This window comes from Thalia democratica, chromosome 7 (genome assembly GCF_965202585.1).
Source record: "Thalia democratica chromosome 7, ktThaDemo2.hap1.1, whole genome shotgun sequence".
In the NCBI taxonomy this organism is placed as follows: domain Eukaryota; kingdom Metazoa; phylum Chordata; class Thaliacea; order Salpida; family Salpidae; genus Thalia; species Thalia democratica.
The window spans coordinates 17,075,019-17,147,107 of record NC_139171.1 but is presented as its reverse complement, the minus strand read 5'-3'; positions in this window follow the sequence as shown (position 1 = coordinate 17,147,107).

Sequence of the window (72,089 nt, the reverse complement as noted above, 5' to 3'; positions counted from 1 at the left end):
ATAAAAACTCCACTTTCTTAATAGTTTTATTAAGGTAATTATAAATATAATGTTAGCACTACTCTGTACCTGAAGGTTGTTTAATATACTTTAAATAACTTCTATCCAAATTACAGGTGTCTGTTTAATAAAAATTTTGAGAAAGGCTTTGTATTTATTTTTTTACAACACTTATTTATAAAATTATCACTTAAGTATTTAGTTAATACTTAAAAATAAAGTTGTATCTGTTAAATGATACTTCAAAGATTTAACATAAAAATGATTAAGAATGAAACTGTTTTAGTGGTAAATAACCCAAACAAAACTACAATAAAAACTACTAAATGTTCGTGAATGTTTTTTATTACAACAAAATATTTGTTTAGTTATTGTTATTCAAAATACAAGTAAACTAACTGTGTCAAAACTAACAAATATTTAGATTAGGTTTATATATTTTAAAGACAAGAATTAAAAAGTAAAACCTTTTTTAATGTAGTAAAAAAGATAGACAAAACTGTTGTATTATTAATTCAAAAACATTGTGTTTAAAAAAGTAGGGTTTTATATATGGTGTATAAAATTATGTTTAACAGTTTTATTACCTGACCTTTATGATAAACAAAACTATAAAACTTTGGATTCAAAAAAAGATATCTACTTAAACTAATTCATCCTCTTAATCACTATATTTGAATATCTCTGTTCTGAATTACAAAAAAATAAATCTTATGAAAGCCATAAAGATCTTTTAACAATTTGGCTTTTTAAAACTAAAAAACGGACGTATCAAATTAAACCAGGGATTCGTCAAGGCTTTCTCAAAAAAATAGAGTTATATGCAGAAAATAAAAGATTTCATCCATACTAAAGTTTTATACAAGATTAAAGTAAATTTTGGTTAACTTTAACAAAGCCGTATTCGACAAAATAAATGATAGCAGTTTTGTCAGAGCATTACTTAATTTTGTACTTATTTGTACCATGTTTTATTAAGTTAATTGTTTAACTATGTTTTTACCTACATTTGTTATATTTCGTTGTTCAGTTTTTTTTTTGAGTTTAATCTATTCCTACTTTATATTGTGACTTGTTGTTTTAATTGATATCCTATAAATACTGAATGTTGAACTAACAATTATAAAACTTTAAAATTTTTCTTGATACCACATGATTTTACTTATAAGATCATATTTAGTAGTTATTTATGATTTTATTTCTTATAAATTTTCATGTAATCTTATTTAGCCGTGTTTCAAACTGAGTTTAAAAACATTTGATTAATTTGTTTTTACCAAGTAATCATATTTTTGAAAAGTTGTTTTGTTGAGTAACTTATTTGAGATTTACTAAATTTTAAACATTTTTTTAAATATTAACTATAAGTTTTTTATTGTATCTTTTAATCCGTAGTACACGAACTACTCTAGAGTCTAGACTAAAGACTTAAAGCAGGTACCACCTCTAATGGGTTTAAAATAATAAAAATTTATGTTCAAGTTAAAAATTTTACTGTTAGAAGACTTGTTTCTTCTTTTCATCTTGTATTTTATACGTTGAACATTAAATGTAATAACTGATTTGTGAAATGCAAACATTTTGTAAGGGAAAAGCCATAAAATGCAGTAATACCTTTCAACTGGAACTTAAAGTTTCACTTTTTTTACGTTTTACTAACAACTTATTACACTTAGTTTCTTTTAGGAAATAAAAGTTTGTGCAATTTTTTTTTTGTAAAAATTGCATTTGAAAATTGGGTTGTATTAAAGTAATTTTCACACACCTTTTTGCCTGATATTTCCTGGTTTAGTTCTGATTCTTATGTTTAAATAAAAAATGATCGTGTTGTTTCAATTGTTTTAGTCTTTAACATAACATAACTACAGTGTTACATTAAATATTAGACTTGCTATCCTAAATGTTTCAGTAATATTTTTTGATAAAATATAGCACATTTTATGGTTTAATTGTACATTTAAACAAATAGAAAATTGTAGAGACATAGAAGCTTATACTTGTAACAAATTTTAGTAAATAAAATACTCATTTTTTTTTCTTTTTTAATTGAACACTGTAGTTGCTAATATGAAAAACCTCAGAAAATGTTTACTGATTAAATTTATATTTTCAAATATTTTCTGGTTAAAAAAACTCAAGTATGTTTCAAACTGTTTTGAAAGTTTAGGCTGTATTGGGTGTTTCGGATTCTCATGTTAGTAACAAGTCATTTTTTTTAGGTTTTCCTTATTTTTTGATATGTAGTTTCATTTTTTCTTAATTCTATTTTAGTATTTCTACTTTTTAACTTGGTTAACAAATTTGTATAACTTACTGCACTTGTTAAGTAAATTAAAAAAATCAGGTTAAATGTTTCCTTTAGGAATAAAAGTTTATAAAAAATATTTAAATTAAAAGTATTATTTAGCTTTTGAAAAAATATTTATTAGAAAAGATATTAAATATTTTAAACAAAAAACATTCAAAAATAAAACTACATTGTAAAGGAGAAGAATTGATCTGAGATAGATGTAGCTAAAAAAGCTGAGTAGTAACAGCTTGGGATACAAACAAAAGAAATAATTTTTAAATAAACCTTTAATTTTTTTCAAATATTTTCTGGTATACATAAATATTGATGTTCGTAGTAAAATATTAGGGAAAGTATACTTAAATATCAGTTTAAGCTGAGCAGAAAAAAAATTGAATGAGCACTTTCGAGAGTTTATTTTAATTTAAATTTTTTTATAACCTTTGTTTCTAACCTACCCTACCAAAAAATATTAAAAGTTAAGTAAAAAATATAAAACAAACAATTCAAACTAAAAATAACATAAAAATACGATTTTCTTGCTGTCTCAGCTTTTTTAAGTTTTTTATTTAATCAGACTGAACTTTTAGTTTACTAGCCGTGTATGTTAAGTGTTATATAGTAGTATTATTTTAAATTTCTTCACTTGAAGAATATGATTAGGTACTTATAAAATTTACTAGATATAAAATTTATATTAAACAATTTATAGTATTCCTTCTATTTTTAAAGTAAATAACAGTCTGTATTTCAGCTTAAGTGGTTTTAAGTAGTTGAAAAATAACTTATTATTCTCATAGTAATGTTAGATAAGGTAGTTATGTTTTTGTTGATCTATTTTAGACTTGAACATTTAAATGAGAATTAGCTGACTTTGGCTTGTTAATAGTTTTTTACAAGTTTCAAACCAAATTAGTTTTTTCCAAAATACCAGGCTAATTTTTATGATAAAAAAAATTGTTAATGAATATTTATTTATAACATTTTCTATAATTATTTTATTACTTATATTATCTTTTTTTTTTTTTTATTTAAATCAAACTTTAGCCATCAAGCTGGCCTTTTTTTATTTTCTGGGCGCCTAACAAGAAACTTGAAGATTTAAAGGATTATTTAAACTTTTTTTCTTTCAGTTAGAGCTAAGAAATGAGAGACTTTCTTGCTAAGGATATTTATAAAGTTCCCAAAGTGGGCAATTTTGGCTACCTTGGGCGTAAATAGTGAATAGGCTATGAAAAAAAGTAAATAGCTAGTAAAGTAGCTATAACTTATAAAAAGTGGCATTAATTTTTGACAAGTGGAGTCTATGAAAGTTAAAAAAACCCTGCTACAAATTAGATCAAACTAGTTGTTGTCCTTCTAATATTGGCAACTTTTTTAGAAGACAAAAAAGTAAACAGTTATCAGAAAGTTAAACACATTGCTGTTGCCAAGTTATTTTTTAGTGAAAATATTATGTTTATTTATAAATTTTTTCATAAAGAAACAATCATTTAATCAGTCATTATTTGTTAACCTTATCAAAATAGAAGAACTAAAACTACAAGTAAAACAAAGAAATGTTTATACATATTTAGTATTTAACAAACTATTATTTCAGATTTGATGCTTTAAAGTAGTTGATTTTTTAAATTATGTGCGGTATTTAAGGTAGCTATGGTAGTTTATTTGATGATCATTCTAGTAATATATGTTATAGAGCTAAATATTCAATCATCCTAAATTAGTTTCTTTGCAAGACTTTACTTATTAAAGTTAATGCAGTTGTTTTTTTTCAATGTTGCAGGCTAGGATTTTTGACTTCAGAATTATTTTATTCTGGGATTTTTTTTATCATAATGACTTTTAAGTGCTTAAGATTATATAACAATTATATTTTTCAAATTTTGCTCATACTACAAGTTTTTAGTTTTACCAAAAACTTAAGGTATTTTGATATAAATTAAACTTGTTTTTAGCTACCAAGCTGACTTTCTTGCTTTGCACGTAAAAATAGGTTATTTTCTTGTTCAATAAAGTTTAAATTATAGTTTCCAAAAAACTGTAATTTATAACTGCTAGAAAACTATAGTTTAATACACAGCTGTTGCTAGCTATTTCTTTTAGTAGTATGTTTTAATCAAGTGCTGTATTTACTTGTATTATTGGTTGTTTTGAACCCTGAATATGAGAGTCAAACAAAACATCAATATTTGGAAGTAACTGATGATCACACCACAACCTAATGAGTCAATCAGAACAAAGTGTTAGTGAGGTGTTAAAAATTCTGACAAAGACATTGACTTGTGCATTCAGTTGTGTTTTGCCCAGCTGTTTAAAAGATCTACAGAAAGTAATTTTAATCTTAACTTCTTTGTGTGTGTTTAATGTATATAATATTTAAATATAGAGTTAATCAATGAATTGTTTGTTAATTGGTTAAATTATTTGAGTTACATTTGAATGTTTAATAAATTATAAGCAGGGTTGCCACAAGGTCAGGAAAAATCAGTAAATCAAGAAACACTTAAAAAAAGACAAAAGTCAGAAAAAAAATGCAGGTTTTAAAAAAAGGTCAGGAAAAGTCAGGATATTTAACAAATTTTAAGAAAAGTTAAATTTTAGCAGTTAACATTTACGAAATTCCTTATTTTCTAAGTATATTGAAATACTTGAACAAGCAGTTATTGTATGCTTTTGGTATTGATTATCTGTGCAGGGTTGCCAAAAAAGCCTTAATTTCTGGAAAACCTGGAGTTTTTTACAACTTTAACATGTTTTAAGTAATAAAATTTTGAATTGACCCAAAAAAATCTATTACTTGTATAACATTTTTTTGACATCATTAAAATATTTTTACTAAACAACACATTTAATGGATCTTTAAGATATCTTTTCCATTTCGTTACAGTATTTGACACAGTTTTTTTGCTTAAACTTAATTTTAAACTAAAAATAGACCCTAAAACGTGTAATTTTAAATCAAGGAGGAAATTTTAGAATCCTGGAGAAAATTTGAAAAAAATATTTGGCAACCCTGTCAGTGGCAAAGAAACTTCCATAGTGCAACTGTGATATATACACAAAAGTTTATATTGCAGAATTTAAGAACTAAAGTGTTTTTTGTTTAAGTAAATAAGTAAGTACAAATTTAGTATTTTATGTAACAAGTTTATGTGTATACTATACCTCATGATAATTTTTTAAAGTGGTTTAGACTTGAATAATAAGTTATAAATGAGGTATACTCCATTGTATTTTAACTTATTTGTAATAAATTTAAATTAAAAAATAAATGATAAGAGGAAATATATTATATAACAGATATAAAGTTTACTTTTTTATGTGTTTTTACAGTTACTTAAGTATATACTTTTATAAATTGTATTTTATTTAATGATTTTATATTACATAGTTTAGGTACTTATTTTACTAAGCTAAATGAAAAGTTTATATAAATAGGTTTAGTTTTTGGATTGTTTTACAAATTTTTTGCTAAGTCTGACTATATTTTGCTGATAGAGTTGTTTATTTAAAATACATCAATCTTACACAGATGGTTCAAGTGATGTAATGGAAGTTATATGAATGAATTTAGTAAAAAACTGTAGATTTAACCTGTAAATAAATAAAACTAAAAGTTTTAGATAGGTTTAAGTGTTTGATTATGTATTTTAAATTAAGTTTAAATTAGGAGTTTATTTTAGAAAAGTCGGGAAAATTTGAGTAAAATGTTAGAAAAAGTCAGGAATTTTTTTTCAGCTTGATCTGTGGCAATGCTGATTAAGCCTTTTATACTTTATTGCTAACTTCTTTTACCTTAAAATAATTGTTTTAAGTTTTTTTTAAATAGATTTAAATAGTCGAAAATTCTTTAATCGTTTTACAGTTTACTGAACTAAAACTTGGTTTATTATTATATTTCACTTTTGCAAGTGATTTATAAAAGTTTTTAAAGTAACTCACATTTTTAAAATAGAGATTTTGAATATTGTTTTGTCGTTGTTTTTAAAAATACCTCTCAACTAGTCCCAATTAAACTTATCAATAGTAATTGCTACTTCTCAATATGTCTTGTCTGATTTATATGAGTTAGTCTCAAGTAGAACCTATTAGTTATAAAATATTAAATCTTATAAATAGGTAAATAGTAAGTAAATAGAATTTACTTGTGGTGAGTAGTACTAATAAAGTGAGTGAAAAACAATCCATATTTTCAAATAGATTTTTAAAAGTTATAAAGTTATCATGGAAAATTAAATTATTTAAGTCGAAATCATTTATAACTTATATTTTTATCATAATAAATTGACAAATAATATTAAAAAACTAAAACTTTATTAGTACATAATACTTAAACAAACAAATCATGGATTTTGATTTAAAAAACTAAAAGTAATATCATTTTGTTACAGAACTTAAAAATGTCAGTAAGTTGTACAATTTGTCAAGAAGATATAGATTTTTGTACTGAAAAAATTTCAGTCTTGAACTGCGGACATCTGTATCACAATGGGTGTCTTCAGCAATGGTTGGATACCAATTCAACCTGTTCTGAATGTAGATCTGCAGTTACAAGAAACAATTTTGTGCAAAAACTTTACCCTTCTAAAAAAGAAGATGCAGTTCCTGTGTACAAAGGATCATCTGATCAAACTAAAAGCATCTTGACAGTTTACGAAGAATCCACAAAAAACCTGCAGAAGTTGTTCTTTGAAAGAATTGTAAACCTAGAAAATAAGAATTTAGAGTTGGCAGATAAGTTACAAAAGGCTTCAGATGAAAAAGAAGATTTGCGCTCAAAACTGGAAAATGAAGAAGTGAAAAACAAAGTTTTGAAATCCCAAATAACAAACTAGAAGAAAAATTGTCTTCAATGAGTAGTTTGGATAGAGATATCATAAGTAAAAGTTAGTTATTATTTATGTTGTACAACTTATAATCTTTTTCAGCCAAGTTAACACTGCTCTGCAGAGTTAATTTAGGCTTGTAACAAAACTAATTAGTTTTTTAGTTTGCTTTACTTAGCTAGTTTTAATACTTCTCTGATCTGTAGAAGTGCTGCTAATTAAAAAAACTTGAACCTATGACAAATATTAAAACTTGTGCTAATAGCGGATTTTGTTTTGTTTTAACACTTTTGTTTTACAAACAACTTCAAGTCAGCTAAGTATAATTCAACTATAACTTAAAGATACTTCTATGCTTTATGACGTAACAATTTTTAGCTATGTATTTAAAATTTACTGTTTATAACTAAATTTGCACTATATTATTATCAGTTTTTAGCATGTTTATTCTGATGAAGAGCTAAACGAAATTAATTAATAACCTTTTTGAATTGATTGAATTATGTTTAAACTTTTTGATAAAAGATTAAAATTAAAATAAAAATAATTTAAGTAACACTATTTTTTTTCAATTTTCATATTTTAAATTATTTTTTCTGCTCTAATTTGAACTTTTTATGTTTATTCTTCTTAACACACGGTTAAATAGATCATCCTGTGAGCATACAATTTGTATTGAAAAGAAAATCACCTCAATTCCGAAAATTAACTCTTGAGGAAAACATTTTGTAAAAAGCCACATGAAATTATATGTATATTGTCACATTGAAAATGATATATAGAAATCAAAATAACTTATTTATTAAATTGATTTTTTATAAACACTAATTTTAATTGTACTACCTAAATTAAGTACTATAAGTAATTACTCCAGTTTTTTATTCTTATTTAAACAGTATCATTACCTCTACACAAATTTTATTTTTAAAAGAATATATTCATTTATTGCCACTACAAAGATGTGAAAAACTTATGATAATAAGATTCTTGGTTATTATTAATTATTCTTACAAAATCATTTTAACTTGATAGTTTTAAATTTTACAATTCAAAACAACACATCTAAAATTTAATGATTTTTTTTAAACTAAAACGGATTACATACTTTGTACAATTAAAATTATTTATTCTTATAAAAAATTTATTTTATGCTAACCAATGTAAAAATGTTAGGTGAAAAAGTAAAAGATACCGAAGATGATCGAACAGGAGTAAAAGCCATCGTGGTTGTGAGTTCCGACAACGAATACAGTTACCAGTATCTGTTAGATGATAAAAAGTGGGTTAGAATAAACAAATATCCACAGTTAGTAGGTGACATTGGTGGGATTTATGAAATCAACAACAAAGTATACGTAGTTGACACTAAAGGAATTTCAACACTGAACAATGAGTTTTACAAGCTTCCACAAATTAAATCGGATCAAAGGTATAGCTTTTACACATCATGTTTAGCTGAAAACAACATATTGGTTTATCGAGATGTTGATTCAGATTCATGTTGTAAGTTGTTCGATATAAAAAATAAAAAAGTTGTTGATTTCAGCTTTCATAATAAAAGAATGCAGGAAAGTTTAGATTTTTCTGTTGTTTATTACTTAAATAAGTTTTGGATTATTGGGGGATGGGAACCTTGTTACCCGGAAAAATACCTAAAAGAAGTTAACACAATACAAATATACAATCCAGCTTCAAAAACAACTACTTTATCGCCAGTTAAAATGATACAGCCAAAAAAAGGTCACAGAGTCATCGTTTATAAAGATAAATTGTTTGTGTTTGGAGGACAGGATGAAAAAAGTGATCTAAACACTGTTGAAATGTACTCTCCTGAAACAAACAAATTTACAATGATGGCTCCAATGAAAAATGCTCGAAGTTATTTTGCTTGTTGCAGGGTTGGAAACCTCGTTTATGTTATTGGTGCCTGGAAAAATCCAAAATCTATGGAAATCTACAACCTAGACACTAATATTTGGACAGATGGAGTCGACTCACCTGTATTCAAGACGCATTTTTATGCTTGTGCTGTTAAAAATTATATTTGCTAGTAACTGTTTTCTAGTTTCGTTTGGTAAAATACAAAATAAAAATTATTTGAGTATTAAATGTGAATGTTTTATTTCTTTCAACAAACAGTTTTAGACTTCTTTAAAATTCATAAAATTTATAATGTCTATTGAACGATATAAATAAGGGTTCAAAAAGGTTGCTTTAAAGACCTGGTGTACAAAGGAACCATTCGGTTATCGAGTCTTACACTATATTTTTCTTTTAATATACTTTTGCTTTTGATAGTTGTTTTATTAATTTTTTCTTTCAAGTTTCGCCTAGCCATATTCATTATTATTACGTCTTGCATTTTACTATTAAAATACTTTTTTACTTAAAACTAATGATTCTATGGTTGATAAAACGCCCGATCTACATAAGCTGTACATTATATCTTACAAAATTCTAGCTTTTTATTGATTATCTTTATAAATAGGTCTTAGTTAAATATTGTTAAAACAAAAGTTATTTTTTTTGTCAAGAAGTATTTTTTTAAGTCTTTTATAAATGAAATTACTATAAATACAAGTATTGTGGTAATTAAGTTACTATGAATACTTAATTAATTGTTTAGACAATAAAGTTTCATTAAATTAATTTTTTTCAATGGTTGCTAACACTTGATAAACATGTATTTATTCAGCGACTTCTTAAAATATTTCGATGTTCCTTTAAACTTTGATGAAAACAACGACAAAAGTCTAAATAGCCTAAGCCTGGACTTTCGTATGCAATGAGACAAGCTCAAGTTAACATTATGTTTTATAATAACTAGTCGATCATTAGACCACAAGCATTTGGTAGACTGAGACCCTGGTTGCAGTCTACCGAAGTCTGTGGTAGTATAAAAACTTTTTATACAAACTGTTTTACGCCTTGCGGTGATTACATAAAAAAGTAATAAAAAAAGATACTTACTATAAAAAACAAAACTTTTATCATATAGTATCAAATTTTAAAAACTTTGTTTAAGTTTTATAAGATGTTTTTTTTTTTAACTTTCAGTGTTCACAAGCTTTAATATTAAACGAAACAACAAGGTACAACACAAAATTACTAAAAAAGAAAAAGTTTAATTGTATGAATAAAATAAATAAAAACAGGGTACAAGTAAGTAAAAAATGAAAAACTTTAAAAGAAAAAATTAACAAAAAAAAATGCGTATTTTATAAAATAGTATAACTTTAATCTTATTTGGGTTTTGCAAAATGTTTTTATTAGAAAAACAAATTTAAATTTTAACGTAGTATGTTTCACTTTCCTCAAAAACCATCTCTAATCTTTTAAAAACCTAAAAAAGCTTAGTTACCTGATTTTTTTACTACTCAATAGAATAACTCGATTCTTATTAATTAGTTTCAGCCCATGTCATCAGTTATGGTTAAATTTGGTTAAATAAACATAACATATTAGGTTAATTTTTTACTAAATTTTTTATAATTGCTTCTGAAAGACTGCTCATACTCATTATTTTTTTTTGTTATAGAAATATACATAAAACTAACTAATTGCATTAAAAAATAATATGTTCCTTCAAATTTCTAAACTTTTTATTAAGTTTAAATATCAGTTAAGTTATTGAAAGTATAACTTTAACAAAAAAATTTTAGTATAAGTCGACTTTAGTAATTTCTAAAAGCTTTTGTTAGGCTGGTTATATATATACCAACAATACTGACGAATAAAGGCTCATTTAAAACTCTTTAATAATAATAAACTAAACCTAAACAGGTCTTTATAAATATATTACTGCTAAAGTTAACGAAGTAAACAAATGTTCAAATATAAAAACGAACTTTGATTTTGAAACAAGTCCACAGTGAGGAAAATAATTTTTGAACTTGAGTTCGAGATCAAAACATGAAAAGTACTCAGAATATTCAAACCTTAAACAGAAAATTTTTGGTTTATATCTTCATCTTTTTAATTTACTAAACTAAAATACATTTCAACAAGGAAGTTATTAAAAAATGTTTTCAAAATATATACACAGACTGCTGTTTTAAAGTGCTGACAAAAAATAGTTAAATTTAAATTCATTTTTATTGTTTTGATTAGCCAACCACTAGCTTTTAAGACTTAGGATTTTTTTAGTTTATTACATTTATTATTAAGTTGTATTATCAGCAATTACAACATTAAAGTGAAAATTATACATAACTAAGTTGTACAGAAATCTAAGACAAAATGATTCAAATAATATCCTAAGTCAGAAAAATCAATTAACACTAATTAGCATAATTGAGCAAAAATCAATTTGACATTCACAATTCATAAATGCATATATAAAACAATTTTTTTTTTGATTTTTGCTCAATTTTTGATCAATTTGATTTTTGCTCAATTATGCTAATTAGTGTTAATTGATTTTTCTGATTTTTTCTGATGTAACCTCTAACTATTTATATACTCAAAATTTAATCTTAAAATTAGTTGCTAACAAAAGTAATTGAAAAGCGTTAGCCGAAATCGATTTTACTTGTTTGTTGCTTTAATAAAGATGTTTTTGAATGAGTTTTGTATTAGATTTCCGTACAAGATATGTAGTACTAAAAAGTTATATACATAACTAAGTAGAACACTTACTGCGTTTAAAAAGAAAACTTTTGAAAAAGGTTAAAAAAAATATTTTACACGTAAACAAAATCGCATACTACAAAATGTCCTGGAAAAGACGTTGAACTGTATCTGCAGTGTATGACTTAAAAACTGAATGATTTCGTACACCAAGTTTTTAACCCGAACCTTTTGAGCAGTAGTTATTGTCGTTCAATAAACATATAAACCGTAAAAAACCTTTAACAACTTTAAACGTCTTTAAAAACGAAAATTGTCTGATAGTTTTTGAAAACTAAAAAATTTAACCTAAAGGGAAAAAAAACACTATGCATTTACATATAAAGATTGAGAATAAATGTTAACAAAAAAAACAGCTTTTTAAATCATTACACACAAAGAAATGTTTAAAGTAATACTAAGAAGCAGCAGAAAAAATGTTCAGTTATCCAAAAAAAAATCTTTCAATGAGAAATAAAAGTTGGTTAAGTATGCATTTGAGATAATTTTTTAAAACTGAAGGATTTAGACGAAGTTATACAAATTGTGACGTCACAAATTAAGTTCTTAACATTAAAATGATAAACATTTTATACAATTGAACGTTTTTATTTAAAAGTTGATAAATATTTTTCTCTTACTTGTTAGTAACCTTTTTTTTTTAACTGCTTTACAAGTAGTTTTAGTAAAACAAAGTTTACTCTATAACATAAAAATAAGTATTATTAAACAAATTTTAATTTAAAATGAAGTAGACCGGCTTAAGAGCAGCATTGTGGCTGATATTAACAAAAACTTTTAATAGTTTTTTGTTCTTTTCACATATTAAGTTAACTAATGGGTTGATCATGCCAGTTCGATTATCAGACCACAAGCTTTCAGTAGACTAAGACAGGTTTCGTCCTTATAATAACTCATCAGTCAGACTTAAAGTAGGATTTCTTTATTAAGATGAAATAGACTGCTTAAATATAAATATACTGATTGTTGACATGATAAACTGAAATAAATTGATAAAAGAAAGGTTGATCAAAATAAAATGATGGTTTTGCAGCAAAAAAAAAACATCTGTAGTTATAAAATTTTAGTGAAATAAATTATTTGACGTTCAAATTTTGATTAAAGATCAAAACGGATTTAGTTATACATATTAAAAACATATTATGATTTTTTTTAACAAAAAAAAAGCTTGGTTTAGCATTTAATTACTTCTGTTTTAAAAACAGTTTATAAAAAATCTTAACTTTAGACTTGAATATTGTTCTTAAAAAACAATCTTATGTTGAATCTTTAAAGAACTCCTTTTTAATTTTTTCGCTTTACAGAGAACAATCAAAAAATTTCACATGCCTTTAAAAATTGTATCTAACACAGGTTGACATCCTCAAATATAGACTAGAAGAATAACTTTCAAAAACAAATAAATTAAATGAAGAAATGACCAATTGAAAAAGTTTTATGGATATTGTCACTGAAGAAAAATGTATTGTAGAATCAAAATTATTTTCCATCGTAGACTTGAGTGAAAATGTTTGGTGTTATTATTTCAGGTTAAAACTCAAATATTTTAAGTATAAACTACTATTAACTTCATTTACTATGTTTGTTTTAATTGTTAAAAACTAAAAAAAACTAAACGTATAAAACTTATAAAAGTTAAGAAGCTACAAATTAATTTGTTACAAAAAACCTTCAAAGCGTCAACAGCCAAAATAGCTGCTTTCAATAATCAACTGGCTAGTTTGTATGAGTTGCTAAAAATTTTTTTTGTTAAAAATTTAATATTTTCAATGACGTAGCAAACCAGTAAAAGAACAATATCATGTCTACTAATAAACAAAAGCAAAAGGCTACTTAAAAAACAAGGTTGCAAAACCAGAAACAGAAAGCTTGCGGAAAAAATCATATACAATAGTGAAGGTTTTAGCAAAAATTTAATTTGTTCAAAAATAAGGAAAGCCAGTATAGAACTAAAAAGAGTGGTAAGACGTTCGACATTTGAAAAACGAATTGAACACTGCCAGTGAAAAGTTACAAGTTGCTTGAATTTCAATGAAATGAAGCATTACAGAAGTTGAAGGTATGTGATAGCAAGCTGCAAGATGTCGTATCAGAAAGCGAATCGTTAATTGTTTAAACTAACTAAAGCGTGTTTTTAATGAATATGTCAAGTTCATTTTCTGTTGTTTTATACAATATTTACTTTTGTTTTAAAAGTAGTTTATAATTATATAAACTACTAAATATAATGAAAATGACTTATATAAATTACTATTTTTTATAACAAGCAATATTTTCATAGATAAAATAAACTAGCTTAATAACAAAATTGCGGTTTCAAAAAAAAAAACAACTAAAAGAGGAAAATAAAGCTGCAAAAGTAGAAATAGAAGGTTTGCAGATAAAATTATTTGAGAATAGGTTTTTAGGACAAAAAGGTAATACATTGTATGTTTATGGAAATATTGTTGGAGTATTACGAACAGTAACTTGTATTTAATTAATATTTTTTAATCAGTTTCTTTTTAAGTTACAATCTAGTATTTTTGTTGAATTTAATTGAAGCAAATAAAAATGATAGGGCTGAAAAGAGTAAAAAATACGTTAGACTCTTGTAAAAAAGAAGTTAACACTGTCAACGACACAAAAAAGTTGCTTAAATTAAATTTGATAAAGCTTCACAGAAGTTAGAGATGTGTAACAGTAAGCTGTTAGCCAAAATAATTTCATTAATGGGATAATTTGAATTGACAAACTTGAACGTGTTTTTAATTAACATGTCAAGATCTTTTTCCTTATGTTATATAATATACTCAGTTTTATTTGAAATAATAATTTATCATAGTATAAACCTCCAATTATCATGAAAATGACTTGTATGAGTTATTATATATTTTTTATCATTAGCGTTATACTTCATGGCTGAACTAAACTAGCTCAAAAACACAGTTGTGGTAAGTAAGAAAGAAAAAGAAAAACTAGTAGAGAAAAACAAAGCTGCAAAATAAAATATAGAAGGTTTCAATCATCTTAATGGGAATAGTCTTGGAATATCACGAATAATACCGTGTGTTTTAACAAATATGTTGAAATCAGTTCCTTTTTAGGTTAGACGATAGTACTTTGGTTAAATAAAGTCAGACAAAGCAGATAATTTAATATGAAATTATTAGAAACCTCTAAAACACAAAGCATGAGGATTTATGATTAAATATAAAGAATAATAAAAAACAACTGCACTAAACAAATTAATAATAACTTGGGAGAACTGATATATGATTTAAAGAATTTATTTTAAAAACTTATGTTCAGACAACTACAATCAGTAAAGGTATGATAAAAGAAAACTGTTTAATTTTCTAATTATACACTCTGATACTTTTACTTTATCGTTACTTTAGTGTACTTTAGAACTGGTATTAAAAAGTATTTATCGTAGAAAAAACTTGGTCGATCATTTTTTAAGTTATTCTATTGTTTCAAAATAAAACTGCAGTCCAAAAAGGAAAAAAAGTTAAAGTGATGCTGTACAAAAAACACTTGCAAAATGAAAGTAGTTTTCTGCTTTTGACGGTAAAACTTGGGAAAATTTTTATGAATAACTGTCTTTAAAAAATATTAAGACTAAAGCTATTTGTGTATAAGACTACAAAAGAACTTATACTTTAACATTTTTTTTATAAAAAAAGTATCAAGTAAAACAATGAAAAGATAAATTTAGATCATTATGAAATTTTTGCAGTCTACAAAACTAGTGAAGGCAAAAATGAATAGTTAGAAATCCATATAAGTGATCAAAAAAGAGACGATTAAATTATGAAAAAGGAAACTTATTACTGCACAAGGAAAGTAATGAATATGCCGAAAAAAGTAAAAAGATATTCAGTAAAAAAAAAACTTAATTTTCTTTCTGAGAACAGGAAGCTGCTAAAAACTGAATTCGCTGATGCTTGATAGAAAGAAGCTAAAGAGTTGTTGAAAAATTCAACTCTGAGTACATTTTTCAGAAATCAAAGAATGAAAAATAAAGCCGAATCCTACAAAATAGAAAATTTAAAGCGACTAAATAGCTTGCTGCTTACATGTTATGAAAAAACTTTCAGACAATCAGAATCAATTGAAAGCTTATTTATAAAGTCTTCCTTTTAAGAATACTAAAATAATTATTAAAACTAACAGACTTTCTGTAAACAAAACAATATTCAACAGAAAAAGGCTTGAAAGATTAAAACGCTTTTATAGAGTCAGATAATAAAACAAAAAGCTAGAATTTGAGATTAAAGTTGTTAAAAGCTGTACACAGTGTTGCTTATAACAGTAAAACTTGTCCATAGCTTTTATAATCAAATGGTTTTAAAGCAAGTAAAATAGAACATAAAGTTTTTCAAAGTGCGAACTAAACGAAGTTGTTTACTAAATAAAACATAACTGAAATGAACTTTATACTTTGCTTTATTACGTCATAACATAAAGGTAGAAATTTAAATCATTTTTGTAACTTGCTGCTAAACATTAATTTCAAATAGCATTATCAGGTTATTAGTGCTTAATTTTATACAAAACGGTTGGTTAATTATAAGGGTAAAAGTTTTTTTTTTAATTCAGCGGTTTGATTTATCAGAAAGAGTCTTTCGCAGCCCGGATTTCTTAAACAAGTCTTCGCCGGCAGCGTAGCTCAAAAAATTAATACAATTAAAACTAAATGTTTTAATACAAATTAAAACTAATACAATAAAATAATTCTAAATACTTGTTGCAATAATGCTCAGTTTTACTTGTTCATATATTTTAGTTGTTTTCTTGTTTAAAGTACGTTGCTAGTTAGCTCCGGTCTGATAACCGAAAGTTGCTGATTCCTAATTAATTATAACTGAAAAAGTCGACTTATTTGGAAGTAAAACAGCATCGTACAACTATTTATACTATGTTATAAAGTGTTTCTTTACATTTCTATAGAATCTTACTATTTTTTTTTTGCTTTTAAGTGTGTTAAGTCTAAATAATAAAAAATAAAATATCAATTAATAGAAGGCGAAACTCATTAGGAGGCGCACGATATTTTTAGATTACACAAAAAAACTTTTTAGTTTTATTAATATACTTATTGAGTTTAAGGGGCATAGTTCAATATTAAAGTTAAACATGTTCTTGGTGTTTATATTAGCTTTAAATTTGTTGGCCATTTTACTCTCATGACCTACTGTGGTATTTATTCTCACATATCATTCTGTATATAAACAATTTCATTGAAGAAACAGCCTGCATCTGATATAATAGAGATATTGCACAAAGCTATTGTGAAGTCCATTGACTGATTTGGAGGAAGCTGTCTGCCAGCTACTATCATGATTAAAGGACAAATTTAAAAAAGTCAATTTTTTACCTTTTTAATATTATTATAAGTCAATTAAAACATTTCACCTAACGAAGAAAGATCCTTTTTGTTTTACTAAAGCTATTAATATTACCTACTTTTTAAACTAAACAATTATTCCTATAACGATATTCACATGATAATGATGATATTAGTTTAGTATAATTAAAATTTGAGGATAATTTATATATTATAGGAAAGTTAAAGAATGTAAGTTCGAAAATAAATGCTTAAATTAAGTTACAAATGATTTAAGTATAATAAGTGTTCCTAAAAAGAAACAAGTTAGTAGTAATGAATAAATTCAAGTAACAATTTTAATTTAGTAATAATGTTCTATGATTACTACTTTGTTATTTAAAATATGGTGTTTAATAGTACTACTTTTTAAAGTTTTTACATTTGAGTAAAATGTTTAGGAATTTAGATAAATAATTAAAATTACAAACTATATTAAAAAAACTAATTATTTTTCTACTTTGAAATTATAAAAATAGAACCAGAAGTAACAAAAACAACTTTATTATCAATATTTTATGACTTTAATAACTATTATTTTAATTTTAATATTTTTAAGGAGCTAATTTTTTTATCTAATTAGTGTGATACATAAGATAATATTATTTTTTGTTGACCATTTTTAGAATTGAAGTTTTAGGTAAAAATGAGCTGACCTAGGCTATTTTACAGTTTCTTCAAACATCAAATTATCTTAATTTTTTTTTCGAAATCTTAGGCTTTTTTTTTGTCTACAAAATGTTTTTGTTATTCCACATTTATGTTTTATATTATTTTTATAGTAAATTATAATAACTATCAAAGATTAAGTTAATCTAACAATAAGTTTCCAAAAGTGTTCAAAGTGACTTCTTTGAAGCCCTGAGAGAAATTCAGAATCTATGAGCAGTAAAGGGGCCATATGGGGTTATGAGGACATAATATGAAAATTAAACTAGATATTCTGGAGCTGATGATGAAGGGCAAAAAAAAAATAAAAAGACCTTTAGTGTTTTTAACAGTAGTTTTTGAGTAATGTTGTTGCAGGAGCATAGCCTTTTTTATTTCTTTAAAGAGTGCTTTCTGAAAAAAAAACAGAAACCTTGATCTAACAAGACGCTTTGTCTCAACTCTTGTTACTACTTTTAGTTTTATCATAAATCTATTTAAATCAAACTTTAGCCTTCAATATTGTTCTTTTTTGTTAGTGCCTAACAAGAATTTAGTAGATTCAAAACACTTTTAATCTTATGTTTGCTTAAGTTAGAGCTAATGAAAAAGAGACTATTTTAGTTGAATAGTTTTTATCTCATTTTCCTAGAATAAGCGACTAAGGTTACTTGGGGTGTTAATATTGAGTAGGCTATAAAAAAAAGGTAAATTGATAGTAAATAATGGCAACAATGTTATTAAACTACAGAAAAAAAATTATACGTTGATGTTGCCTATCTAAATGTTTATTAATAGTATGTTTGTTTACAAAAACTGTCATAAAATATTCAATTAAATATGACTTAATCGGTCATTATATGTTAATTTTTTTGTATCTCATATCTTTATTCTCTTTATAAAAAAAACTTTTCTTCTACATAAAACTTAACAAACTAAACATCATGGATTTCAGTTAAAGAAATAACTAAACATCATTTTGTTATAGAACTTTTTAAGATATTACCAAAAGGGTTGACCATGCCAATTCGATCCTCAGACCACAATTTTCGGTAGACTGAGATCGGTTTCGTCCTTATTAGGACTCATCAGTCAGTCACAACCGAAATACTTGCAGTCGTCAATCTACAAATGGTTTATCATGCTTTCACATGAAGCAACCATTTGCTGGCAATTATTAGTGACGTCAGCATTGTCGTTTGCCGTGCAACGTTTAAATATTGTCCACAAGACAAGATAATTCGATCATCAGACCACAAGACAAACGACAATGCTGACGTCACTGATCATTGCCAGCAAATGGTTGCTTCATGTCAAAGCATGTTCAACCATTTGTAGATTGACGACTGCAAGTTTTTCGGTTGTGACTGATTGATGAGTCCTAATAAGGACGAAACCCTCCCAGTCTACCTAAACTTGTGGTCTGATGATCAAATTGGCTTGATCAACCCTTTTGTTAAACTTGAGCTTGTCTCACGGAAAACGAAAGTCCAGGCTTCTGCTTTGCAGACTTTCGCCGATGTTTTTTGTTGATTTTAAAATATTGTTTAGAACTTTTTATAATAGATATATTACTCATTTTTTTTTATCTGGCTCATATAAAGTAGTCTCAAATAGAGTTTATTATTTAAAAGATATTAAGTAAGGACTTACTTATGGTGAGTATTACCATTAATTTGAGTGTAACACAATCCATATCCTATAATGCATTTTTATGAGTTAAATCACGGAATATCATCGTTCATACTATATTTTTATTAGTCATAATTATTTAACGTACTACAAAAAAAAAACTAAAACGTTATTTCTAAATAATACTTAATTAAAAACACTTCATGAACTTTAATTTAAAAGGTAAACAAGTTATCATTTCGTAAGAGATTTTTTTAAATGTCAGCAACTTGTGTAATTTGTCAAGAAGATATAGATTTATGTACTGAAGAAATTTCAGTCTTGAACTGCGGACATCTGTATCACAATGGGTGTCTTCAGCAATGGTTGGATACCAATTCAACTTGTCCTGACTGTAGGTCTGAAGTTACAAGAAATAATTTTGTGCAAAAACTTTACCATTCTAAAAAAAAAGATGCAGGATCTGTGTACAGGGGACCATTTGATGAAACTAAACGCATCTTGAAAGTTTACGAAGAGTCCACAAAAAATCTGCAAAAAGTGTTTACCGAAAGAATCGTAAATCTTGAAAATAAAAATTTAGAGTTGGCAGATAAATTACAAAAGTCTTCAGATGAAAAAGAAAGTTTGCGCTCAAAACTGGACAATGAAGAACTGAAAAACAAAGTTTTGAAATCCAAAGTAAAGATATTAGAGAAACAATTGTCTTCAACGAATAGTATTGATAGTGAAATCATAAGTACAAGTTAGTCAATATTTATGTGTTATGATACTATATGATATTTTTTATCATAGTTTTACACTGCTTTACAAAATAAGTTGAGGTTTGTAACGAAATTAACTTGTTTCTTAGTTTTCTTTATAAAACAAGTTAAAATACTTCTTTTATATCTAGAAATGGTACTAGTTAATAAGATTTAAACCTATACTTAATATAAAATGGTGGTGATAAAGGATCAGCAGTAAAAAAAAATCACTTAAGTCAACCAATTAGTATAATCTTTATTTTATTAATTATATTTTTTCTATGATTCAAACTTTTTATTTTTACTCTGCTTTACAAACGATTAAATTGATCATCCTATAAGCATACGATTTGTATTGATAAGGAAATCAACTCAACTCTGAAAGCTAGCTTGTAAGGCAAACATGTTGTAATAAACAATATGAGGTAATAAATAAGATGACTTTTTTTTTAAATGTTATGAAGAAATCAATAAAAAATTATTAACTAAATTTTTTATTATAAACATTTCCATTGTACCAACTGAAGTTAATTATATAATTATTTGAATGTTTACTTTTTTCTGTATATTAAGGTGCTTTTTATTTACAGTGACTATTGAGTTGTTAGCTGGCAAATTTTACCTTTCAGAAATATCATAAAAACATCTTGTGCAAAATTTTAGATGATTCGAACAAACTTTTACTTTGGCGATTATCTGAAAACCACCTGCATGCAAACTGTCTGGGACTTAAAAAAAACCCACCTTTGATTTTTTTTAACAGCTAATAATCACAATTTATTAAAGATTATACAAAATAAAAGGTACAATGTGTACATTTTGAATCGATTAAAAAAGTATAATGTTAAAACTTTCCTTAAAAAAAATAACTAGACTCAAAAAAACCTAAAAATGGATAAAAAATAACATAAAATCAAGAAATGTCTTAAGAAAATGTTCTTTAAATCATCTGAAATTGTGTACAATGTACATTTGTGATATCAAGCAACATGTTAAAAAACAGTCAGATTACCATTCTAAAGAGGAATTTTTTGAATCCTTTACACTTTGCATTGTGATGGCTTTTATAAAATCAGTTGGTGCCAAATAGAAAATATCTTCAAATCATTTAAAATTTTGTACAAAGTGTTTTTATGAAATTTTGAAGTATGAAACTTTTTCAAGCCGAAAACTCAAAAGTTGGTATAAAATAAGTCTATTGTGAACTGATTTCATTCTTAAATTTTTAAAAGAAAAATATTTATTTAGGGCCACAATTCAGATGTCAAACAATTTTTAAAATTAAATATTTGGTACTATAAAATTATTATTAGAAAATTATTTAACAACGTAAGGTTCTTTACAACTCAAAACAACTCTACTAAAACTTTACTATTATGTTTTTTAAAGAAAATTTAAATTATACTTTGTATTATTAGTGATTCTTGTTTTTAAGATAATTTCTTTTTGCGTTAAACGTAAAACAAATAAAAAAATAGGTGAAAAAGTAAAAGATACCGAAGATGATCGAACAGGAGTAAAAGCCATCGTGGTTGTGAATTCCGACAATGAATACAGTTACCAGTATCTGTTAGATGATAAAAAATGGGTTAAAATACACAAATATCCACAGTTAGTAGGTGACATTTATGGTATTTATGAAATCAACAACAGAGTATACGTAGTTGACACAAAAGGAATTTCAACACTGGACAACGAGTTTTACAAGCTGCCATCGGGTCGAGAGTATAGTTTGTGCTTTTCATGTCTAGCTGGAGACGACTTATTGGTTTTTCGAGAATGTTATGAAAAACCATTTTGTAAGTTGTTAGACACAAAAAACAAAAAGATTAGTGATTTTAGCTTTCATACAATAATGCAACAGGAAACAACAATTTTTGCTGTTGTTTATTACTTAAACCAGTTTTGGATTATTGGAGGAAAGGAACCCAATTACTATGATGAAGATGTATGTCCTAAACCAGTCAACACAATACAAATATACGATCCAATTTCAAAAACTACGTCGTTATCACCATTAAGAATGGTGCAAGCAAGATCAAATCACCAAGTCATCGTTTACAAAGATAAATTGTTTGTGTTTGGTGGAGAAGAAAAACCACTAAGTTCACTGAACTCCGTAGAAATGTATTGTCCAAAAAAAAAACAAGTTTATAATGATGGAGCCAATGAAACACGCTAGATGCAATTTTGCTTGTTGCAGGGCTGGAAACCTCGTTTATGTTATTGGTGGATCGTTTGACTTCCCAGAATCTATGGAAATCTACAACCTAGACACTAATGTTTGGATAGATGGAGTTGACTCACCTGGATTTGAATCGAATGTATATGCTTGTGCAGTTAACAATTATACATGCTAATAAGTATTTTCTAGTTTCGTTATAAAAATATTTTAGTGAAAGGTAAAGAGTAAACTAGTTAACTTTTAAATGTACATTTTTTTTTTCTTTAAATCAGTTTTAAATTTTGAAAGTTTATTAAAAAAAAATTCTAATTCTTTTTTGCTCTTAGTAATTTTATTACTTTTTTAAAATAAATTTTACCGGTCCATATGCTTTTATTGTTACGTCCCGCATTTTACTTCTAAAATACTTCTTTCTTTAAAAGTTAATTTTTGATTATTTTTTTTTTATTTACACTAGTTGTAAATAATATTTTTTTAAATTTAGCTGATTTTTTAATTTAATTATAAACAGGTACTTAAATATTGTTAAAGCAAACGTTATAAAAGTTGTTTCAAAAATAAAAAACTAAAAAGATATTGGGATTTTTTTTTTCATATTAATGTAAGAAGTATTTATTTGGGTTTTCTAATATATGAATTTACTAGTGATACTAGTATTGTTCTTGTTAAATAACAAGTAATGATTAAGCTAATTCTTAAGCAATTAAATATCGTCTAAATTAAACACTTCTAATGTCTGTTAATATTTTATAAACATATTAATTTAGCGACTTCTTAAAAGAATTTAATGTTCTTCGAAACTTAAAAGCATCGATCAACATCTTCAGGTCCTAAACCTTTACTTTAGTGTGCCGTGAGAAAAGCTTGAGTTAACAAGGTTTCATTACACAAATTCGATCATAAGACCACAAGTCTTCGGTAGACTAAATACTTGGGTCTTATTTCCACCGATAACTTGTTTTATTGTCTTTCTTTATAAACACTTTTCAGGCTATGCGATAGTTACCGAATAAGTAAAGTTGAAGTCAATTATTGTAATTATTAAAATTATAATCGATAAGTATTAAGTTTTTTAAACTTATCTAAGCGTCATAATAATTTTTTTTAGATTTTAAGTATTAATTCTATTAAACTTTAAAATTTAACATATTTTTACGTAAATTATCCTGTTAATTTAATTAAATTATCAATAAAATATATTTTAAAAGAAAGCAATTTTGAAATTTCTTAGTTAAAAATTTTTTCGTGTACTTTATTTGTTTTTTTTTAAGTCAGATAAGTCAGATGTAGTTACACAGCTCTCTAGTTTGAAAGCAAATTCGTCGAGCTCAACCTTTGTTTTGAAAATTGAAGGTAGCCTCAATCAGTTCATTGTACTTTAAGCTAACTAACTCAGGACGCAATTACAACCCACAAAATTTTAAATAGTTGTTGTAAGAGTAGTTTTAGAATTATCTTATTTTAGAATAATATATTGACATAAAATTGTAATATGGTATTACGGTGGTTACATTTAAAGTTTAAAAAATTATATGTATCTTGAATACTTTTATCAAACAGAATATAGAGCTTTGTGATGTTTGTTTTTATTTTAGTAAAAATATAATTTTGTTATGCAATATTAAAAAAGTTATATTTACTTTGAATGTTTAAAGAAAGTTATAATATTTGGTTAAAATATAATAAACTAAATCTTTAATTGCTTATAACCGCTAAAAGCTATAAAAAACCTAAAAAGTATACAATTTTTATACATCATAAATATAAATACGCTAGTAGTTCCCATTTTTTACTATTATTAACTGTGTAAAACTCTTGACTATTATTTTAACAGTTAAGATGAGTTTTCAAACATTATGCAAAACGTTTACAGCAAACCTATCAATAAGATTCTTAACAAGTTTTAAATTTAAGTTATAACTTTCTTATGTTAAACATTTATTTTTAAAATAACAATGATTAGATGTGAATATATTAACCATTGTTGTATTTAATGTTTATATGTATCTGATGATCTAAAATTGATAGTCATTTTTGACACTAAATTATTTTACACACATTTCATAGATATTTTAAATTTAGTTTTACAAAAGTTTTCTTAACAGAACACTAAAAATCATGGAATTCCATTGAAATTCATAAAATTAAAAAATATTTATGACAAATAAAGATAAACTATGATATTTAGAGGAATAACGATGTTTTTTGATGATAAAAATCCATATTTGTTGTATAACAGTTTTTATAAATATTTTTAATTTAAGGGTAGCAAGTGTTGGCCTGCAAACAGTTAAAAATTGCCGCGAAAAATAACTATACTACTTATACAAGATATCCTAAAGTTAAAAATGAATAAACAAAAAGGACCATGCAAGACATTTTAAACTTGAAGCTACAACATAAAGCGACAAAACTAAAAACAATAATTGAAAAAATTTCTATTTGATAAAACTTGACCGCAACTTAAAAATTACTACTGTTTTACATTTTTACCTTTTAATAGAAATTTCTAATTGAATTTTACTCAAGTAGAGCTATCAAAATGTCTCACTTTGGCTTTAGATATATTTTTTATACTTAAATGTTTAACTAAATTACCAAATGTGTTTTAGCCAGGTCAAATAAGATAACATATATAGTTAAAACTGAGTAGAACATTTCAACAGGTTTAGTATGAAGTAAAAAAATAATAGAAAATAAAACTAAACCGTATTTAAATAAGTTGCAACTTGTTAGATAGTACTAACTTTGATAAACTTTTTTTAAAAGAATCGAACAAAAAACTAAAACAAACAAAAATTTAATTAAAAATAAGACGTGTATTTTAGTATAATTCCAAACTTAGCAGTTTACTTTAAACAAGTATTTGTTTAAAGAATATAAACTTGCAAAAAAAGACATGTATGTACAAGCTATCATTTAGTAATACTTTTTAACAGAAAATATTGCAAATATGCTACTAACGTCAAGCTTTTTGAAAAACAATATTTTATGCGCATAGTCAGAAAATACTAAATAAAAATAAATAAAGTTTTGAATACATTTGTTTATATTTCTTATCTCTTTTTAATGTCATTCAGTTTAAGTGACTTAATTATTAAGGTTTGAGAAGAAGTTTTAGACTAGCTTTGACTGTTCAACTCAGTTTAGATTCTGATATGGTAACCATAAAAAATCTTAAAGTTGGTGTATATGAAAATAATAAAAAGCTTGTGAAGTATGTTTGTGACTTAAGGAGCAAAAACTTCGAATTTAATACCTAGGATGTAATAACAATAGCCCTGTGTGTATACAGTACTTATAAGAAAGTGATGCTGTTATATATGCATAAAAACAAAAGGGTTGCTTGAACAAAATTAGCGAATTTGTATCCTTACCCGATTATTAATAATTCTTATGAAGTTCAACAACTTTGAAGTTTATTTTTTATGGTCACTTATTTAAGGTTCAATATTTTTTAGTTGTTAATTTGGGCGAAGTTATATTTTTGCACTAATTTGTTCTAAACAAAACTCAAAATAACGAGCATAAAGTTAATTTTATAGACAAATTTATAAATTTTTCAAAAAACATAAAACTTTAATGTCAATTATTTTCCTTATCTTAAAAGCTATCTAAAAATTTTTTTTTTATCTTAGAGAACGCACCTTTGTCTTTAATTTAAGAAAAAAAAATTTGGTTTAGGGTTTGAATTATTTCATGGGGTCCCTCCAAAAATAAAGGTTTTTTTTTTCTTTTTTTCATTCAAATTGCATTATAACCAAAAATAAATTTTTTTTTTAAATATTTTTTTTTTGATTTCCCTTAGTTTGCATGTTATTTAAACTCTTAAATAGTTATTTTATAAATAATGTTAATATCTTTTACGATTTGGCCCCAAAACAAAATGATGTATATTACACTATCATTTGCCTTGGCCGTTTCCTAGATAAAAAATTGATAAAAGGAAAAAAACGATTAATAAGAATGTAAATTACAACAAATTTAAATAAACTATAATAATTTAATTAAATTTGTTGTAATTCACATTCTTATTAATTGTTTTTTTCCTTTTATCAATTTTTTATCTTGGAAACGGCCAAGGCAAATGATAGTGTAATATACATCATTTTGTTTTGGGGCCAAATCGTTATTTACATTTAAAGTAGTTGATGATTTTAGTATAATTTACACAAAACACTGGTTCTACTCTTTATTTTGTTTTCATATAAAAGTCACTTTTTTAAAGACCTTCCAAGCGGGATAAGTTATAACAATTAAGTCGATTTTATCATTTTATATACATGTGTATATGTATTTTACCTTTTTGTTTCAAATATTTGAGATTTAAACATAAAATGACAAACTTGTGTTGTGAAAGCAATAAGAAGGGACATATTTTAATTTCACATTTAAAATTTTCGTTTTAAATCTAGGTATAAGTAAAATTGAACAACTTTAGATATTTGTTTAATTAATTTAAATTAATAAATTTAAATATAAAATAATCAGATAAGAAAGTTTTTTCTTACTGTAAAAAAATATAATGGACTGCATTAAATAATAATAGTAACATTAAACATATTATTTAGTGATAAAATAACATACTTGTGTTTAAAGTACACGTCAAGCACTTTTGCCTGGATGCACAGTATTTCAAGGTGTTTGCTGCTTCAAGTAATAAATCTTATAAATCTTACAAGCAAAAAAGAGCTACTATATAGTATAAAGTATAAACATAATTATATAAGTTAATGATACATTTAACATTTTGTTTAAAAATTAACAAGAACCACGTGAATTTAGATATTTTAAAGCTTTTTCAAGTATTAAAATAAACGTCGTATGATATAGACCAGGGGTCGGCAAACTGCGGCCCGCGGGCCAATTGCGGCCCGCGGGCCAATTGCGGCCCGCGAAGGGTAAATCTGCGGCCCGCGAGCACTTTATTTTTTTTGAATGGAATGCGGCCCGCGAGAGAAAATTTTGTGGCCCGCGAGCATGTAAATGTGGCCCGCTGAGCAAAAATATATTTAAAGTTAAATTTTTTTCGGTAATTCGATTTAATATGATTAGTTTGGTTTTAAGTCTCTGTATAACATTTAAAATAATTAGAAGAAGATACTGCTTTATTTAGCCATAATGTACCACTTTTTCTATGGGCTACAGCACCATTTATACCAACCCAATATAAAAATAAAATGATAGTTCACAAACTAGATACTCTAAGCTAAAAGATGAGGTATAAAACATTATTGTAGAAGTAACGATAAGGATGTAGATGAGCGTCAAAGCTAAAGAACTTTAGTAAAAACCGTAAAAGTTGTACCGTAAATGGAATGACGCTCGTAAAGGTTGTGTATATAAAAATGAGACTAAGCTTTCGAAGTATGTTTGTAACTCAGGAATCAAAAGTTTTGACTTTAAAACGACTTCCAAGGTAATAACAACAGCCCTGTGTGTATTTACTGTACTTATAAGAAACTGCTGCCGCTATATATGCGTAAAAACAAAAATGTTACTTAAACAAAACCGATGAATTTGTATCTTACCCAACTATTAGTAATTCTTTTAAAAGTCAAAAAGTTTAAAAATTACTTTTTATTGTCAGTTATATAAAGATTTTGTATTTTTTAGTTCTTACTTTTAGGTGGTCACAGTTTAACACTAGTTTTTTGTAAAAAAAAAATTAAAATTATGTCGAAATTAACTTTTGGCTTTTGTTTTTTCTGTATTGTACGTTAAAAAAATATTATTTATATTTAAAATATTAAATGATTTTAGTACTAAGTTACACGAAACATTTGTTCTACTCTATATTTTGTTTTTATATTAAGTCACTTATTTAAAAGCCTTTCCAAACGGGATTAGTTAAGATTACTTAAATAAATTAAACCTAATTATACACATATGTATATTTAATATGTGTATAATTATACCCATTTTAATGTCTTTTTTTATAAACACTTTTTCATGCTATGCGATAGTTACAGAAATAAGTAAAGTTGAAGACAATTATTGTAATTGATAAATTTACAATCGAAAATTATTAAGTTTTTTTAAACTTATCTAAGTGTCATAATATTTAATTTTAAACTTTAAGTATTAATTCTAATTAACTTTAAATATTTAACATATTTTTACGTAAATAATCCTGTTAACTAGTTAAATTATCAATAAAATATACTTTGAAAAGATGCAATTTTGAAAATTTTTAGTTAAAAATTTTTGCTCTTGTAACTTATTAATTTTCTGAGTTAGCTGTAGTTTCACAGATCTCTAGTTTGAAAGCAAACACGTCGAGTTCAAGGTTTGTTTTGAAATTTGAAATTAGCCGTTTGACAAATTCACCTTCTTTAACCATCAATTTGACAAGCCCACCGTAAACCTCCTTGTCTACGTAAGTAGGAAACACAAAAGCAAGATCAGACACTGACAAAGTATCTTCTTAAACCGTCAATTCGACAAATCTAAGGGAATTCTCCTCGTCTACAAACGGAAGCACAGTTGAAGCACATTTGCGAAACTTTAGAAGAAAAACCTTATTCTTACGTTAAATGTAGAACAAGTGCAAGAATCTAGAAAAAAAAATTAAACGCAAAGATTTCGCTAAGTTATCTAATCTAGATTATATTCCTTTTGTGAAAAAGTGTTAAAATTGTTTTATCTTTTATAGGTGGTCATACAAAACCGAAAAACCTTTAAATTGTAGTTTATAGCGCATTTATAAATCAAACTACTATTTATTTTGGTACATATTTTATATATGGCCAGGTATAATTAAAAAGCTTGTCGAATTTACTGTAAGCTTTAGTTATAAAACACAAAACAGAAAACTTTAGTTAATTTTTCAAATTGACCTCCGCTTGAAGTTTAAATTAAGACATTGTTAAAATTTACGGTCAACTTAGTATTCAAACTGAAATATAGGAACCATCAAAAGATAATTAATTTTATATATTTAATTGTAGCATACAACTATTCTAAAAAAGTTTTAAGCAAAAAAAAATTTCTGGTTGACTAAGAAATCGAGTCGTAAGAAATTAGAATTCTGCTTTGCAGTTGTCAAACTTTAATTTCTATGTTATTACAAGCTATTTGCATATATTGATAAAAATAGTGTCGAAATTTTTTAAAGCTTATTTTGATTTTATATTATTTTATTTGATTTAAGCAGCAGTTTTATTTTTAAAATTTGACAGATAATAACATAAAAATGCTTGTAACAAACATTGTTTTCATGTTTTAGTTATCAAAAACAAGTAATTTTCTTAGCATACACATAGAAGACATTTTTAATAAGTTTTAATAAGGTGATTAATGTATTTAAGTTTGTTTCTAATATTTTAATTCGAATAAATCAACTTTGCTTAATTTTTTTTTAGAATTTAACTAATTTAAAAATTATTTAGTCTAACAGCTACAAAATACTGCAAAAATATTTTGACCTTTTCAAATATATGTTAGTCACTTTGTTTTGTCAAGATAATATGTGACAAAAACTAAGATGTTTTTTATATGCATAAGTTCATGTATTATATTACTTGTACGCTTAAAAAAGTTTTACAATTTTTTCTTAAACATACCAGACTTTAAAGTTAAAAAAAAAATAAAACTAAGAAGATTAAGTGTTGTCAATAACTAATAGCACAGAACTTTATAGAGTTTAGCTTTTTTGTTTATTTTTACTTGATTTTGCTATAAGGCATGTAATATTACTCTGTAGTTATAATTTCGCACGAACGACTCGAGAAACAAGGAGTGTGAACAAAACGGCGATGGAGACGCACGTCAGTTTCGTTACAATTTAACGAGGACGAGCGTCTACAGGACTACTATAAAGACCAGAGCTACTCATTGCTTCTGTATTTCTTTCATTTTTTCTTCTTTTTTTAAATTGTACTATATTAATTTTGTATGCTGTCAGCTTGATTTAAAAACAATAGTTTTATTTATTCATAATTAACACAAAGTTCTTAAAATAAGAATTAAGCAGTGATTCTTAAACGGTATTAACTGAACAGAAACCTACCACTCTGATGCGGTTTGCGGTAGAAGGTCGCCTTATTTTATCCTCTTCTCTCAAATTATTTCCAGTTAAAGCAGTTAATGCACTTGAAAAAGGCTTTAATTTATTTTTCTTTGCTTTTATGATTGCTGTTACTTTTGCGTTTACTTTAGCTTTGTTAGTTTCTTATGATAAGTATGTTTGTTATGCATTTTACTAGCGTAACAATGTCGAATTTTTAAATTTAGGCTGTTCAGCCGAAGTATTCTTTTTCGTAGTATTTTTCTGGTATAGGTTTTTATATTTTATGCTCATTTATTTATTGTTAAATACATTTTCAACTTACATATTCAGTTACAGTTATAAAAGTACAATAAATGATATATAAAAACAAATTGTACAGTAGTGTTTTTTTATTGTACCCAACATATGTTTCTGTGTGTTACCGAATCAACACACTTTAACTGGGTGGTTAATGGAAAGAATAACTGTTATTCTTTCCATTAACAACCCAATTGAAGTGTGTTGATTCATTAACACACAGACTCATATGTTAGTACAATAAAGGAAGGTTACTGTAGAATTTGTTTTTATTTATATTTTAGTGAAACTACTTCACTAGGATCTTTTCTTAGCAAAAGATTAAATCTATATATTTTTAAAAAGTTATACAATAAATTATCTAAAATTTAATAGTTTTACTTTATTTAAACACTACTATAAGTTCAATTAACACTTATAAGCCTACTACAGTGATTAGCTAAGTCAGTCTAAACATTAGCTTAAGACTAAGTTTCGCGTTATTCTAGCGCGTTATTATCTGTTAACCGCCAGTCTCGCGTTACATATACAACCAAGCATATATCCTAACTGGTTTACTCATATTACCTCAAATATTTTTTAAATATATTGACTTAAAATGCAAGTATCTATTTATTATATCAAAAAAGTCTATAAACAGTTGACCGGTCAAAATGATAGTCTTTTCCCAGTGAATAGTGTTTTTTTATTAATATTAAGAAATAAAAAAGAATTTTTAATTTCAAACAAGAACTTAACTACTGTTTCAATTAAACTTATCAACCTAAAATTCTATAAATTTTTACAATTTGAGACCATAGTATGCAGTCATTTATTGAATAGAATTTTTTAAGAATTTACTAAGTAGCTGTATGGTTTAATTAAGTAATAACCATTTAATAATTATTCTAAAGTGATTGACTATTAGCTTTTTGTTATAACACGCTACTAAGATCAAACAACTCGAAAACTTGTTCATCAATAAGTGTTTCATTAATTTCATATACCATTTAAAAAAAATTTTTTTTAGTTTCTTTTTTTGCTTTTTTTTTAAATCACTTGTTTTTTTTTTTTGTTTTTCTCATACTTTAAACAGCATACAATTAGTTCGTATTTCTTTATTGAAATTTTATAGTTATTAGGTTGAAACAACTGTTTCAGTTAACTATTAAACTAAACATTCTTGATTTAAAACAACAGTTTCGACAAATTGATACTTCCGAATACTTAATAAAAGTCTGTTTGTTTTAACTTAAAATGTTACATTTATTTAATCTCTACTATTTATTTTTGGTATTTACTAAGTTTATTTATATTATTTTAATAACTTAACGCAAAGTTAAAAAAGATGTAGAATAATGAATATCTAACAACATTCTTGAAAATTTATGCTTAAGTAATTTATGTGAAACTGATTCGATATTTTCCGGCACGCAAAAGTTTTCAGCATCTAGCCCGCTGACTAAAAACATTGCCCAACCTCATTGTAAACAGCCATAAAAAATAGAAGTTCAAAAAAAAGCTTTATTAATAAGTATCAAGTAAATAAAAACTTTTGATAAGTTTACATTTAGTTATTTTTATTTAAATTTAAAAAAGTAGAATTATGACTACAAACTTCAAAATAAATTAACCGATTTAATGTTAATAGTTTTATGAAAACTATGCTACAATTTTTTTGATATTAACTTCTTTTACAACCTACACAGTCTAAAGTAAACAATTTTTGTTTTGTTAATTGAAAGTTAAATAAATTTTAATACCTTACCTATAGTTATATTTTTTATTAACAAACTTAAGATTTGCATTCAATTGGAACTTTAATAAACTTATCTCTTTTAATATATTCGTATCTTGGTAAACAAACACAGTAAAAATATAAATTACAGAGATCGAAGTAAAAGTTTAAATTCAAACAAACATCTCTGTAGTAACTGCCAATTTAATTTTATTACTTTATTGTTTAACATACTTCATAATACTTTTAGTTTGATGAAGATAGTCTGATTTCAACTCATACATAGTGCAACTCAAATACGAAGCAAAACAATTATTTTAAGACTAAAATGGTTCGGTGTTGTGCTTCTTAATACTTGATTTTTTTAAATACTCACATTTAGTATAGATTCGGCTTTTGTAAGAAGTATATAGTTATATAAACTTTAGTTTCTGCTTATTAGATCAAATGGCTAACAATTTTTTAATAAAGTTTATCGTTAATGTTTAGAAACATAAAAAAACCTGGACTACGCCTTAAAGTACTTAAAAAAGTTTAAAAAAATGTTTTTCAAACTTCGGTATTTTTATTAAATTAACAAAAGTCTTTGATTTTTAGAACGTTATAGAGACCTAAACTTAATTAAATTTATAAAGTCAGTTTTGTTTAAACGAATTTTATTAGAACATCATTTGGATCTAATTTTAATGTTTCTTTTTTATTAAGCTACATGTTCTTAGATATAGCTTATTAAATACAACTTAAATTAAACATATGTGTAATTGAGTATCCTAATAGATATTCAAAGCTTGGCTTAGTCTACAAACATATTTTTTTTTTCTATTAATTAAGACCTTGAAGTAATTATGCATTTAACGCTATTTTCATAAAAGATGATTTTCTAAACTTAAAATTCTGATCTGTAGTCTGAAATTTGACAATAGTTGTCTATTTAATCCTATTTGAGTCAATAAATTTTAATTCAGTCGAAAAGTAATCTTTATGTTTACTACGGATTTGTGAGTACATAAAAGAAACAATCGCTTAGTTAAAAAGTTTATACATATATTTCTGTTTTAAAAAATCTGTATAAACATAATAAATTATAACTAATAATACTTAAAAATTGACTTCAATCCGAATTTAGTTTTTAAACTAATTTACTTCTAGAAAAACAAGACCATTTTAATGTTTATAGCTAGCTTATTTTGTAAAATAGTTTGTTTAACACATTGTTTAGTACATATATCAGATATCAATTTCAATAGATTTATAATAAAAAAAAATTAATAATTTCGATAAAAAAACTTCTTTGTCGTTTCTACAACTTTTATTAACATAAAGCAAGTAGTAACTCCAAAAAAATTTAAACTGCACTTGTAAATTACAAATACACAACTAATTGGCTGTCAAACATAACCTAATCAAAATAACTTTATAACTATAAATTACAAAAAAAAAAAATTAAACCAAAATCCATAACATTTCGTTTTTCATGCACAAGTCGAATTAAAATAAAAAGAATATGTGTTTAAATTCTCAATTAACTTACTTTAGAATAAGCTATAATAGTAACATACTTACCACACTAAAAAACGCATTTATATTATTTTTTATACAAAGTACAATAAAAATCAGAAAATTGCTAGAACTTTTAGTTAGGAGTGAACTTCGATGAGAATTATTTATAACATAAAACATTTATTGTTGTTCAAAAAATTAGTCAAACTTATGCCTACAGAGAGGACAAGTGTTATGTTCAGCAAACCATCCTTCAATACACTTCTGACAAAAATAATGCTGACCATCGCAAGTGAGACGTCTCATCCTTTTACCAACATTTATGTCTTCCAAACAAATACTACATTGATCACCAACATGTGACTCACCATCTGTAAAAAGATTAAATGTCTGATTGGTTTCTGGAGACAAGCCTTGTGATTGAATATCATTTTGCTGTTGTTGTTGGAAATTCAAAGCTAAATATAGAAGACGATCAGTTGCTTCATTAAACTTTTGCAAAAACTTCACATTAATTTTCATTAATTCTATATGCGCTTGCTCAATGTTATTTAATCGTCTTATAATTGATTGTAGCTTATGAGTTTGTCGAGTGATAGCTAGTTGCTTTTCTTCGTTTTTTGCAAAGTACTGCTTCCGAAAACTTTCCAGGCGTTTGATATTCTCAGTCAATTCTGTATCATTTTGAGATTTATTTTTTCTATAACATTGTACCTTCTTGTTTAGTTCAGTGTCAAATAATTGCTCGTTTTGAGTTAAAGTCCCATGAAGCTGTACACAATCAGAAAAATTTCTAATACCCAGAAACGAACTTTCCCAAGTTTGAAACATCCTTTCAACATCTTGTTCGAACTTGTTCCAATTTAGCTGAAATTATTTGTTGTAAGTTTTGATTGTAGAATAATATAATAAGTTTATATTGAAATAAAGTTACATTCTAATAAAATTGTATAAATGTATAATTTCATAACACCATTTTAAGTTAATTATTTAAACATCTGCCTTAAGTTTATGCACGTGTCAGAATGTAGAAGTTTTTTTTTTATAAATTAGTGAATATTTATAATTGTTTTATTTTATTTTTAAGTATTGGTAAGAGGTATGTTTTAAAACTAAGAAAGTAGTTCTAGAACGAGGAAACTTTATTAATGATTTGTATGAAAGTTTACTAAAAGCAGCTTGCGTTTATTTAAGGTTGCTATAAATTTTAAAAAACTTTAATTTTATACTAATTTTAATAAAATCATGATGTTAAAAAATATTGTAATAAATAAACATTATAGAACGCACAACACTTTTTTTAGGTTATGTATTCTAAACTTCAATCTCAATTTATAAAAATTCTTAAATATTATTAATATTATAATGAAATATTAAAAACAGAAATCATTAACTTCGATTTAAGGAATAACCTAGCCTGAGTTTATTGTTTTTTATTCTTAATCTAAGCGAACCTAACTTAACATATGTTTATCTCACAATTTTTAAGTTGTTAAGAATAATTATCACTTAACACTATACTAAAACGTGCATAACAAATTCATAATGTTTACTTACGAAGTGTTTTATATATTTGTTTATAAAAAAACATAAAGTAAATTATTGTATAATTTACTAACCTCATTTTCTCCATATGCATTAAAAAATGGACCCGCTTTATTTGATGATGAAAAAAAGATACCCATTGCTTATTAAAACTGTCTTTATAATATATCTAAGTAACAATAACATTGATTTAGTTTGATTGATATGCATGGTTTATTTAATAGTAACTTAACTACACTTGTTTGCATAAAAATAGTTAAAATATTTTTAAACCATTTTTTACTAAAAACTAAGTTAATATGGTAAATTCGTAGCAGATAATTAAAATTTTTTTTAAACTCCGGCTGACAAACTTAATTTTTAAATTTTCCTAAAAATTAAGTCTAAAATAAATTCAATAATTATAACAATAAGTATATTAATTAACTAATTAAAGTTAACAGCTTATACTATTAAAACATAATGCTGTTATATTATTATTATTAATAATTTAGTTACAATTAAGCATATAAATTATTATAATAAATTGAATTAACTACACTTGTTAACAATACAAAAAAAATCATGTTAACTAAATATACTGAACAAAGTCAAATTGTATTATTTAAAAAAAAACCTTTAGTAAAAATGTTTACTTTTGTAATTATATAGTGAAGTGTCAACCACAAGAAAAACATTAACTAAGCTTAAATTAATTAGAACTTTAAGATGCCTAACAATATTCTATACTACTTATAAAAACTAGTCATGATTTTTAACATTTATATGTTATATTAAACAACATATCAAACTCTAAAAAAAATTAACACCGTGTTTCTGAAAGTATTTAAAACTAATTAAAAATTTTACACAATAGTTAAATTCATCAGGAATGTACTATGAGTATGTATAATTAAATTAATAATTAACAATTACAAATTAACTTTTTCACTAACAAACAATTATAAGTAAAAAATATTTCCAGAAATGAACTTTAAAATAATTAATAAAAAAACAAATTATTTTAGTTTTGAAACACCATTTGGAACTAAAATTTCAATAAAATCACATTATGGATGGTTTTATAAGTAAATTTTTAAAAGTAAACTTGCTTAAGATCAACTTGGTGTCTGGTCTGGTTGACTGATTTTATAATATTACATGTTCAACTAAATGGAATAGCAGTGTAGTTGTTATTCCATTACAATATGAATAGTTTTAAAATATTATTATATATATCAAGTTATAACTACTGTAAATATTTAAAATAAAATACTAAAGCAGTTTTTTAGTCTTTTTGAGGTAAAATAACAAGCTACAAAAAATACATTTTCAGTAGTCTTATAAAAATTTATTTTAAAATAGAAAAAAAAATCTAATTTAGAAAAAAATGTGGAAAACTTAGTTTAAAACTGTTAAACAAATGAAAAGAAATTAAATTAATTATTTTTTAGTATTAAGAATATCAGAGGTTATTAAAGGAAATAAATAGCTGTAACTCAAAAACTAGTGTGAAAAAAAAAAAGTGTAATGTATACAACATATTTTTCTAACTTACAAAAAATAAATTATTTTGCATGTAATAATTGTTTACAACTACTGGGTTTTCCAGTTTTTTTTTTCCACAATTTCTTCATTTACTGGCATTACTTTTCTTTTTTTTTGTATAAGGATGTTTGGTAACCTTGTGTAATACATTTTAAATTATTTATAAATACAAGTTTAATATTTAAGCCATCGACAACAATAGTAACAAACAATATATGTAAGTTATAAAACAGTAATCTCTAAAACATACCATTATTCAAATCTAAATTTTTCAAGAAAACAAGTTAGGTCAAAGCATCAATATTTATCTAAAAAAAACAAAAAAAAAAAGCATATACTTTATTTTAAGGTTATATTCAGGGTTCAAATCTTCAAAATTTCCAAACTTTGGACCTAATTATTTTCCTAAATATTTTGTACAATATGGCCTTACTTCAATATTTTTACAATCTGGCAAATTTTTTAACTCAATCTCATAAAATAAAAATATTCATAAAAAAACTTAATTAAGGCCTAATTGTAAAAAATATTGACAGTTAGTAAAAATAATTTCTAACTGTTTATTTACATATTAATAAGATGATTAAAAAATATATTATTTTGATAATTTACTCAAAATCATAAAATTAAAGAGTTCTTAAAAAAAACTCATTTTTTCTAAAGGGCCCTACTCGAAACTTCCAAGCCAAATACAATGCATTATTTTCTATGTTAAAGGCAAAGGACTGTTTTCTAGAATACAAAAAAAATTGGCCATTAAGATAAGAAAAATAAATATGTTCAAAGTTTGGACATCTTATAAAGGTTCTTAAAAATGCAGTCAAGATAACTTCACACTCAAAGGTTATATTCAGGGTTCAAATTTTCTCAAGTTTTTAAGTACATACTTTTGTGTCTTTTTTAACTTAAAATAAAGTCAAAGGTAAGAAACTGGTAAGAAATAGTATAAAAACATTTAAAAGATACTGAAAAACAACTTTAAATGTGTTTTTTAATTTTAAATATATTTGATGATGACAAAATTTTTTTATCTATATGATATAATTTTTGTTTCAAATCAAAATTTTACTACTGAACATGTTATAATAGTTTAGAAATCATGGTTCTTCAAAGATTTTTTACAAATTTTTGTGTTAAGTTCCAGGTTTTAAGTTTATTTTTTTCAAAACTTCTCAAAATTTAGGTTTTCTGCTTTTTTTGCAACCTTTTTATATTTAGAAACTTAATTTATTATTTACAATAGTAACCTTTAGTTTGTAACAATGAATACTTCAGTAAACTAAAAGTCTAAAAAGTATTTCACTAAAATTAAAGTGCCAAATGTGTACCATTCTGCTTAAAAACAGCTGTTTTTTATTTACAAATACTTTCTCAAGTTTAGAGCTATTTAAAGTCATAGGAAAACTAGAAGGTAATCTTTTTTAACAAAGTTTTGTTTAAAACTTTAAAAACATACCTAGCATTTCAGTTACTTTTAGAAATATTTTATTCGCAATATAGGCTTTATAAATCAGAAAGCTCAGTAAGTTATTTTTTAGAAGGTTAAAACTAACATTGTACAAAAAGACTATTTCATTGAAATTTATCTTTTTCCTCAATTCTAACTAATTATATAGTCTTTTTTAGTCAGGGTAGCCTGGGTTTTTATAAACTTTTTCCAGATTTGAAAAAAAAATTCTGATTCTATCATTTCAATTAAAATTAAGGTTAAAACTGCTTTTATATACAAAAACTTAATAAAAAGTAAGTGTAGTGATACAAAAGTATGTTCATAACATAAAAAACTCAGACATATAATCTATTTTACATTAATTAATTTTTTCATTATTTTTATGTCGTTTTATGTTTAAGTTTGTTAAAAACTACAGGTTTTTTATTTTATTTGCCTAAAGTTAAAAGAAAAAGGTACTTCCAGGTAAAATTTCTACCTGTAGTTAAATTAGTAAAATTTGTATTATTTGATAAAGGTACTCTTTTACAAAAATTAAACATAATTTATAATGTTTTTGGAAAAATTTTAATGAATTATACAATAGTTTGAGAAAACTCATTTTTTAATTTATATGTTTTTTTTCTTAGAAAAAATCAAATAAATTTTATTTTTAGTTAAGTAACCGAACTTTTTTTTTTAGTTTCTACAACTGCTTACCTAAAGTTGATTGTAATAATAGAAGGAATACTTCTAAAAAACAAAATTACTTTTTTTTACTTTAAAGACCTATACTTAATATTATTTTTAAACAGGGTAGCCACTTCAAATTATGACCTCTTTATCCCCTTTGCTTTTCATAACCCCCTATAACCCCCTAAATATCTGTCATGGCCCACTTTGGGAAATCCTGGTATAGATTAATACTAGTAAAAAATATAATAAACAATAAAGCACATATTTTGTAAAAAGGCTATAGATTAAAACTTAATTTTATTCTTTATGATAGTAATCTTGGGTATGTTAAAAGTGAATATGAATTTTTTATCTTGTTTTAGTCAGGGTAGCCACAGGTTCTTAAAAAAATTCCAGCTCTTTATAAGACAATGTTTTCTGGTATTTTTAATTTAGTATAAAACAATGTTAATGGTGCTTTTATAAGCAGATATTTACTATAAAGGTACTGTAATGTTATTTTAAATTTGTACCAAAATACATAAAACTCAAAAAAAATTTTTTTGGGCTAATTGTTTTTTCTTATCTCATATTGTTTGATATAAAGAAGTGTCAAAAAAATCATATTTTATTTACAACCAGATTTAGGAGACTAAACGTTGCGAGCTATTTAAGTAAAATAAAATAGTAGATACTATTTTTACTGTTCATTTGCTATTTTGTTTTAATTAAAAAGGTCGCAATTTTTCGTCACCGAAACCTGGTTGTAAATAAATAATTTAATTTGGACATCTTAATTTAATAAGCTCTTTACGTTTTAGTAAATTGAGCAACCTTTTTAGTTAAGAAAAATAACCTTATTGTTTGATATATAAATTTTATGAAAACCTTTTTAAAGAGATACACATAAAACTTATAGTTTTTTTTTAATTATTTGCGATTTAGATTCGCTAGTCAATAAACAATGTCTCAATTAAATAAACTATCAATTTTAACATGTATCCCTCTGAAAAGGCTTTTAAAAACTCATGTATCTATTTCTGTATTTTATATATAAATTTATTTGAGTTTTGAGATATTTAAACTTTATCTCTTAAATATTAAAGTCAAGTAATTTTAGGTAAAATAGCCACCTTGTGGATAAAAAAAAATCAAAATTAAGTAATAAGTATTTTGTATACATAAAAGAATTGTACATTGTTTATGTTTTTAATTGCTTTTTATTTATAATGTTTAAGAAATCTTGTTATTTAGTTTTATGTTTTCTTGGTTATAAAAATAAACAACAATATTTTTTCGAATAAATTTATATACAGAAGTTAATTTTCTATATTTTAAATCCACTTACTTACCTTAAGTTATTTGTACTAATGAGAAGAAAACTTCTTAAGAATAAAATACTTTTTTTAATCTAAGAGACATATATTAAATATATTACTAAAACAGAGTTGCCATCCTCTTATCAAAATCATTTCCTAGATTACCATTAAATTGTCTTTTGCATTCTGAGATATTCAAGTCCTTCAAATATGTTTTTTAGCTTTTCATATCTAAAAGAAATATAGTTTTTCAAGAAAATTGTTGATGAATTTATAACTTTAAAATCTAAATCAATTAATTTCATTTGTCACTAAAAACACGTCATGACAATTTTAACTACAAAATTATCCTACTTTCTTCCCAAAAAATTAAAATACATAGTTTACTGAGTCAGCTTAAGTTAAAAAATTCAAAATATCCTAAATATCCTTAAATAATCTAGAGAATTTAAAAATATCAAAAATATACAGAGCTATTCTACGTCATTACGTAATGATAAATCTATTTTAGATGAATAAGAGTAAGTGGTAAATGACCTTTATAAACTATGAGAAAATAAGTCATAAAAGTTCAAACATTCATTTCAAAAACTGACTATACCCTACAGTTTAGTCTTATAATTTTTTTTTTTAATGTAATTTACTGTATATATTCAAACTTAAAAGCGTAAATTTTGTTTTTGTAAAAAAAAAATCCTTTGAGCCTTCATCTACATTAATAGTTTCAAATAATAAAATATTTATAACTAAAAGCTCTTTTTGTCATAGTTTTAGTAATGATTTAATGCTTGACTTCTAAATTTCTTCAGGTTTTAGAAAAATCTCCCAGGTTTTTCAATTCTTTTTCCAGGAGAAAAGCATACCTATTTTTTAGAATATTATATATAAATTTATCTTAAGTTTACAAAAAGGTGCGTTTATATAATTTTGAAACACTCCTAAGATACTGTAATGCTGCTGAAATTTTTACAAAAATTTTTATTTAACTTTTTTAAAGTTATTCTCATATGATTGTTAAAAACTTTAATTTCTTAAAATGCTTTCAAATAAAAATAAAAAAACATTGTAACATATGTTTTACAATAGATAACAGAGGTTACTTTTCTTTTAATATATCTAAACTTACTACTACTTCTACAGCTTATTATTAAATTGAAATAATATATCTTCAGGCTTTTTATGATTTATGAAATAAAATAATTCCAAGTGTTTTCATAGTTCCTCTAAATTCAGGTTTTTCCTTTTTTTTCGGCTTAAAGTTCAATTCTAGTTATTTAAGTATTCCAAGTTATATGACAATCTGTAAAAACTTAAAAAGGTCATATTAAATTTAGATTTGAAGATGAAAAGTTAAAAATACTTACAAACAAATTTCAATTTAAATTGTAAAAAAATATATACACGACACATAAATAAAATAATTTTGGTTAGTCTGACAACTAAAAAATAAACAATAAATAAAAACTAAATAAAAATGTCTAAACAATAAAAAACTTTTGTTTAAACTTCTATTACAGTGTCTTTTATTAGTATCTACAAAATTTTAACATATATAGTTATTATGATAGGAGTAAAATGTTTGAACTTGGAGTAGGCCCTTACTTTAAAAAGTTCAGACTTCATAACAGAACAACATAATATAAGCTCTTTAGATTTTTACATATCTCTCTCTCTATTTTAAATCTTTTAACCTAAAGAAATAAGTAAATAAAACACAAATTCGATAAAAACTATATGTTCTATTTTAAAATTTAACTTAACTTAGTTTAAAAAATTACTTATTAAGTTTTTAGGTACATACTTTCGGGAAATTTTGTGTTGAAAATGCAAATCGTTGATTTTGAAGTACACTATTTGCCTTTATACCAGGGGTCGGCAGGCAGTTGGATCTCGCGGGCAAAATTTTAAAATTCTGAAATCTTCGCGGGCCGCAGTTTTTGTTTTAGGGACCTTTAGACAATCTTTTAGTTTTAGTTATAGTCACACTAAAGAACGTTTTATTTTTATTCAGTTCATTAAATTTAAACGACTTTGAGCCACACATCAAACGCCTATTTAAGTTATACATATTTATTAGAAAACAAACTACATTGACTAAAATATTTAAGTCTTAACAAACTACGTACTATTATAAACTCTAAACAAGTTTAATTAAAAGTTAAAACTATTTTACTTAGATTTTAGTTCCCTAGGAAAACCGAGCTTAAATAACATACCTGAAGCACTTTTTTACATTTTGTATACCGTAAACCGCTTTTTCATATTGTAAAAAAAATTGTTTGAAAATAGTTTTTGCGTTTTAAATCCAAAAACTCAGTAATTAGATAACTAAATAAAATTTATACCGCTTTGTATGGTAAAAACACTAATAATAAAATTTTAACATAATTAATACTTAAATACGTGAAGAAAATAACTTATTAATAATAAATTAGTCTTTTACATGCTTGCAAAAAAAAAAGATTATTTAAAAAGCAAAAATGAATGAGTTATATCACACCAGTCAAGTTAATTAAAAGTTGAAAAAGCTAAAAACATGTTGTTAATCAAACTTAAATACCTAAATCAGGGGTCGGCAGGCAATTGGTGGTCGCGGGCCAAATTTCAAGTTTCCAATGTCTTCGCGGGCCGCAGTTTTAGTTTTAGTGACATTTGAATAATACTTTGGTTTTAGTTTTAGTCACACTAGAGAAAGGTTTTACTTTTACTCACTTTATTATTTTAAATAATTTTAGCTATACATAGAATGCCTATGAAAGAAATTAATATTTATTAGAATAGAATTTACATTGACTATTATACTTAAGTGTTAATAAACTGTGTACTTTCATAAGCACTTAATAAGTTAAACTTAATACTTCTGTAATTTTACTTACAACCTAATTATTTATAAAAACCTAACTTGAAAGACAATTTATGGGTTACTTTTATATATCTGTTATATTATCAACCCTTTTTTCGTTTTTGCGTGTTAAATAATTGACACTCATTGAAAAATTTATTAATTAGTTAACTTAATAAAATTAATACCTGTTTGTATTCTAGAAAGCTAAAACTAATTCTTTAACATATTTTATTCTCGAAAATTTTATTAAAATATCTTTTTAGTAATTAGTATTTTACATGGTTACCACTTAAAAAGCAAAAATGTCTGAGTTATATAAAACCAGCCTAAGTTTATTAAAAGTTGAAAAAGCTAATAAATAGTTGCTTACCAAGCTTAAGTACCTAGTTAAAATATCATCATTATCAAAAAGTACACAAAATGTAAGAAAACAAGAAAAAGTTACAATTAGTAAACTACACTACAGTCATAAAAACTATTCTGAGAATTGAACGATTTCTTCAAAGTGTTTGAAAAAAACGTTTTACACACACCTGAGTTTTCAAGCTTTTAAAAAAGCCTGTTTGTGTAGCAACCCAGTTAAAATAAAGTTCACAACATAAAGAAATAATGAAGGTTATTAACAGTAAATAAATTACATGCCAAAAAATATAAGTCAGCTGGAATCGACAATTAAGATTTTTAAACAAATTTAAAAAAAGTTAAAATACTATTGAGTCATTAGCGAAGTAGAAAAGCTTATTTTTATTAATCATTTTAGCAATTCTTTATCTGAAAAAGAAAATTACATTTAAAAATAGTAAGTGTAAAATATAAGACGAGCTACAAGAATAAAAAAACGTTAGTTAGAAGTTATTGCGAGAAACGATAAAAAAACAAATCACCAAAGTCAGTTCTCCAACAAAGCACATAATTATCTTCAGTAACTACAGAATAATCAGAAAAAAATGTTAAGGCAAGTAATAAAGTAGCAAAATTAATTACTAAAAAGAAGATGCCGTTTATAATTGAAAACTTTTCTAAAGAATTTATGTTGGCGGTAATGAAAAGCTTTTGTTTGTTTCTTCAATGACAACTAGAAGTCGTGTTTAGGAAATGCATTTAGGTTATAGTCGCATAAATCAAACTAGAACTTTAATCAATTTGTTAACATGAGAGCACTAATAAAAAAAACTATTGCTCTTCTGAGAACTTTTATTAGAAATGTTTTTACTAACTTTGACATTTTGGTAGAATTTCTTGGTTTAGTTTCAAAGCGAATCACAACAATTGGTAAAATTTTACAAGTAAAGGTGCAATGCACCAAAACAAAGTTTTTGGAAGTACAACTCCTTCTTTTATTTTTAGTATAAAGTTTAATTAAAGTTGACTAAAATGTCTTAACAAATATATCAATATTAAAAAATACTGGTAAGCTACTTTAATATATTTTCTAATAGAAAAATATTTATTTGGTAAGTTTTTTTGTGTCGAATCGAAATTTTATTACTTAACATGTAAAAATTGTTTAAAAATCCAGGTTTTTTTTTAATTCTAAAACTCAAGTTTTTTTCCAGAATTTTAAACATAAATTTTCAAATTCAAAGCTTTTCCTTGATTCAAGGTTTTTAACAACACTGATTGTTCACACTTAAGTGTACGTACACTATAATATAAATAACATTTTGAATTATATTAGCTGCAAGACTTAAAATTTAATATATATTATAGCTCAAAATAACACTGTTGATTGAGCAAAACATACTTCATAAGTTTAATTTGCCACTCTTTCAAGCAAAAAAGCCAGCCTGAGTCAACTAAAACATTTCTGATATTTTTGTATACAAAAAGCAACTCTAGCCAAAAACTTATAAAATACTTAGTTGGCCTGAGATTTAAAGTCTTCAAATAGTGATATTCTGAGTGTTTTGCAATGTTTAGTTGTTTATTTGCTTGATTTTGAACTATTTTGATTAACAATGTACAACCTTAATAAACTTACCATCCCTAAATCTAGTTTATATTAAAGAGGTAGCTCCAAAATACAGCTGTTGTGTGTATTGATATGCAAGGCATAAAAATTAACCTAGTTTGACAAAAAAAAATAATCTTTAAAAAATGAAAATGTATACCTAACAAAAACTGTATTAATTTGTGTAATATATAATGTTTAAAAAGTGTGTATACAATTTAAATATTACATGTAGAAACAACAATGTTAAATAATTACGCATAAACTAAACTTTAATTAACTAAAGTATTAAATAAAAAGTGGTTTAAAATATGAGCGTCTTTTTAAGTTGGTGTGCATAGAAATTAATTCAAAGTGCAAAGAAAACTTTTAGAAAATTAAAATGTGTCAAAACAAAAATCAAATATACCTTATTTATTATTACTATATTATGTTAAATGTTTTTACACTAAAATGTAATACTTACAAATAAAAAATCTACAAAGGAAACTTAGGTATACAAAATATTGAAAAAGAATACATAAGTTATAAAGAAATGACACTTTAGTTAATTACTAAGCATTACTTTTGTACAAAATGGAAAACATTTTCATTTAGTTTATTTAATAAATAGGTTTTATATATCTAACTTATTAAATCCAAGCACTCTTTACACTCTTTTTTCAGATAGTTACTTGCTGTTGTAAAAAAGAAGTTATTATGAAACTGAGAAAAATATCCTGTTAGAATGCTAATCTGTCTTTTTCACATTTTTAAACTAAAGTAGTAATTTCTTCTAATTATTTCTCAATGTTATACAGAGACTTAAAACCAAACTAATCAAATTAAATCGAGTTACCGAAAAATTTTACTTGAAATATATTTTTGCTCAGCGGGCCACATTTACATACTCGCGGGCCACAAAATTTTCTTTCGCGGGCCGCATTCCATACAAAAAAATAACGTGCTCGCGGGCCGCAGATTTACCCTTCGCGGGCCGCAATTGGCCCGCGGGCCGCAGTTTAACGACCCCTGACCTAAATAAAGCAGCATTAATATAAAACAGTACATAATTTGTAAGAAGGCTAGAAAATAATTATAATTAATAAACTACACTACACTCATAAAACTATTATGAGAATTCTAATATTTATTCATACTGTTTAAAATAAAAGTTTTACACACACCTGAATTTAAAAAAATGTCTTAAACAGGTTTAACCTAGTCAGAGTTTTTAAAATTTAAAACTAGCTCGTTTGTTGGCAACCCTGTTTAGAACAAAGATCAAAAAATAAAAATAAAATAAATTTATCAACTATTAATTATACATATTTAAAATATTTACTACAAATATCAGCTTTAATGGACAATTAAGTTTATAAATAACTTCAACTAAAGTATAAGTTTTCATAAGCCATTAATGAGGTAGAAAAACTATTTTTTATTGAGCAGCTTAGCAGTTCTTTATCTGCAATAAAGTATTGCGTTTAAAAAAAGTAAATATGAAATATAAAATGAGCAATAAGAATTAAAAAACGTTAATAAGGAGTTATTGCGAGAAGCAAAACAAAAACAAATTGCCTAAGTCAGTTTCAACAAAGCACATGATTATCTTCCGGTAACTACAGAATGATCAAAAAAAATCGTTAAAGCAAGTTATAAAGTAGCAAAAGTAATAACTAAAAAGGAGATACTGCTTAGTATAGAAAACGCTTTTAAAGAAAATCTGTCGGCGGTAATAAAAAAATGTTCGTTTCTTCAATGGCGACAAGAATTAGTATATAGAAGATGTCAGAAGGTTATAATACTTCAAAAATCGAATTAGGACAGTATTTAATCTGTTAAGAAGAGAGCACTGATTCAACAGATACTTCTCATCTGATAATTTTTACAAAAGGTGTTTTTACTAATTTTGAAGTTTTAAAAAGAATTTAAAGGTTTAATTCCTATGCAAAGCACAACAATAGATAAAGACATTTAAGTAGCAAAGGTGCAATAGTCCAGTATAATGGGTGTTGATTTTAAGTTTTAGTGAACAATGTTACTACTGCAATTATTGCTAAATACATGATGGTAGTATAACTTTATTTAAAACCAGGTCTTGGACTTATATTGTTTATCAATTAACTTCATTTAGTGATAAACCAGGAAGTATTATGTGCGAATACAACAAGCTTAAAAGTAGTATGAAATCAACAGTTTAAGTAGTGAACACATTTTTGACAAACAAACTTTATTACTGACAGTTTCGAAAAAAAGTAGAAAAACGAAAACTTAATACGTTGACCTAGTTTACTTTTGGCTTGTTCTTTGGTTAATTTTTTTTTTTTTTTTTGATGTTATAAAGAGTTCTTAAACGAGTCATTTCTTAACTATGAGTTAACTCATAGTTAAGAAATGAAATTGAGTATTTTCTTAAAACTAAAGATATAAATTTAAACTTATAAAAATAAAATTTTGATACTATTTTTAGTATTTCTGGTACGTCTTACATCGCAAGTAAAAACCTAACTTGGTAATACAAGGAAAAAAAAAGTTATTCTATGAGATGTGGTACAATGTTATGACTTTTGAAAAAAAGTTAAGACTATAGGGGTTTCAGATAAAACAAACTATACAACATTCCACAACTGTTAGAAACGTCAAATTATAAACAGATTTTGACTTTTTAGATGCAATTAAAAAGTTATCAGACGAATTTTCCACACGACTTTCTGACCTTAAATTATTAGAAAATAAACTCAGATACTATAAAACTTCCACAAAAAAAGTATTTTGTTAAAATGAAGCGCACATTTATGTATTATACCTGCGATAGCTTGATTGAATTGTTTTTTTTTTGTAAATTTTGGTGTACTATAATTTATTTTGGAACGCGAAAAATCACAAAAAAAAAACTACCAAATATAATGTTTGAAAATGAAAATTACTACCTAACAAAAACTATCTTAATTTATTTCATCTTCATTATTTAAAGTGTGTCTTTACTCACTTAGATATTACTAATAGAATAAAAAGTAGTAAATTGCTTTAAAACTTAACTTATTTAAGTATTAAATATTTAGTAAAAGTGGTTCAAAAAATGAGTATCTGAGTACATTTGTGTGCATAAGAATTAATTTAAAGTGCACAGAAAACTTTAAAAAAATCAAAATGTGTCGAAACCAAAATATATTAAACCTAAGTTGTTATTTTTATGTAATTTTTATTGTGTTTGTGTACACTTAAGTATGGCATATAGTTATAAAACGTCTATAAGAGAAACATAAGTATAAATTACATTGTAAACTAGATACTTAGTTCGTAAATAAACTACATTTTAGTTAATTACTGTGCAATACTCTTGAAAATAAACGGTAATAATTACTGTTAGCTTATTTGTTAAGTATTGTATACATAACTTACTAAACCCAAGCACTCTTTACACTCTGTTTCAGATAATAACTTGCTGTTATAATAAGAAAGTTATTATGAAACTTTTAAAAAAGTACTACTTTAATCTGTCTTATTAAAATTTTGAAACAAAAGCAGTAAAGTCTTTAATTTTTTTAATGTTTAACAAGGATATAAAACGAAACTAATCAAAATAAATCAAACTACCGAAAAAATTTTGACCAAAAGTATATGTTTGCTCAGCGGGCCACATTTACATGCTCGCGGGCCGCAGAATTACCCTTCGACGGCCGCAGTTGGCCCGCAGGCCACAGTTTGCCTATCCCTGCTTTATACTGGTCTCAAAAAGAGTTCTCAAAAGAATGGTAACAGTATTAGCATATTAAAAGTCAACTAAACATGCACTACAATTTTTGTAGTAAAGCAATATTCATTGAACAAATTCAATTTATTTTTATTTACTTGTAAGCTTAAAATATAAGTAAAATATATGTAGTGTAAGTTTTTGTTTTTATTTAAAACTTTTTATATATCTGAGCCTTAATTAGGCCAGTATACCTAAAGTTCATTATGAGCTAAAAATAGATAAGTCAGCAAAAAACAGCTAAAACAAGCTTTTTATCATATTGTTTTGAAATTTTTAATTTTCAATGTTTTGAACAAATATATAAGGGATATGGGTATTAATAATAAGACCTCAGAGATTTTTAACTGAAATTTTTAAATGAGTCAGTTATTTCAAAAATGCTTTTAGCGGTTTAAAAATATTTTAAGAAAGTTCAACAGAGGCAAATATTATTTTGCAAAAATAAAAAAACTGCCGCCAAAAAATCGGTTTTGAACCTAAAAATTTGCATTCTTTTTTAGCTTTTGACTTAAAATTTAATAAAAACATTTCTTATACATATAATTTATACCTGAGTTAAGAGCAAGCCAAATTACAGTAACCTCTCGCATCTTTACGCACTCGTGACGTTACGCACTCTCGTTTAGTTACGCATTTTAGAGTTCTAAAATATTCAAAAAGTAAAATTTTTTTATTTTTTATAATTGCACAAATTAGGTTTATTGTATATTTTTAATGTAAAACATGTTTTTAAGTACTAACTCACCTCTCTATATCTTTATACTTTGTAAACTTATGTTCCTTGACTTATTGATAAACATTTAGTTATACTTCAGTATATCAGAACTTTTGTTAGCAACAAGAAATTAAATTAAAATTCTGAAAGAAACAGGACTGTGTTAAATAATGAAAGTATAATGAAATAATGAGAGTTTGTAACACAATTAAATAATACAGTACTCTTGCCCTATATATATGAATAAACATCTAAAAAAAAATATAATGAAACTTCCGAGGAACAAGTAGCGGTGATCCTAATAAATATAGAGCTTACACTTAACACAAATCTCAATTGTTTCTTTTTAGTAAACATATAACTAATTTTAATTTAAGGTTTTTTTAGTTTAAGTTCTGATTCTGTAAAACTTGCCTTGCACAGCAACTCGCTAAGTAGAGTAGAATATAAATGTTAAGTATCAATTAAGTCAGATAAAAGTAAAGACAAAATCAACTTATTATTAAAATTAGTAAAATTTTCTACAAGTATTATTATTTCATATAAATCAGACCCTTTTTTTAAATGTATAGTTTTATCCTTTGTATTCATATTATAAATTAAGTAAACAAATTGTTAAAAGTGGAAAAGTCCTTAGTCTGCTTTGAACTAGAAGCAATATCAAAAAACAGCTATTATAGTAAGTATATTCGGTTACTCTCGTATCTTTACGATCTCTCGTATCTTTACGCACTTTTTCTGTGGACACAATGTGCGTAAATAAGCGAGAGGTTACTGTACAGGCATGTAAAAATAGACATTGTAACTCTTTCAAAGTATTATGACGTCATAACTAATTTTAATATGCAGTTTTCCTCTGTAAAAAGTTATTAAAATTTACTAAACTTCAAAATAAGTTTTTTTAATGTATTCAATAGTTTGGTAAATAATTTAAAACTAACACTTATACTAATTTTAATTATAATTTTGTTCAAACAAAGTTACATTATAAATCTCGAAAATTTCAAAAAAAAATCAAAAATAGAATTATTTTTGTTGTATATATTTTAAAAAAGGCCATAATATTATTATGCGACGATTTTTTGTAAAAATACTTCACTATTAAGTTAGTAGAAAGTTTATTTTAATCTTAGTAAGACTTTACAAACTTTGCTGATGTTTTTGATATTTTTTGATAAATAATTTTTTTCTTTTTATTATTTTACTAAATTTTAATAACATAACACTTTAGAATTTCTAACTTTTTGGTACTTGAGTAAAAGTTAAAAATATTCTAATAAACTGTTAACATATATCACTAACAAAAACAAGTATTATACCTAAAAAGCATCAAGGAGTTTATTTATTAAAGCCAACGCATGTACAGTAACAGTATATTTACAAAAAAATTACTATCAAACTTATGGTTAGTACTCTTAAATATTTTAAAGATCAGGTACATCAATATTAAAGATATAAATTTTAAAAAGGCAAAAACATAAAATACTTTAATTAGTATCTCAAACACTTAAATTAAAATAGCGAAAAAACGAAATATCCCAGCAAAGAAGGAAAAAGTTAAAAGAAGTTCATTTAAGTACAAAGAAATAATTCAGATAGTTAAAAACGCTATCACTTAACTATAAAGTTAGCGTGGCCAAATGTTTCAATTATTAAAACTAATTTAAATTTTTAATAGATAGATTAGTCTTAATACAAAAAGTATTATAAAAAACTAGTACACAAAAACACATTAATAATAGAAGTTTAATAGTATTAAAACATAAATAAAGATATACATAAAAAGAAAAAAATACTTTTGTTTTTTAGAATTAAAGACAAACAGTTTTCAAGGAGTTTTTTAGTTTTTCTTAAATTTAACTCAGAGTTCAGAATTATTCCGTTTTAATAACGAACTTTTCTTTTTTACAAAGCAACGAAAATGTTTAAAAAACTTTCAAGTATCAAACAAAATAGATTGAACTGTTAAGAGGTAGCCATTTTGTTTATTCATCACTAAGCTCGTATGGTCATGGTTTAAATCTGCACACCGGGCAATTAATTCTTTGCTGGAACCAACTTTCTATACAACCACATATTTCGTATTTTTCTTGTCTACTGAGAACGAAAATTGGCCAATACTTCATAAATGCATTACTTCCCTTTTCTGAAACAGCTTGTAGTGTTGATTGCAAAGTCGAAATGTACTCACTTACTTTCAAGGCATTAAAAGTAGACTTTAGCTTTTCGGTTTTGAGCTGAACTTTTTTTGAATTAGTCTTTTTATTTCTCAAAGATTTCTCAAAAAGTTCTAAATCAAAAAGAAGACTTAGCAAGGAAATGTGATAGGTTGGAAAATATTCAAACTCAATATTCTTATCATCTTCTATGGTATGCATTACTTGTCTTACATAGTTGAAGTCTTCGTTTGGAAATGGCACAAACGAGTTATTATAATTTATTATAAACTCGCAAATTGTAATTCCTTCACCACTACTGTCAACAATTTTAACCTTCAAACTTTCTGTATAAAAATACTGTCTTGATTCCGAGCAAAACTTTTTGAAAGCCTTGTGTATTTCAGAGTATAAATCAATTAACTGTTGTGATTCTTTATAACACATTGCTCCTTTCAATACTTGCAAAGTTGTTACAAGTTCATTAAAAATTTCAACGTAAGTGTTTTTTGCATTATAGATCCCCGTCATCATTTTAGTTACTTCATCTTTAAATTTTTGTACTTCACAGATCGAGTCATTCATATTATTTGTAATTATAAAAATTTATGTTATAGCAAACTGTTTATGTTGTTATCATATTAATCTTGTTAAACCGAAACGGTGAAATATTAATATTTTTTTCTGCTTAACAAATAGTTTCAACTAATTCAATCAGGGTTAATAAATATAAAATTTTTACTAAACGTAGTTTATATAAGTTTTTTTTGAAATTTTTTCTAAAGTTACAGGCTAATGTCTAAATTTGATAGAATACCTGTTAATTAAAAGAAATTAGCCTAAATATTGCTAGCATACTAACTTTAAAGTTTTAAAAACATCCAGTATAATCATATTTGTTTGCTGATTTTATAATTTAAAAAACTTAATTAGCTACTTAAAAAAATTTCTTACCATAAAATAACATTAGACTCTATATTTAGCAAAACGAAAAAACTATTTTGATTATTAAAAGATAGTTTTAAATTTTTGTTGTTTTGAAGTAAATACTAACAAAATTAAATTTGAAATGAGCTCATCTATAACCAAATATAGTGTAGTTTCACTTTATGCGTACCAGCTAAATAAACTGTTAATTTGTCGAGCAAATGTCCTTTATTACAGCATAAAAGAAAGTATTAGTTTAAGTAGCTATGAACAACATTTAGTTACGATTAAAAAGAAGTTTGCAAAGTTACATGACAAGTTCAAATTTGGATAATCCAAAATCTTAAAAATATATTTTATGGGCCATATCTCAAAAATTAGCAAAAAGGTTCAAAAATACATATGTAAGCCTTAATAATATTTGCTAACATTTTTTTTATTAAACAAGTTTTTTAATATTTTTTCAGATCATTAAAAGTTAAAACATTTTATAACTTATTTTGCCATGATAGTTGTTTAACTATAATTTAAGACAGAAGCGTTCCAAGAAAAAATATAAACAAACTGATAATAGATTTAAGCTAATTTGTACTAATTTTAAGTAATTCAGTCATATGATATGTTGCAGCAGTTAATGTTTAATACAATACTGCAATCGCGTGCAAAAATATAAAAAAAAAAACAAAACTACAACTGTGCTCCTAGTAGTACTCATAATGAGCATTAAAAATTAAACTTAATTAGTCTTTTCAACAACGTAAATGAATAACAGTGTTATATTAATTTATCTTTATGAAACAATTTGAAACATTATTTTAAAAGTTTTATTTCAAAAAAAAGAAGAAAAATTCAAAAATAAAATCCTGGAATTGGTGTTGGTCATAGGGTAGAGCTGTTGTTAGTACCTATTTTACTTGTAATATTATATTATTTGTTTTCAATGAGTTTGTTTTCTATGCATATTGTTTTATTATATGAATATTTTTTCAGAGTTTTTGGTTTTATTCCTAACTTTTAAAAGTTTTTGATATCTCCGTTTTTTTTTATCTTTATATTAACAATTTTTAAGTTGTTTACAAAATTACAAAAAAATTAATAAGTACATTTGTATTTTCTAGTTAGCTTTACATTTTGAAAAGTAGTTTTTGAGTTTTATTTCTATTACTACTGTAAACTTAGTACACTTTGTGTGGATTTTAACAAATTTAGTTGTTTTACAGATTTTTAAAACTAAGTTTAAAAGTTAATTTTTTTTAGGTTAAAATTATACAAATATCATTTGAAAGTAAAACCACCCACTTGGTACCATTGACACTCAAAGCTATAAACAAAGTCAATCAATCTTAAGTTCAGTTTGTTACAAAAAGTTCCAGATAAGTACTTCAAAAAAAAAGCTCTTTGAATAATGTTTTCAGACAACTATGTAAAGTATAAAGTTTGTTTTAAGTTGTTTTTAAATATTAGTGTTATTCTTATTTTTCTACAAGCATTGTTGTATATGAAAATTTTTGTATTTTATATTTTCTTTAAACGTATCAAGAATATGGATTGTATCTATTGTTTTAAAACGAGTTTATAAATTTTAGAGTGATTTACTAAATTAAAAAAATATATATTAGTTTAATTCTTTAATCTATGCATGATAAATGATAAAAAGTTTTATAATAAGTTTTATATAACTTTTTCAACCTAAGATTAAAAAGAAAAAGTTAGTACTATTTATTTTAACAAGTGTATTATAAATTCATAACTAGTTTTAAAATAAAAAATTTAATATATTTAACGTTTAAAAATCTTTACGTTTGAATTTATTTATATGTTTTACATTGTATTTCAAAAATATTATTGTTTAATGTTCAAAGTTTCTTGTAATTTAACTAAGTTTGTTTTGTAAAAAAATATTCTTTTTTACAGCTTTTATTTAACAAACTTTCTTTCAATAAGAAAATGTTTTGTTCTTTTTTAACAGCTTAAATCTTTATGCTACCAAAGCTAGTAATAGCATTTACAAAGACGTGTACTCTTCCTTTCTTTATGATTTTTTTTTCACAAAATAAAGTAATTGTACATCTGAATTTTATCTAATGTTGAGAACTTTTTTATTTTATATAACTTATGTTTTTTATTCAACTCCTAAAATTTATGATTTTTATCTAATAAAAGCAAAAAATTTTGCAAATATTTTCTGAAGTGGGGAAACATTTTTTAAAGTTATATACTTTAGGTCTATCAGTAATACTATTAAAGTTAAATTCTTAATTAGTATCATTATTTTAAATGAAAAGTTTTAAAGGCTCATAAAAGTTTCAAAACATAAAGAATTATAGGGGGTCAAGAGCAGTACAAATTGCCTTGTATTCAGTTATTCATTATACTTCAACACTCTATTTATTTTTAAACTTTTAACAAATCTGCACACTTTCATATAAAATTAAGTATAGTTAAAACTACTATATTCTCGTTATGATGACATCAAACGTTATTCTTGAGTTTTTTTTTGCAAATTTGTAACATTTTTGAGCTAGCTACGTCTTTGCTACAAACTAAACTAAGTAGCAAAAAAGAAAAAAATTAAGTCGATAAGCTTAACTTCTTTGAAAAATCGATTTTCAAACACCACTATATACAAGTTGCTTTATCAAACTACTATTTTACATCATTGTTTTTTAGGGAATTAAACATGTAAGACTATTGTTTTTTTTTAAACGTTTAGTCAATAACTGAAAAGTATATAATGTTTTAATAACACATTAATATTAAATTCACATATGATTTTGATTTTGTGAACCTAAATGTTTAAATATATAAATTTAAACGAAAACATTTCAGTTAATTTTAGCAAAGAAAAAGTTATTAATTATGTGATTTTTTTTTAATCTAAAATTGTGTTACTTTTACTTTAAAACTAAATGTGTACCTATATTTAAACTGATAAAATTACTTATTTTTTATGACTAACAGTTTATTTTATAAGTGCAAAAATTATGTGGTACCACTTATAAACGATAAAAGATTAAACTAACTGTATATTTTTTTTAGAAAAAAAACATTTAGAACTTTTATAACTTTACAGCTACTGATAATTGCCTTAAAAAATTAAAACGTATAAGTCATGATACTTTAGGAAAACGTATTTTCACAACTAATTTTAATTTATCTTGTTAATCACTTGCTGAAAGTGACTTTTTATTTTACGACATAGAAAAATTAATTATAAAAAACAATTAAAAAAAACTTACCGCTGGTTTTGAAAAAAAAAACTGCTTAATCATTTAAGTATTTTAATATCTAAGAAAAAAACAAAACAAGTATAATTGTAAACAGACTAATTAATAAACGGTTATAAGCTAACAACAATAATATCTTTAAAATATATATTTTTTTTAATAAAAAGCAAGCTTTATTTAACCAATCGTATCTGTCTAAACAAAGTTTTAATACCGAGTATCTTAAAAAAACTTGTATTACATTGTGAAATACTCACTCTTTCAAGTATTTTTAAATTTCTAATGATTATTGGCTAATTTATCAATTGTTAAGTTTTATGTTTTAGTTCTTATTTATTGAAATCAGTTAACTTTATTAGTAATTTATATATTTAACTTTGTTGATAATGTTAGTTAGAAAATATTTACTCTACAACTGTGATTTTTAAAATTATTTAGTTTTATTTAGAAATGTTAGTTTTAATAAGGTTTTTTTGTAGTTAAAAACCAAGCTAAGCAGTTAATAATAAGTTTAAATCCTTTACATCAGTAAAACATTTCAGTGAAATTTGTCAAACAAACTAAAAAAACAAAAAAGATTTTTACTGCAAAATTTTGTTCAGTTTTTTGTTTTTATAACTAACAAACTATGGTAAAAAAACTATTTAAATAAAATGTAATTTAAAAACTTAAGAACAAAAAAATAATCTACAATGATTTTGGCTTAAATAAATAACGTTTAATAAAACTATTTATCCTATAGATAAAAACCAGTGCGATTATACAAATTTTGAACACATCATAGTTATTATGTATTAAAAAAGTTATTTTTTTTGACAAATCATCTTATTAAAATTTTTCAGTAAATTTTAATTAAACAGTAAAAAGTTTAAATATTAAATTTTTCTTACAAGTATGTATATCGTTCAACGTTCTAGTTAATTATTCATAACTTCGCTTTGTTTGTAAATCCATATAAAACTTTTTAATTTTGTAACATTTTTTATTTAATTATTTGTATAAACACTTTTTAGAGTGAACTTTTATAGAAAATGGTATTATTTCATTTACGTTGACTTTTTGTTTTTGTAAGTTGAAAAAAATTAAACAAAGTTTCCACATAAAAAGATTTTAGTAAAAATATTTATTACATTTGAAAAGGTCGTATTTTATTTTTGCTACCGAAATTTTGTAGTAATAAAATATTTATTTGCACAATTTTATTTTTAGTAAATTATTTCAGAATTTACTTCTATTTATGTTCAAATACTGTTTTATTACATAAAACTTTGGTTCTTAATTACAAAAAATGAAGTTCAAGTAACTATATTTCAACTGACAGAACTCTGAATTTATATTTGTTTTTTCTAGCAATTACAAAATTTAATTTTGCATATAAGTTGTTCAATTTATAAATCAAGATAGCGTATGCAACATTTTTTAGAATAAAAATGTTTAGGTTTATTTTGATTTGGCAGTGATTTTTTACTGTAAATAAACAAAAAGAAATTCAAGTAACTAGACATTCAATTTTTCGGAAATAAATAAGTTATTGATTACTTTAAGTACTTAATATGAAGTTTAATTAAAAAATATTCTCTTACAATTTGACATTAGAGAAGTTGATTCTTAGTATTTTATATTATAGTTTTGTATATAAAGTAAGTTAATGTTTTGAAACAAAACTAAAAGTTGTGCAAAAATAACATTTAATATCTTAATATATCGAATTTTTTATTACAAACTACAAGTAATATGTAACCAAAACTAATATCGTTGTTACTTTTAATGTGTAATCAACTATTGTAGAGCATTCTAAATTGTTAAGTTAGAACAAAACTTACTTAAGAATTGAAGAGGTATAGATTTAAAAATAATATCATAAACAACAAAAACTTAAAACGAAATTTAAAAAAATTCGTATGAATTAATACAAATGATTATTCTAATACTGTTTTAAAACTAGCAAGTGGTGTAAGCTTATTAAGAGTAAAATTAATTTTAAAAAGTTAATACAACAATTCTGCTCCCGTAAATTGTTCAGTTTAATTCACACTTATTAACAAAATAACGTCAAATCTTTAAGCAAATTTATAAAATGTTTTTTTTTTCATTAATGAAAACGAACATATGTACCATGTTAATCTTCTTAGAAAATGAAAACAAAAAAATACTTGTTTTATCTTTATAGATAAATAATTGCAGTGTAATTTATGTTATAAAAATCAATAAAAAAGTTAAAAAATAAATTAAGAGTATTAAAATAAATATAAAACATACACACAGTAACATGTAAATCACAGTAACAAAAAAACACAGTGTGAATTATTTTATGAAAAAAATTGTGTTATAACACTTATGTGTTTAAATAAATTATAAGACAAAAACAATAACGATTGATATTCAATTTAAAGGATATTTGTTCTAAAGTTTTTTGTTAGCTTTAGTTCTGCAACCAAAACCATTTTTATTAATAAAATAAATTAAATTTAATAAAATGTGAGAAAGTTATTATGAAAAGGAAAACTTTCTGTTAAAAACTAAAATCAAATTTGAATGAATTATTTTTGTTCTATAGATATGTACGAAAACAAAAGTTTAATGAAATAGCTTCAAACCATACAATACCATAAGTAATTGAGATCTTACGGCTAAATTTATAAACAGAATAAATTTTAACTTGTGCATACAACTTAAAAAAAAATATAGAATTTTTTTCAATCTAATGCTAACAGTATGTAAATTAAAATGACAAAACTTTAGTATAAACATTTCAATTTAAAATAATCATATTAGTTCAAACAAACGTAAAAAGCTGAAATCGTATATTTGTATAAAAATAAATAGTTAAGTTTAGATACTGCAATTAAATAATTTATTAAAAACCAGTTATATTATATGGAAATTTAATATTTCTAACTAAAACTCGAACATTGTTGTTTAACAGGTTTCAATTTTTCAAACTACATCATAACTAATAGTTAGGGTCAGAAATATCAGTTATTTTTTCACCAAGAATTTCCTGTTCATAGTTGGAAAGTTGAGCAACAAAATTTCTGTTTGGCCGGAAATTTTCCTTGCATTGCTTCATATGACTCCATGCTTGCTAGAAATTATATTATGACGTCGAAAAATATTCCAGATATAATCTTAGACTTATGCTATAAGTGTATTTTACTTGATTTATTCAAGTCTAAAGTTATATAAATAGAAGCTAAACAACTAATTCATTCAAGTATAATTTTTGTAAACAGTTTACTTTAACACAATTTAAGTTAAAAGAATGGTTAGTATCTCAAAAAAAAAAAAAAACTTGATTTAAAAAACTTATGTTTGAAAGAGCTGGGAATCTAAAATTAGTTGTGTTCAAATAATTTTATTTTTTTAATCTTTTCAAGTTACCACTTAAACTGTTTTATAAAACCAAGCAAAAACAATAGTAAAGTTGTTATCAGCCATATATTAAAAACGAATTAAATTTGGAAACAGCTACTACATTAGTATAAAAATCAGCATTGAATTAAGGGTATAAATTTACATTGATTATTGATGTTTTTATTTTACACACAGTGAGTAATTAAAAAACTAACTTTAAGAGTCCAACTGTAGTACTTCATTATATATAACAGGCAAGCTGTTATATTTCTACTTTTTCCATTATCTGATGATATTAGTACTGTTCTACCTTGTTTTCTATTGATGGCTGGAAAAAAATAGTTGATTGTTTAAAAATTAAGGAATATTTGATTTTTATAAAAGGCATTCATTTTTGATATTTGTTTAAAACATTAGAACTTGTTTCATTAAATTTTCTAGCTCAATATATAAAATTAATAATGGTTGATATATAACACTTATTTTCAATGAGTAAGTACATATTTATACTAAACTCAACAATTTATAAAAAAAAGACCCTTAAGTAGTTATTTTATCAAAAATGTACAAAAATATAATTTCAGACTATGTGCCTTTTTAACAAAGTTTATTTTTTTAATATTGTTTCATATTTTCTAAAATTACTATTTTCTTAGAACATTTTTTTTTCAAAAGTTATTATTTGATCTTATACAAACTTAATAATTCTATTTCAAAAAACAAATAAAAAAAGATATGAAAGTAAGTTTTTGTACAAGAAAAAAGAACTAACAAATAAAGTCGTTGATTTCTTTAGAATGTTCAATTAAATTTGCATCTTTATCGTCTGCTAAATTTATCAGTTTGCTATTTTCACATTTGTTTGATATTTCTTTTCTGTTTATAAAAGCTGTTTTAAAAGAACTAATTAAAAGCTCTCTAGTGACTTATCTAACCTAAATTTTAGAACAACATACGACAATAAATTTTATTTAAAATTGTTAAAGTTTAATAAAAGTAGCGTCTGTGCTAAACAAAAGTATGTATCATAAATCTTTTTTACTCTATTTTTATAATTAAAATATAAAAAATCTATACGGATGTTTAATATACAATTTTTTTTATAAATGTCAAAACTAATTTTAAATAAAACGTAAAATAAATATATTATTGAGTATTTACACTAAATTAAATTCTCAATTAGTAATATTTATTATAGTATACAACATAACTAACACACGTTATTAAATAATTCAGTATTTAGTTCAGTAAGTACGTTAATTCTCTACTAGGGGTGGGCTTGTATGCATTTGCGGGTCAGACTTAAAATATTTTTTTTGGGTTACTTAATTCTATAAAATATACCATAAAATTAAAAAAAAAAACTCTTCAGAAAGAATACGTTTTAACGATCATTTGATAAGCACTACTGTGTAATGGAGTTTAAATTAGAGCATTTTCAAAGCATTCATTATAAAAAGCTAGATTGGTTCAAACAAAATGTGTTTCAGCTAGAATACACGTGGACTGTAAGTTTCCTACATTTTCTCTAAACCAGGGTTTCCCAAACTTTTTTTTCAAATGTCCCACTTTAAAGAACCTAAAAAAACTATGGCCCCTTCAACAAAATTACTCAAAAAACTACAATTAAAAACACCTAAGACCTTTCTTTTTTGCTCTTCATCAGTAACTTCAGAAAATCTTGTGTAAGTTACAAATAATGGCCTCATAGGCTCCCTGTGGCCCATTTACTGCTCATGGTAAGTTGGCCCACCTTGGAAAATTCTGCTCTAAACTAAGTTAGCATAAGCACATAAAGCTTATTGAAACTTTTTTTTTAATTTGATGGATTCGTGAAAAAATAAAATATATACTTCGAAAAGTGTATAACAGATTGGTTTCCTATATAATTATTCTTTAAAGTGTATATTTTGCTATAAGTAAGCAATAAATACTTAAGTGGCAAAAAATTAAATGGGTAAAAAACTGTGTAAATGGAGTCATTTAGAAAATAAGTTAGGAAACTGTTGTGTAAAGTTAATAAACTAACACTACTTGCTTGGATTACAAAGTTAATTTTAAATTTTATGTCTAATATACACAAATAAAAAATAGAAAATTATATATAGCTAAAAAATTATTGAAATAACTTTATATTTTTTAGTCAACATGGTAATTTATAACAAAAAACTGACTCAAAAAGTTGAACATTCATTGTAGGATGTAAATTAGCACCAATATTCATAAGTTTTAATATAGCATTATTAGTAAATAAATAACAAACTAACTCATACAGTTCAGTATTAGTAGTAATATGTAGATTAGCATCAATATCCAGATGTTTGAATATAGTATCAATTGTAGCATATAATGGCAAACTAACTCATACAGTTCAGTATTAGTAGTAAAATGTAGATTAGCATCAATATCCAGATGTTTGTATATAGTATCATTTGTAGCATGCTGATTTGAACCCACGTAAAGCATTCCTTGAATTATTTCACAGTGATATGTTTGAAACTTGTCTAATTCCTATGTATGAAATTGTTTGTCAATTGAAAATTTTTTAAATCAGCTTATATTTTTTAAACAACTTTTTGATACTTAATAAGCTCAAAAAATAATCATACAATCAAAGCTGGGTAATTATCAAAGAGAAATGCACAAAAACCATATTTATAAGTTTAATATAAGTTACGCAAAATATTAAACACTAAGTGTATTACAATTAATATAACTTATTGTAATCTTCTACTGGACGCAAATGCAGGATCTGACCACTAGGAATAAGATTTAACTAAATTTTGATTTATAGATTTAAAACTAATTCAACAACATTTAATTTTTAATAAGGTCCTATTCGGTTTATAGTATTATAATAGATCTAGATCAGGCCAAACTTTTTTAAGTTGAGTTTGACCAGATCTGACATTTAGTTCAAGTAGAACAACATATAGTTTTAAAACTTAAAAAGATAATTTACTCTAATTAAATGCAAGCGAAAGATGTAATATGTGCTATTTTTATTAGTCTAAAACACCTTTTAGAATAGAAAAAGATTTATTCTTATTTTTAACAAACTCACTTTTATGTGCACTGCTAAAATGATATAAAATTCAAACAACAAACTCTTGGCATGTAGATAATTTTTTGCGTTCTGAGAAAAGGGTAGAGAGCAGAGAAATGCTCGTATCCTCCTCTTAATATTTTCACTGGATTTTTACTCCCCTCTTCAGCAAATAAATTTGCTAACACATACGCTGGATCTGTTGACATTTGTAAATTTATTTTAGAGTAGTTTTAAATTGTGCTTTATTCTAATTATATACACTTCAATTGAAAACAAAATTTTAAACTTTTCATCAGAAACGATGATTCTTTTTTAACAATTTAAAGTAAAGTATTATAATAATGTTTTTAAAATGATATAAATTAAAAGTATATGAGTCATTGAAATATGAATTTCATTTTAAAGACAAATTTTGATGGATCTATTTTGCAATTTCATTACATATCATAATGATAGAAATAACTAAAATCATCAACTTCACAACACCTAAAAAGAAAAACTATCAAAAATAAAACAATGCAACCAATTATTCTCAAGATGATTTTTAATACTATCATAACTTACATAGAGTAGGCTTCTTAAATAACTATAAATCAATGGTTTATAGTTGAGTCGATTCACAAATTCAATAGTGTGTGATTATAAAGCCCATTGTAGTTTGTTTAAAGTCCATCATGTAAGTAATCGAAGTATTGTTTTTAAACAGAAAATAGGATTAAGGTAATCAATAGATCAGTTTCAAGCTGAATTTTGGAAAGAAAGAAAAAATATCAAAAGAATCACAAACTAAAGTATAATAATAAATAATGTTTTCGAATCCAACAAAATTTTTTAAAAGTTTCAGTGGATACATTAACAAATAATCAAAAAGTTAGTTAAAACTATAAAATTTAATTTATCATCAGAACACCTTGGCAGTCAGAAAAACTTTTTGTTAAATTTTATACGAAAATAGCATAAAAATGATACATACTAGATTTCACTAGTAAAGCATTAAAGTAAATTGACAACATAAAAACTATTTTTAACTACAAGTTTAAGGTAAACACAAAAACTGACCAGTTTCACATTGTGTTGATTTGCAGTTACCATCATAGACAACCACGTGGGTCTTGCATTCAAGTTGTGAATCGTAAGGGATGAAGAAGTGACCGAGATCTGTTCTTCTCGATCTCCTGGCAAGAACAATGTGTCCTTCATCGTACTCAACATCTGTGCGCGCGTCTGTGGATACAGGAAGTTGAAAAATATTTATATACCATTTACACATAAGAATAAATGAATTTAGGTTACTCATTCACTTTTTACTTTTATTTCACAAATGTCTTAACTAACGAAGTTTATTTTTTAGGTAATAAGTGAAATTGAAAATATTTGAAAAGTAAACAGTTTAAAAACAAATTACAAGTTTTATGACATACATATATAGAATTTAAACATATAAACTGTTGTAATAATTTAAACCATGTACATACATCATAATCCGTTTATACTTATTTGCAACTTTGATGAATGAATTTAGGTCAATCATTCAATTTTTAATTTTATTTCACAAACGTTTTTCAAACTAGCAAAGTTTATTTTTTAAAGATAAACAAATTTGAAAAATATTTAGTGAGTAGACTGCTCTAAAAAAAATTGAAAGTATTATGACATATGAATATAGAATTTTAAAGATAACAAATTGAATTTGTTAAAACCCTATATCAGGGTTGCCAGATGTTCTTAGAAAATTTTCTCCAGGTTTTCTAAATTTCTTTAAAGTTTTTTAAATTAAACATTTTAGGGTCTATTTTAATTTAAAATTTTAGTTTTTTCGATTTCTTGTGTTGTGACTTTTTTTTTTTTTGATTTTAGTTCAAAATTCCTTTTTTTTTCTTCAAAATATTTCAAACTCCAAATTTTTCGAGGTTTTTCAAGCCTAAATTATCAAATTCCTGGTTTTTTCCAGGATTCCAGGATTTTTGGCAACTCTGCTATATTTATACATCATACAACATATGAATATAGGATTTACACAAGTAAGCAACTGTATTATTTAAAACTCATGTACATACATCATAATTTATAGTGTGTAAGTTAGGTGTTGGAATATTTATTGATTTACTATACATACATTGGAGTTAATTTGCAAAAAAAAAAAAAAAAAAACAGTGTGAATGCAAAAATATTGAAATGCAAGTTTATTTTTTAATTATACTATTTTAACCTGAAAGTAAGATAAAACTCTTAAAACTTAATTTTTCATTGTTAGTTTTTAGCAAGTAGTTGACAAGTTAGTCTGCAAATCTGATAAATTACACTTAATAATTTTGATCGTATAAATATATTGTTCTTAGGTGTTAAAGTATTAAGAAACATTCATGTACCATTTACACCTAAGAACATATGAATTTTGGTTACTCATTCACATTTTGTTTTTATTTCACTGTGGATATATACAAGAACTTAAAATCTTTATAAAGATGTTAATAATTAAATAGTAAGAAATATGTGTTTGTAAATACAAAGTTGCAATGTACTTGACATATGGAATAAAATTTTGTATAGAATTAATAATAATAAAAAGTTTTAAAACCCTGAAAATTGAAAATTTTTGGAAAGGTGATTTATTGTAATATATCTATGTAAGCAATCGGTTTAAAATATGTTGAGAACTTGTTTGGTTAATGGCAGGGTTGCCACTCTTTGGGTCAAAAAATCTTCCCTGAGTGACTAGAAACTTCCCTGAGTAACCTTAAACTTCCCTGAGTTTTTTTCAAATATTTAAAATTTTTGTTGTATAATAAAAAATTACAATGTTATTTCTAGTAATATTGAAAAACTAGCCTGCAAGGCTTAAAGATTTATAATTAAGCACTTAAAAATAAATAAAATTAACTGTTTTGAACAAAACTTTGAAACTGGATTAACTAAATCACATTATAGATCTAGATAAAAAATGTTTACTAATTTTTTTTTAATCTTAAAATTTCCCTAAAATTTTTAGAAAAAATCAAAACTGCCCTGAGTTTCCCTGAGATTTTTTATAACTTGAATATTCTCTGATATTCCCTGAATTCCCTGAGTTCCTTGAGTGTGTGACAACCCTGTTATGGATTAAATTCATATATGTATAAAATAAAATGACTGTATTGGGTAATTTCAGGTTCTAACATAAAATAAATAGAAAATATAAATCTAACTATGACAAATTTACTATGTCTGTTTAGGTGTCTAAAATTATAAGCTTAGTGTAAAATTTATATTCATGATAGTTCATTTATAATAAACAATTGTAAATAAAAACTGTATCCAAGTGACAGAAGTGCAACAAAAATGATAAGAAAGTTTTATGAAAATTAATTTAGACCATTAGATGATTCCAATATTGGCTCAGTGTGAGATAATTATTGAGTAATTTTGCGTTCAGGGTTTATTTATAAACAAGTAAAATGGTATTTGTAGTTCAGTAAGTTTATGGATTGAGAATTTGTTTCTTAAAAAGTAAAATAAAAAATAACAAATATAACTTAGTTCATATCCACTTGTTAATGGCTTATGTGTGTTAATAATTCAAAATGCATTGTAAAACATAAGTGTTTATTTATGCTTAATATAGTTTACTGAAGCAAAAAATTGTTTTATTAATTTTAAAAATATATATGGATTGAATATAAATTACTTACTTTGGCATATGATTATTTAAATTGATAGCGTAAAAAACAATCATATACAAGTATGTACAGTCTAGCTAATGTAGTAAATAAACAAGTACATACCAACCAACAACAAATAGTTAGGGTCACTGATATTTGGGTATACATTTTCCTGGTTGATTATATTAAACAAAGTTGTTGGTTCTATCATTACACTGCTTGACATTATTTTGTTATTTTTTTAAACTTTACTTATGAAAAAAATCTAGAGAATAATAAGATATACCTTTAAATGTATGTATTAAAATGAATTGTATAGTTTAGATATATTTCAAAAAAAACAACATTTTAAAATACAATATTTTTTTTGTAACATATTGAATCTTAGTAGAATACTATTAAAAAAAGACTATAAAACAAATTAAGTTAATTTACAAATGAACTATTGTATGGTTAGTTGCTTCATGCTACTAAATCTAGTATATTTTGAAAATTAAGGATTAGTACACTTTTAAACATTTAATTAATTTCTAATGAGTAAAATCGCATTAAGATTTGGCTAATAAGTTATGACTTATAGTTTTCATTACAATAAAGTCTAGAAGGAAGAGTACTCTTTTTTACAAGTTTATCTCATTCTTTAGTGTGGCTAGCATTTTTTAATATTTTATGATATTCAAATAAGGCTTTGAATTATAAGTATACAAGGTGAGAGACTAATAAGATTGTTATTAAAGGATCGAGTTAAAATAAGTTATTGTTGACTTATTAAATTTCTTTCTTTAACATTTTTCATGCTTAAATTTCCTCAAGCTAATCTAAACATTATCACAAAAAAATGTTTTTTTGTCATTTTTGTTTAATAAAAAACAATTAGTTTTTTACTTATAGTAACTGGTCATAAAATATTATTTTTTGTTTTTCACAGTAAGTTTTTTTTAAGGAAATTACAGAAAACTTTAGGTCAATCTCCTAAGAATTAAAAGAAGGAATAGGTATTTAGGAAATTTAATCTCTGAAATATTTAAATGAAAAACATATTTCAAAATAATTTACTAGACTGATTGTTAACATAAGTTAGTTAAAAGTTTATATCAAACAATAAAAGTTAGTATATAGTTTGAAATTTTTAAAAGCGATCAATATAAATACATGCAAAAAATAAGTTTGACTCACTCCTTATGACCTTAGTGGTTAAAATATCCTAAAAATCAATTACTTAAAGTAAACATTATCTTTGTAATTTGGAAAGGATACATTTAAATATGATAATCAAAAACATTCAAAATTTTTAACTAGTACAGCTTTTTAACAAATGCAATAGCATGAAACATTATTAGTGATATCTTAATCTACATGATAAACGTTCTGTAAAAAAATAAATCTACAAGCAAAGTTAGAATTACCCTATGGCCTTAATACTTTTAAAATCCTAAAAACTACTTGAACAAAATCTAACTGTACACACTATCTCTGGGATCTGCAAATAAGTACTTTTGATTAAAGCATTTCAAAACATTTATTTTTATAGTTGAGCTTTTTTTGAAAAAGACAAAAGCATTATTTAATACTTTGCTAACATTGTTTTTTTATATACCAAATTTAATGTTAAAAACCTTGATTAAAATATAACTATTTTTTATGGAACTTAAAATGAAAAATTTTAATTTTAATAACAGCAAATCATTATTGTAAGAATTTGAGTTTTCACAATTTAAATTTTCATGTAACTGCTACAGACATATTTAGAAACTTAAAAGTTTTACCGAACTAACCCCAACACTTGAATTCAAAAAAAAGGGAAAACATTTATTGTTTCAAAAGGCAGAGTAACTGATATTTTTTGTCAATAAAAAAACAAGCACTTAATTTGAAAGAAGTTCTCAATTATTAATTATTAAAAAACTAATCCACAAATTTATTCAAGAAATTCATCATCTTTAAAGTATTAGTACTGAAAAATTCAAGCTATTTCCAAGTAAAAGCTTTTTTTGAAAAGTAAATTCTCAACAACTTACTTGATAAATTCAAAGCTTATTCTCCAAAGTTTTTCAAACTTGAAAAATTGGAGTAATTCAATCAAAAAATCATTAGTATTTTACTAAAATTTCAAAAAGAAAAGATTAATCCTGACACACAGAAATCCTGCTAATTACTTTTTGCAATCAAACCAAAGTTTTATTAAAGTTTAAAAGTAGAAAAACATCAGAAGAACTCACTCTTTCCTCTGCAAGAATAAATATTTTCTGAAAAAAAAGTAACAAAAATGTTTTACATCCCATCTTCAAAGATTATTTCTTTATTTCTATCTAACATGACAACAAGAGCTTAAAAAAATTATACCAACTTGCTGAATTTATATTTAAAATATTTTTTGCCTTATTTTTAATAAATTATACTTAAAAACTTTGGATAACATAGTCTTGTAAAATAGCATTGTATGCTGTTATAGCAGCTTAGAGTCATTTTGTAGAAATTCCGGAAGTCCCCTACTATCATTAGTTGATTAAAAATTAATATCAGGGACAAAACAAGCTCAAAAAATTCAAATCAGTGACAAAACTTCAAATGTTTAAATAGTAAATTATAACTAAACAATCAGAGACAAAAAAATAATTATTATCTATTGCAATTTTTATCATAATATTGCAAAATCTAATCTAAAAACCGCTTATAGACCGAGAAAAAAAAAAATCGAAAGGTTAAATATACAAACCGATAGTACACTCAGTTTGCATATTTCACCTATATCAAGTTCATACTATGATACAAAAATATTTACTATCTTTTTAAAGTTTAACTTAAACTAAAAAAATATATACATAACTAAACAAAATTATATATTAATAGTTTGATTAGATAATAAGGATGAGTAAAAATTATAATTAAGTTTTAAAGTAAAATTGCAGTTGACAAACAAATTTTAAATCAACGATATTTTTTTAAAGCAAATGTTATGACATAGACTAAACATTTTTATTAAAGATATAAACTGACGTTTAGAAATTAAAATTTCGGTTATAGTACAAAATTTGGAAGAAAATTATTGGTATTTACGTTATAAAATCGATTTTCATCAATAATTTTTTTTATAGTAAGAACTTAAAAATTAAGATTAAATTTATTTTTAATTATAAAGCTAATTAAATCAAGTTGGTAGTAATTTAAACAAAAATCTTAAAATTTAATATACAGTCTAAAATTAAGACTTTTATTATTATTTTACTTGTTTTCTATAACTAAAACTGTATAGTTTATGAAATAAATAGCCTAGTCAACTTAAGAATATAAAAGTACAAGCCAGGCTAAATATTTAACATATAAATTATCATAAAACTACAAATTTTTAGTATTTTTTTTATAGAATTTGTAAAATTTGTTTTAATTATTTTTAAAATCGTTATAAAACTTGAAATATACTTAACATTTACACTTTTTACACTATACTATATATTTTTTACATAAACAACTTTATATAAAGTTAATTTTATTATATTAATAAAAAGAAAAATTTAGGTTTCATTTTGGCCGTAATAATTGTATAATTATTAAAATTTTTAATTTATAGCTTGCAGCTTGATAGAAAGAAAAGCATTTAACTTTTAAATAGTCCTAACCGGTTTTTTTTTTTGGAATTTTGACACCAAAATCAATGGTTATCGAACGATTTACATTGTAAAAGGTTAAAATTTTGTCTTCCTTTTTTCAAAAGCTAGTTTTTTGTTAACATGAAAAATTTATAACATTAATTTTGAAAGCAGTAACTAGCAAATATAGATTATTAAATTTTTGAAATGTTAAGGGCGTAAGGGGTTCTAACATTTTAAATAAATAAATAAGCCTTACATTTCAAAGCTTAAGTTATATACTATAAGATAGTTTTTACAAAACTAATAACTTTTGAGATATAACAATTTTTGTAAAATAATTCGGATACAACCATATAGAATTTAAAATTTTAAGGGCAATTTTCTCATAAATAAAACAAATTCATTGAAAACCTATCTCGTCCTTCATTTTAAAAGCAATATAATTTAAAATATCATGAAATGTATTTTAGAACAAACTTGGTTAAAATTTGATCAATAATTTTTTTGGTTTAATGACCTGGATAGCAAAAATACCTCTCGGTCATCGAGTTGCATACCCAAGCTTAATAAAAATTAAAATGAGCTAAAAATAAAAAAGAAATTTAAACTCTAAAACGAAGAGATCTATGAAAAATGAGACTATTAAACTTTACAACCAACATTTAATAATTTTCTCAAAAAGAAAAAAAGAAAATAAAAATATTTGATGTTTTTATTTTTTTATGTGTGTTTAAGAATTTCGACTCTACTATCAAATTATTTTAAATTATCCAAAAATTTATCAAACAGTAAATTAAAGCTATAACATTAAAAAAAATAATATAAAAAATAAAGCTGCAATACTTAAAAAAAAGCTGTTTTCATAAAAAAATGCTTAAACTAAAAAATAGTATAAAACAAATATATCATTTTATCTTTTTTTTTACAAACATGAATAAATGTATAAATATATGAGTTTAACTATACCAAAATAATAATGTAAACAACCACAAAAAACACTGAAAATAGTAAATAACTTTTTCCTTTTTGAAAAATAAAAAATAGTAAAAATATATAAATAACAATATTATTAAGATAAAAAACACTAATAATCATAAAATAAGTCAATCTATTACTAGTTGAAAATTTTATCAGTGATTTTAGCTCATAATTTAAATTTTTAACTTTCTTTGTTTAAAACAAAATGGCATTAGAAATTTTATGATAGAAATTATTAAAAAAAAAATATTATTTATTATTAAAAAAAAATTATAAGTCTGTTTCTAACAAGTTGTTTAAAATTTATAAAAAACTACTCTAAATCTAACTTTGGTCCCTTTTATCTTCTTAGCTATTTTTAATCCAACAAGCGGTAAAGTGTAAAAAGTGTATTATCTGATTATAAACAAAAAAAGACAAAATTTGAAAAAAAATTGTAGTCCCCCTATGCCCTTAAATTAGTTTATTGGAAAATTTATAAAATATTTGATAATATTTTTTAATTCTATGAGTCTATTATACAATTCGGTTTTGTTTAACATAAAAATGTAACAAGGTTGAAAAGTACCCGTTAAAAAATATGAATCATATTTTTTAAATTAAAATAGTAGGGGTGGGGGATCTACCAATAGTTTATCAAATTTTAAGAGTTTCAACTTAGCTACCAGAAGTTTTTAAAAACTTAAGAAAATTCAAAGTAACTTTTGATTTATGAGCGATCAAAGTTAGTGAATTCAATAGGTTCTAATAGAGTTAATACCATACAACTTTAAATTAAGGAAAAAATGTAGTACTCCAATTCAAGAAAAAATATAACAAAAATCACAAACATAATAACTTAAAAAAAAAGTAATTCATATTAAAAAAATACAGAAAATATTTTTAGTTAAATAAATATGCGCTGTAGTTTATAGTTGAATTTTGCATATTATAACCATTATTATTTTATATTAAATAAATGTTAGACTACTCTATGACCATAAGAAAAGCTTGCTTTACAAGTTTAAAAATGAAGACAAAAAATTTTATTAAACATTGCAAGTTATTAATCAAGTGTACGAGAAAAATTTCTAGAAAATAATTAACATGCATAGTCTTTTCAAATAAATATAATTTTTTGATTAAATTAAAATTAATCAAGACCATTGTTTTGATTAAAATTATGTTAAAACAAAATTGTATTTACAAAATGAATGAAAAATTTTGTTAAGTAATCTCAACTGTTCATTTGTTCAGAAAAATAACTATAAATTTTTTTTATAAATATTTGATGAACTACAACTTAGTAAGTTTTTTAAAATAAAACATAAATAAACAAAATTATAATTCTTAAACTTTTAGATGACAAACATCCTTTTTTAGTCTTTTGTACTTAAGTTGTTTCGCTGCAACAAGGAGGAGCGACCATTAGAGATGGTCAAAGATTTGCTTCTATAGGCTCCCTGCCAAATTGTGATTACGTATGCTGACTGTATTCTGTATTCCTCGACTTGCTTTGGTGTTTTAGTTATGTCCATTTGTTTTATACTACAATTAATTAGTATAAATCTGAAAAACATTGAAGTATAAA